The sequence below is a fragment of the Euprymna scolopes genome, chromosome 21 (assembly GCF_053919585.1).
Source record: "Euprymna scolopes isolate OS-2025 chromosome 21, ASM5391958v1, whole genome shotgun sequence".
NCBI classification, from domain to species: domain Eukaryota; kingdom Metazoa; phylum Mollusca; class Cephalopoda; order Sepiida; family Sepiolidae; genus Euprymna; species Euprymna scolopes.
In genome coordinates this window covers 42,335,003-42,407,091 of record NC_136502.1, presented here as the reverse complement: position 1 = coordinate 42,407,091, position 72,089 = coordinate 42,335,003, and the positions used below count along the sequence as shown (strand labels likewise).

Here is a 72,089-nt window from a genome sequence, read left to right as displayed (position 1 = left end):
TTTATACTAGCAGTTCAGACCAGCTTTGCTCGAGCCATATGTACTGTTTATAACTTTATGTACATATGCATGTATCAAAAAATTTGACTCATGTCCAGATAACCTACATCTAAAATGTAAAATGTTTAAACTTAAAATTGGCTTAATAGTTTGCTAGAGATAGCAAAGGTCAAATCTTTTGAACTTTGGCCATCTTGGCAGCCAACTTTTCGGCCAAAAACGATTAAAAAGCTTGCCATATGTCTGAATACACTTTTTGCACAATTCTAAATGTTTAGACCCAAAAACTGGCGGAGTAATTTTATAGAGACCGCAGAGGTCAATTTTTTTAAAACTTTGACCCCAATTTTGACCCCGTAAAATTTATTGTTTTGGGTTCAAATCAAATTATAAAGTTAGATCCATGTCCAAGTAACCTATATCTAAAATTTGAAGTGTTTAGACCAAAAATTAGCGGAGGAGTTTGGAAGAGTTTTCAAAATTCAAATTGTTGCATAACAGCAAAATTTCTGGCTGAAACTCGATTAAAAAGATTTTCTCAAATGTCAAATTTCGAGTTATTTGGTAGGGAAATGTACACAGACAATTTCAAATCTTAGTACCTTGTATATCAAATTTCGAGTCTGTAGACTGAAAATTGACAGAGTTATTGCGTAGGGAAATGTACACAGACAGACACACAGACACAGACAGACAGACCGACTGACACTTTCACTTATATATATATATATATATATATATATATATATATATATATATATATATATATATATAGAGAGAGAGAGAGAGAGAGAGAGAGAGATTGATTGAAAAAGCACAACGTACAATTATCGTGTTGATTTTTTTTAACAAATTATTGTTTTCTATTATTTAGTTATGCCTATAGCAAAGCAAATATTTCTCAGACACTTCATTCATAAATTTATGGGCGACACCTTAGCGTAACATCGACTGTCTTAACAGACTATTTCTAGTCGTCTCTATAAAGTCTTCAAAGAATTTAAAACTTTTTAAACGGTATTTTTTTTTCTAAAAAAACAAACGTTTTCAATACACATTTCTGAAACAACGTTATCTGGTATACTTTTCTAAAACAACGCTTTAATGTCGATCGCTATCGCTTAGTGATTTTAGTGTTTGGAGTGGTAAAACGCTTTGCTAATGCCTTTTTATAGACAGTAAAGTACATCGGTTAAACGTGATCAATACGTATAAATGTTCTCGTTCTAGCGTGTACATGTTGTTCCTCACATCAGACTCTGCAAACCAGGAAAAGTGGTGCTCTTCTATTGCGGCGATAGAGTAAGTCGAAATTATTTTACCGCTGGATCTAGTTTATTTTTTACTAGCGGGTCACCGCTTATCAAGGCCTAAACGCCACTCCAAAATAAGCATTAATAAGCGTGAGTTGGCTGGCGAGAACACCGAGATGACTGGTATTGGTGGAACTCTGGTAAGGATTGGTTATTTTAGAAGACAACCTAACAAGAATTTATTTTCAAAACAAGCATGTTATAGTCAGCTGGAAAGCAACCTTGGGCGAACAGTTTTAGGGAAAAAACTTTGCAAATTGAATTTCCGTTTAGCTTTAGGCACGATTAGAGAGTAAGGGAAATTATTGACAGTTTTTCTAGCTGGACGAGTATGTGTTGCGAATATTTTGCACGGGTGAGGATCATAAATTGAAGCTCAGTCAGGTACTTGCCATGAAAAATAACGATAGAGCGGGGATAGTCTCGCAACGTCTCTTCTGTGAGGACCCTGTCTGGCATCAGTTGAAATGAATGGCTCTCGTCTTGGAGAAGTTCCATGTTTTGGCAAGCGTCTGGGTCTGACTTTTACTCCTGATCTGAAATGGAACACGTACATCAAATCTGTTGCCAAGGCTGCTGGAAAATGGTGGGATCGTTCTACCGCTTCAATAGATATCTCACTGCTGATAGCAATTCTCTACCTGTATAAGAACAAATTATGGAGTCCAAGGATGGAGTACTGTTGCCACATCTGGGCAGGAGCTGCTATGAGCAGCTGATCCTGCCTTGACAGAGTTCAAAATAGACTTCGTAGCATAGTATGGGATGCCCTTTTCTCTTCGCTGCAACCTCTTTTCCACAGAACAGATGTTGCGAGCCTTTCCCTGCTTTATCGCTATTTTCATGGCAAATGCCTGTCTGAGCTTCAATCTATGGTCCTTCCTGGCCTGACTTTCACAAAAAACACTCGACTAACTAAAACCACTGTCATTAATTTCCCCCACTATTTATCTGCGCCTAAACCTAAACATAAATTCCATGAAAAAAGCTTCTTTCTTAGAACTGCACGCCTGTGGAACTCTGTTTAGTTTTTTTGCTTTCCAACTGACTACAATTTGGTCATCTTCAAGTCTTACGTAAACAAGTTCTTGATGAGCCATCCTCTTAAGTAATCTAATTTACCGAATTTCCATTAACGATTACTACGATATTTTCCCATTGACTACTGTACACTCATGAACCCTTATCCTCGAGTGGTCTCGAGGCCTTGATAAGTAGCGACTCCTTTGTAAAAAAAAAGAGACATTAGGGAGGCGAAAATGAACCAATCTATCTTCGAATCGAATCGGCAGTCAGCTGGGTGAACAGCAGTAGATAAAAGCGACCCAAAACTACCAAACATCAGCAGGCCTTCGTATTTTAAGGCGAGAAGAGTATTTATTATTGATTAATATGTTATCTTATTACAGACTCGCTGTTCAATTTTCTATTTAAGGCTGTTACAGACACTTGTATTCTAAGGTATAAATAACTAGTAATACCTGGTGTGGTATTAGCCTTGGGCGGGTTATGCAAACTTCCTCTGAAGGAAGAAGTTTATAGGAAATAGTAAATTAACGTGTTATTTCTAACCGCATGCATATCTCGGTCAGGAAGATGACATATAGTGCATGGCATTCCCAAATGGTCACCCATCTGGTTGTGGCCAGGTTTCACTTCACTTAACTTCGGTGATCTGATGAGAATCGGAATATCAACGCGATTATACCGTATCTCTCAGCGTAACTTTTTTTTGTAGGCACATTGTTTTTTTTTTTTTTTTAAATTAAAAACCATGTTTAATTTCAGAAGGATTTATTGTGGGCAGCTAATCTGTACAAGTCGGGTTAGGGTTAGGGTTAGGGTTAGGAGATGAAAAAAGTTTTCAGTGGGTAATCTTGAACCTTAAAAGTTTGCAGAAAAAATCTTTCTCGCGAGAACACGAAATATTATATACGGGAATTTTAAAAGAACTAATATTTTCGACGAACGATTCCGGTTTCTGATTGGTTGCTAGCAGAACGTGGCTTCATTTGATTGGTCAGTTCCTATCACCAATGCCTATAAGTAGAACCTTCCAATCTTCTTTAATCATAGCTCTTTCATCGTATCAAAAATATTTCAACAGTCGTCCGTGCTGGTTTAGCATTATAAGACTGGGAAAATTTTCAGGAGTAATGGAGAAAAAAAATAGGTTATTAGGGTCATCCGTAACTCTAAAAACGTGGGTTTCATAGGTAAATATTTGAAGGCTGACTCTCGACACCAGCTTAGGTTTTACTGGCAGATATTGTTACAGATTAAACGGTGATTGCCCTCGTTCACATTTCTTTTAATGGCTTATGTCAATACTTAAAGGTCTGACTTATGCAACCTTGTTTTCCTTTTCTTACGATTGTCCATTCATTTCCTAAGAGTGATTATGATCTGGCCTGTTGTCAGGCTAAGTCAGCGTTTACCGCTTTATTTTTGTACAGGACGTCTGCACGATCTTCGTGGGTGGTCGGAGACACCATCACGCATGAGGATAGAAACGCACTGATGATTTTTGTATTCGCGATGAAAAATATTACTTAAGTGTTCGAAGAGAGAAGAAACAAAATCCAGTCATTCTAGATTTGTATGTGGAGTCCAGTCTCGTCCCTGGATATAAGAAGAACAAAAAAACTCTATATTCATAAAATTATGTTACAAATTCAAACTTGTAGGATTTAGATTAAGTGAACTACTCATCTTATCTTAGATGCTATCATCAAAAGTGTTTCGGCCGATGTATGGTTGGGAACTTTTCCAGTCGTGTCTTTTCAGACTCGGGAATCTTTCGTGTCGAACTCTGGCCTCTGTACGGAATTTCGAATTAAACTCTTCATTTAATCAGTGAGAATAGATTGTTCGCGTTTCCTCAGCAATAGCTAGGTATAGGTATTAAGTGATTCTTTTGTGTTCTTAGTATCGCCTTTCCTTCGGATTGAATATTCAACCGCCAGAGGATTAGATGATAGCGCCAGAAAGAGGGTCATTATTTCTCTAGATTCTTAAAGGGATGTTAATAAGTATGAAAAAGTTTTAGAAACAACGTAGAGTGAAAGAGAACGAAATACACACACACACACACACATATATGCACAAAATATATATTTTTTATATATATTATATATTAAAATATATATATATATAAATATATATATATAATATATATAATATATTTATTAATATATATATATATATATATGTATATATATATATATATATATATATATATATATATATAATACAGGGTGACCAAAAAAAACGGGCCCAAATCTAATTAGACCCCGTTTCTTAGTGTTTTGTCCGAACGAAATGAAACTTTGGTTATAACTAGTTTATTATATTCAAAACATCACTTCAAAACACTAGAGTTTTTGGCCTTTTTTCTCCGTTCTACAGCATATGTTCTAGAAGGCCTCGATTTAGCTCCGTGCATTTCTTGAGGCGCAGCACGAAGTTGCCCATGACGTTCTTACAGACCGAACTAGTAATGGCTCTCATCTCCTCCCTGATGGCTTCCTTGAGTTCTGTGATGGTTCTGGGTTTCCCTGCGTAGACTCTGTCCTTAAGATAGCCCCAAAGAAAAAAAAATCTGGGGAGCTTAAGTCCGGGCTATGGGGTGGCCACTCAAAATCAGTCTTGAGACTGATCACCTCCACATACCGCTCCTTGGTGACTGTCACTGCTGCGCCAGATTCTTCGATGAAGATTGGTACGATGATGCCTCTGGCCGAGATTGCAGCCCACACCGTACACTTAGGAGAGTGCAGGAACTTGGTGGCTACTTTATTGGGTCTGGAGGACCCCCAGAAGACATTTGTCCTAGAGTTCGTCTTTCCATCAAGATGGAAGTGGGTTTCATCTGAGGTCCAAAGGAGGTTAAGGAAACTTAGTGTCTCCTCGATCTTCTCGAGCATCTTGACTGTCATAGCCCTCCTCTGCTTCTTGTCTGAGACTGTATGGGTCTGCAGCGTCTGTATTCTATATTGGTAAGCCCTGCTATCGTTCACCAGCATTCTCCTGCAAGTCTCACGGGACATACCGAGAGACTGACTTCGCTTACACACAGAGCGTTTCGGACTCTGCTGGAGAGACTCTCTCACTCTTTCGATAAGCTCGGCTGTTCGCTTCTTGGGACATCCCGAGTGGCTTCGACGGTTCTCTCTGGCATCGTTGAGGTTTTCCACGATCCCATACTTCTCGAAGTGGTCCACCCAGTTCTGAATTTTGCTTTTGGATGGGGCCTTTTCACATTCGAACTGACGCATGAAACTGTCTTGGATTTTCTTAAACGATCCTGTCTTGTAGTAAAATTTAACACAGTGTATTTTTTGTCCCAGCTCCCACTGAGGTCTTGATGTACTCACGGTCGTTGATTCTGTCATGTCCTGTAAAATAAGGGCAATCGGTGAATAAATAATGGAGGTATCACATAAAGTGTACACGGGGCCCCTTTTTTTTGGTCACCCTATATATATAAATATATATATCTATCTAAAATACAGGGTGACCCCCCACAAAAAATGGGCCCAACTCTAATTAGGCCTCGTTTCTTAGTGTTTTGTCCGAATGAAATGAAACTTTGGTCGTAACTAGTTTATTATATTCCAAACATCACATCAAAACACTAAGGTCTTTGGCCTTTTTTTCTCCGTTGACAGTAAAATGCTCAGAAAAACAATTGAATGTCCTCTGTTTTTTTTGGGTCACCCTGTATATATATATATATATATATATATATATATATATATATATATATATATATGTATGTGTGTGTGTGTGTGTGTGTGTGTGTGTGTGTGTGTGTGTGTGCGCAAAAGTGTGAAAATTTATATATATAACACAGGGAGAGAGAGAGAAAGAGAGAGAGAAAGAGAGAGAGACAGAGAGAGATTTGTGATATCTTCAGTTAATTATAAATTATGGCTGATTAGAATAATTAAACCAAAATTCTTTTTAAACATAACTCAATCATGGAACTGAAATGTAATATAGACCACACTATGCGTTATTAATGCACACTGAAAAAGCCTTAAGGAAATAAACATTCATAGGCTCAACTTTAACATAAAAACACTGGGCAACCAATTTTTTACTTTTTGAATGTTGTCTTCATTTCTACAACTGATATAGGGTATTTGGAACTACTGAATCGCATCCGTTTCTCTTCATCAGGTCAGCTGTTTGTGTTAATTGATTTGAAAAATAAAAGATGTTGTGACAAAATCGATTACATTTTCGTAGCATTAATAGCTGATTTTTGTCAACACATATCATCCTAAATATGCTTTAAGAGTAAAACATTTTTTGCTAAAACATATATTGATTACCTGATGAAAACTTCGATAACTGTAAACTGAATTGTAGGTATTGATAAAAGTAAGTACACGTAAATTGCACGTTGCTTCACTATTGAATATATATATATATATATATATATATATATATATATATATATATATATATATATATAATATATATATATATAAAGCTGAGTGCCATCGTGTGTGTGTGTGTGCGTGTGTGTGTGTGTGTCTGGTCACGAATAGGCTCCTATATGGCTGACTATTTTAAAAAACTGATTACATATAATAATCGAAGATGTATCGAGACACAGGAATGGGTATGTTTTATCTGGCAGAACGGTGGTTCATTAAAATTGTGGGGTCTGCGCTCGCGCCTGGTCCACAAAGTATGGTAATAAAAAATTTAAAAATTAAAAAAAAAAAAATGTTTACAAGTGTTTTTGCTATAGATGTACATAATAATACTTTGATAAGTGTGTTTTAACTTAAATAGGGATGGTATAATAAAATTGTGGGGTCTGCGTTCGCGCCTGGCCTCCATGGAATGGAAATAGGCACAAACTATAATAAAGACTTTTCATATCTATCTGCGTAAGTATACTTTGATAATTGTGTTTCAGTTTGAAGAAATATGGTATAATAAAATTATGGGGTGTTCGTTCGCGCCTGACCTCCATACAATGGAAATATGTCACAAAGTTTAACAAGGTTTTTTGATATAGATCCACAGCATATTGTGATAAGTGTTTCAGTGTGAACAGGTATGGTATAATAAATTATGGGGTTTATCTATTTTATTTTTACTTTCATCATATTTTGCTTTGGTTTTGATACCTCCAAATTCGAAGCTATCTCTTTACAACCCTTCCTTTTCATAACCTATCATAAATCAGAGTCCATTTTCTGTAGACTGTTTTTGGACCCAGCCAACGACGGTTACTTTTGCTAGTATATATATATATATATATATATATAATATATATATATATATATATATATATATATATATATATATATATATATATATATATATATATAGTAGCGTCCAATACTAAGGAATTTAAAACCTAATATTTGTTAGAAATAACAACTGTTAAAAGCTGAAATTTTGACAACTGGTAGTCGTTATCATCCATAATAACATACTAAAATTTGAATCATTTGCAAAGGATAGAAAAAGAATTATAACAATTATTTATTTATTTTCAAAATAGGAACATCCAAAAGTAAGGGACAAAGTTGAGACAAGCACTGTAAATAGTATGCTATATTCAAATTTGCTGATTTCCTCTAAAGAATAAGTCTTACTTAGTCATGTGTAAACGTCGCATCAACCCGCATCATGGTGAAACACCAAAAACTTGATTACTCTGTGAGACAAAGCTATTGTGAAGCTACACAAGGAAAACCACACAATTGGAGAGATTTAGGAGAAAGTGAAACGTTTCTTCGAACCCCTGTAATGCTCAGCGACGGGGAAGTTTCTCTTCAGATTCCAACAGTAGTCAGTCATCATAACTGCGTCCCATCGACCCAGATACCTGGTCTCCATCTCTTTCAGATCCTAATGGAATCTCTGCTCGTCGCCTATTGAACTCAGGTTCTCAGGAAACCGGATAGACTCGCAACATCTCTTCTGTGAGGACCCCGTCTGGAATCAATTGAAATGAATGGCTACATGCGAAAATAACGCTCATGTTGCAGGCCAGGTTCCTGAAAGCAGTCTGCGTGTTTTTGTTTTTTTTACATGGAGTTCACCACTTATCAAGGCCCAATGGCCACTCAGGGATAAGGGTTATTGTGTGCACAGTAATCAAAGGGATAGTTTAGTAATAGTATTGGAGAATTGGTATGGTGTCATTACTTAGAAAAGGGGCGGTTCATCAGGAATTTGTTTGTGTTGGACTTGAACACATCAAGGTTGAAGTCGGGAGGGAAACAGGCAACCGGAACAGAGTTCCACAGGCGTGCAGTTCTAAGAAAGAAGCTTTGTTCATGGTATCTAAGTTTTGGTTTAGGCACAGATAGGGAGTGGGAAAAATTATTGACGGTGGTTTCAGCTAGTCGGGTGTTTTCTGAGAAAGATTGGTGAGGGGGGACCAGAGAATGGAGCTCAGACGAGCACCTGCCATGGAAATAACGATAGAATAATGACAGACTCGCTACGTCTCTTCTGTGGGAAAGAGGTTGCAGGGTAGAGAAAAGGGCATCCCCCACCAAGCCACGGAGTCTATTTTGTACTCTGTCAAGGCAGGATAGGCTGTTTTTAGCAGCCCCCGCCCAGATGTGGCAGCATTACTCCATCTTGGCTCTTATATAGATAGAGAATTGCATCAGCAGTGAGATATCTTCTGATCTTATTGTTGCCAAGAAAGTTCTTTACTATCAGAACAAACGCCTTTCACGTTTTATATTTCCACTTCTTTATTGGATTTTCCAACTCTGCATCTCTGATCAGCTGTCGGATCTGAGGACCGTCAAAGGTGCCAGCTTTCACCTTCTCCGTGGCCAATCCTGGCAAAGCCTGGCTCAAGTAAATGAATCAGTCATTATCCTATGTGAAGCGTTTGATCAAGCCAAGCTTAATGTGCAACCGTGGGAACAGTATTCTGTTTCTGTCCACCAAAAGGGTCGTTGATGACGTTCCTTTCTTTGCAAGACACCAATTCCTTCCACGCAAGTCAGTCCTTTTTCCTGTAATGCTGAGCACCGATTTTTGGAAAATTTGGAGGTTTTATAACTTCAAACTGATCCCTCTTCTTCGATATAATCACCCATAACTCTCGGACGACAATACTTCTTGTCATGAAAATAAGCATTTCCAATAAAAACAATTATTCGACATCGCATTTTACCCCCACTCCACCCCACCTACTTCTTCTAAAATGTACTACACATGCTTAGATGTGAACAAAACGTAAAAAAAAAAAACGTGTGGTGATAGCTAAAAACTTGAGCTCATTGAATAACCCAATGCTACTTTTGGATTCAGCGCATCAGATTCGTCCTAAATCAGTTTAAAAAAAAAAACGCATACACCAAATTTGTTGTTAACCAGTGTAATACATAATAATCTCAACCTCAGCATTAAATTGCTTTAGAAACCATTGAGCAAAATCACTCAAAAATTTATCTCTCATTTATCCAACCTTAAAGGATAAATGTACATAGCCAACTACACAATTCAGGTCATTACCTTTTCTACGAGCCTTCTGATTAATTGTCGCTGAGATTTGGAACTTATAAAATTACCCAAAGAGGTCATATATAACCGTGTCAGGCGATACTTATATTTTAAAATCAATATATATGCCGCTTCCCATATGGGGGTACCAAATTGGTTAAAGGGAAAATTATTCCCAACTCGCATTTAGGTAAAAAAAAAATGCACTTTCGTAAATAATTGACTTCATTCAAAAAACATATAACATACCGCGAAACAAAAACAAATAACATACCTCTCTCTCTCTCTCTCTAAATATATATATATATATATATATATATATATATATATATATATATATATATATATATAATTAAAAGGTTATGAGGGGTTTTTTTGAAACATGAAAACGATGTTACTTTTTGTATTTAATATTTAATTTTTTTATGATTTTTTATATTTCAAGCAGATCTCCGCTCTTGATCACAAAAATATCGAAATGAGCATCGCAAGCAACAGGGACCAGACCATTACAGGAATGGTCTGATCTCTGTTGATTTGGGAATAGAGGATAAAAGTACATAGCCACTGCGGAAATAATTATATATCATCTCACATTCTAAAAAATCTTATATATATATATATATATATATATATATATATATATATATATGTGTGTGTGTGTGTGTGTGTGTGTGCGTGTATGCGCGTGTGTGCATGTGTGTGCGCGCACGCGTATGTGCGTGTGCGTGCGTGTATGCATCGAAGTAGACGAAGCGTAATACGTAGAGATGTAAGAAAATATATGCTAACGCAGAGTCACATATATAGACAATCTTTTACACTCGTGGAGCGGGTGGGAGTGCGACGAGTTTACGACCGTCGTCGTCGACGTCCTCCTCCTCCCCTGACCCAAATAAGACAACATTATTAACAGTGTAGACATGTTGGCTAACACCGCCACATAAACACACCTGTATAAACACATGCATATATTCATGAGGGGGATTTGGGTACACCTGCTTCGCCCAGATACCGTCTTCAGCCTTTTTTTTTTCTTTTCTTATTTCTCTTATTAGCACTCACTGAACAAGCCGGTCTATTTCGAGAGAAATTTAAGATGATGGCCTCTTCTTACGAATTCCGAGATGACAGAGGATTTATCTCTCCTACAAGTGGTACACGTCCTAATTACGGGACGATCACGACTCGAATGACCGCAGCCGTGGACGCCAAAAGACCTCACTTGCCACTTTCCCAAAAGGGTTCGCCTTGAATACTATTTGCTCAATAAATATTAACCCATTCGTTAATCGTATCGGAATCAAATAGTTTTGTTGCCATGAGCCCAGTAGCGTGAAGAGGTCTGGTGAACTCCTGTCGATACCCGATGCGAACTTCTTCTTTGGGTGCCACAAATATTCAAGTAGAAGTCCTAGTACTAGGAAATATTAAAAGAGAGAGAGGTGTTTAGTTGGTTGTTTTTTGTTTTACGGCATATCAACCCTTCTTAGGTTATTTAATGCCAAATCCAGTAGTTTTGAAGAAAAATATTTAATAGGATATATTTGATTTTTTCATTTTCGAGTCAGTTTTTATTTAACCCATAGTTTGGACCCTAATAGACACTACCACTTCGAGTCAGAGTGGACCTGGGAGCAATGCCAATTAAGGGGTGGCTCCACACTCCCCAAAGCTCGCAAGCTGGGGCCTCACTATCGGATATAGTTTAAGGTCATATCCAGGACCCAGAGAGTAGTAATATGGGCTATCGTAGGTTGAATGCCCAAGATGGCTGATCGATCCTGACATTACGGAGAAACTTAAAATTGCGAAATGCGAATATAGGAACGAATTGCGTTTTAATAATTACTATTATTTTTCAGACAATTTTTTTACCGAAATCTTTTTGTATTTAACGAGAATTTGAAAAAACAAACAAACAAACTAACAAAACAGAACACGAGAAAAGGAAGTTGTGACTACATGTTTTAATTAAATGAGTTCATCACGTAATTTGTATGAATTAAAATTTTGGAGAAATATTATTTTAATTATTTTTTATTTTTAATTTCCCTAAGATTAACATTTATTTAAAAAAAAAAAGTAGTCGCAACTTTTTTTTCTTTAACTTCAGAAACAAATGAAACATGCACAGTGAACAAGGCATAAAAAAATGACTAAGTTCAGCATTTGCCCCCCCCCCTTCGTTTAGTCCCCAAAGTCTCCATGCGACCTCAAATCCTGGTGAAAATGAACAAATGGTGCAGTTTTAGGCCTTAACATATGTAAATTTGAGTTCTGCACCATGCAAAAAAAGAAATAACAAAGTCCATCATTTGCCCCCCTCTCATTTAGCCCCAAAAGTCCCTAATGCCTTAACATATTTAAATTTGAGTTCAGCACCATGCAAAACTGCTAAATAGACATACACAGAAAATTTTGGACAAATATGGTAAAATAGTCCCAAAAATGAAGTGTTTTTATTAGTCCTAATAGAGCCCCTGGTGCACACCCAAGAGTTATCGAGAAATATAGACAAACAAAATTATATAGAAATCAGTTAGTTACAACTTTTCAGAAACTTTTATAAAAATCTAAGGCATCAATTTTTTTAATCAGTACAAAATTGTTAATTTTAGCCATTTTAACCCGAAAGGCATCCTTAGAGGGGCAACTGGAGTTTTCCCGGAAAATCCGTTCTCTTACTTTTTTACTCATATCATGTTTAATGTTTTTTGCAAAATTTCAAAAAATTCCAAGGCGTAGTTATTGAGAAAGGTGCAGACAGACGAACGGACAAGGGTTAATCCTCCTTTTGTCGGCGGACAAAAAAGACGATATAAAAACGATATAAAATGAAATAACAAATGAAAATTTCAAAATGACTATTTTATTTACAAATTTAGAAGTTTTAAAAAAATGTCTGAAAAAGAAAAGACGTAAAAAAAAGTCGGTTTTCTTTTTTTTCGTCTTTTGTGTCTAAAAATATTAAAATACATTTATATTCGCATTTCGCAATTTTAAGTTTCCACATGACATCAGCATCGGTCGGCCCTCTTGGCTATTCAACCTACAAAAGCCCATATTGCCACAGGGGATTGGTTGAATATGATTAAATATACCTCCCTCTCCCCTATTTGGGTATCCAAGACCACTGTCCCGTCGTCTCTACCTCACTCTCCGCAAAACACTGCTTGAGACACCTTCTAATTGTTAAAGTGACCGAGTGTATTGTACAGATTCTCGATTCTGGACAGATTTTGCAATTTTAAAATTTTAATGGAAAAAAAAATGCTTTGAATGAGATTGTGTAATATTTCTATTTATTGCCCGCTCCACGAGGGCAGAGTTAGACACAACCGAATAACCACTTTTGTGGTATCCGCGCAACGTCGGACATTCCGCTTTTCAGTAGAAGTTTATGGGAATACAAACGCTCATGCGGTCCCCGGTTGGCGTGCATACCACGGTTAGGAAAGATAACATGCAGAGCGCTTCGTATCACTTATCTTGTACTCTCCAGGCGCAACATCGCTTAAACATTAGACACAAAATTCAGCATCCCTCAAGATGGGAACACCAGATTGCGACAAAAAAATAATAACTGCCAAGTCAAGAATGAATTTGACAGTTGAAGCGTAATATGAAAACATATACTACACTGTGATCATTACTCCTAATCACACACATATATGTAGGCAAAAATCATTACGATTAACTAACTGAACCTACCCAGTATTGACCGGATGTAAAAGAAAAATAACTCCCTGCTTTACGAAGAAAAGAGGTTTAATTTTAAGTGACTTTAGTTTCGTAATCAAATTATTTTCTGAAACAGAAAAAAAATCGTATTCTTTATTTACAGTTGAAGAATGTTCTTGTAAACTTTATCTTTGTGATCACTGTGTTGGTCTGTAGAACTTTGGTCAGCAAGTTTTCTGCAATTTAGTCCGGAATGTTTTACAATGGGAACATGACTGAAACGTTAGTCGAAAGAAAAAATAATTGCCAGACGACAACATGAAGTTTAGAATTGTCTTTCTTTTTTATTAATTTGCTATCGTTTACATTTCAACTTTTTCGAAAGAATGAACAAAACGCTAAGCACATTATATCAATCATATTCGAACGAAATATGTTGCCTAATCTCTATCCCCATCTCTACTATTATCTATATATCTATAAAAGTGGAAGTGTCTGCCAGTGTGTGTATGCGCACGCGCGTGTGTGTGTGTGTGTGTCTGTGTGTATACATTTCCCTACCAAGCTACTCTGTCAATTTTAAGTTTACAGACGCGAGATTTGACATAAGGGGTATTGAGATTTGGGAAAATCCTTTTAATCGGTATCCGGCCAGAAATTTGGCCGTCAAGGGGTCAAAGTTCAACGATTTGACCTCGGAAAACTCTGCCAAATCCTCCACCAATTTTGGGTATAAACACTTGAAATTTTACATGTAGGCTACCTGCACATGGATCAAGCTTTTAATTTGATTTGAGCCCAAAACAATGAATATGAAAGGGGTCAAAATTGTAGTCAAAACTTTCAAAAAATTGATCTCTGTGGTCTCTACCAAATTACTCAGCCAATTTTTGGTCTAAACATTTGAAATTTTACATAAAGCGTATGCAGACATAGGGCAAGCTTTTTAACGGGTTTGATAGAAAATTTGGCTGTCAAGGGTTAAAAGTTCAAAAGATTTGACCTTTGCGATCTCTAGCAAACTACTCAGCCAATTTTAGGTCTAAACATTTGAACTTTTACATAAAGTGTATTCACATACAGCAAGCTTTTTACTCAGTTTTATGCGAAAATTTGGCTGCCAAAAGGTCAAAGTTGAAAGAGTTGACCTTTGCAGACTTTATCAAACTTCTCCGCCAACTTTGGGTCTGAACTCTTGAAATTTTAGATGTTTACCTGGAGGCGAGTCAAACGCTTTAATATATATATATATATATATATATATATATATATATATATATATATATATATATATATATATATATTCGTCCTTTCCCGACATGGGTTGGATTTTAAAAAACTGTCTTTTTTCGCACGATCTATGACTTTTTCTTTTATCACATTTTTATTTCAATTATCCTGAAGATGTCCTCTGAAACAGGGACGAAACGTTGATTTTTTAATAATTTCATTCGGTTTTTTCTATTTTTTCTTTAAACATATATATATATATATATATATATATATATATATATATATGCACATAAAGTTATGATCAGTAAATAGGGCCGAGCAAAGCCGGGCTGAACTGCTAGTATATATATATATATATATATATATATATATATATATATATATATATATATATATATATATATATATAACTTTTCGATACTTTTGAAGAAGGTCGGGGGTTATCTCGACTAAAACGTTGTGAAAATAACACCCAAGATGGAAATAGCAGTTCGAAGAATCCAAATAATATGAACACGGTACTTTTTCTATAAATTTGAAACCATAAACATAGACAAATTGGTTAGTATAGTATTCGACGCTTAACTAACTGCTAAAAGATTTTTTTTTTGTTTTTCATTCAAAATTCTTGACTTTTTGGCTAGGAAAAAATTGTAGTATCTGTTCTGATAGTACACTTCATCTTTAATGTTCTCATTCAGATTTGCTTTTATGACTTAAGGGACGGCCAATGGATTCATATGTTTCGACCTACTTTAACGTAGCTGATCCTTAAAGTTACGCGTAATGCAAGCAACATTTCTTAAACCATTTGGCTATCTTATTATTATTAACCCTGCAGATAAAAACAATATCAAAATAAAGAATGAAAAAAATTCCTATTAACTCGCCTCCCCACGAGGGCAGAGTTAGGCACAATGTTGAATTTTAATATAGATTTGTCTTACTATGCTTAAAACTAAATGAAAATCCCATGAGTAAAGTTTCTCTCCAAGGACTGTTCGTTTGTGTAACAAAATACGTGAGACTGTTTTCCAGCTACCTATAACATAGTTGTTACCAAGTCTAATGTAAATAAGTTCTTGTTGAGCCATCCTCTTACATAATTAAACCCTACTCAAGTTACACCTTTACTAATCATCACAGTGTTGTTTCACCAAAACAACGAGAGAAAGAGAGAGAGAGAGAGAGAGAGAGAGCGAGAGAGAGAGAGAGAGACAGACAGACAGACAGACAGACCGATAGAGGGGGGATAAAAACTGTTGTAGGTAGTGTTGACGCCGTGAACTGTTTTTTTTTTCGGCATGAAAAGAAATGTAAAAAGCGAGCGAGCGAAAGAGAGAGAGAGAGAGAGAGAGAGAGAGAGAGAGAGAGAGAGAGAGAGAGAGAGAGAGAGTTGAAATAAAAACTGTTGTAGGTATTGTTAACGCCGTGAAATGTTTTTATTTTAGGAATAAAAAGAAATGTACAAAGCAAACGAGCTATATATATTAGAGTGACCCCAGATCTTGATAACTTGGTGACTTCCAAGTAAGAAAAAAAAAATAAAGAAAGAAATGAGCACTCTGATATGGAACAAAAATGAAAATGACCTTAATCTAGAAAGATATCTCCTTCACTGATCGAGGGAAAAATGGTGAAGTATCGGAACATATATTACACTTTGATCCTAGTCAAAAGGTCAAGAAGATAATATTACATCAAGAATGACCACAATAACTAAAGTCTATAGATCAAACCCCCACAAAGTGTATTTTTTACGTTTGAGAAAACATCTGCACATTTATCATGTTTTTGTATGGTAATCATGAAAAATAAGTTTATAGTTAAATATATAAAGATTTATAAGAACCAGACTCTGAATCGGTAATTTTATCGGAATCGGGGATTGAGTATGGAATCGGTATAGGAACGGGAAACTAATGAAATCGCCGCATTAGTAATATATATATATATATATATATATATATATATATATATATATATATATATATATATATATATATATCGCATGTCTCATTATATATATATATATATATATATAATGAGACATGCGATATATATATATATATATATATATATATAATGAGACATGCGATATATATATATATATATATATATATATATATATATATATATATATATATATATATATATATTACTAATGCGGCGATTTCATTAGTTTCCCGTTCCTATACCGATTCCATACTCAATCCCCGATTCCGATAAAATTACCGATTCAGAGTCTGGTTCTTATAAATCTTTATATATTTAACTATAAACTTATTTTTCATGATTACCATACAAAAACATGATAAATGTGCAGATGTTTTCTCAAACGTAAAAAATACGCTTTGTGGGGGTTTGATCTATAGACTTTATACCTGATATAAAAGGGAAACTAGGAAATTGAGAAAGCAAGTTTGTGCTTGGGTCTGTTATAGTATGCGTTAGAATTCAAAATAAATATGTGTGCTTCTCTGGTTCACTTAAAGAAAATGCTGGTTGAAGACCTTTTTTCTAATCGAAAGTCGGTACGTATAAACAACATTCACTGTTGCTATCTAATAATTGTATTTTTTACCTTTTATGAGACATGCGATGTTTGCTTGCTTTGAACAACGCTATAGCTACATACAAAACCATAAAACCCAATTAGAATGCGTTGCACGTTCGTCCCTGCAATGTCTAGCTTTACACAGAGTAAAGCAAATAATAATTTCTCAGCGCCTCGACTACTAGGACACTGACAACCACAACGGACACGTTCTTCTTGCGGATTGCACTGATCTTGTCACGTGATATACGTATTGCAAACGAGAACATATTCGAACACTGTCGCTTTCTCAAGTACATAACACTTTTCGGTTATAGTCAGATAACGTACTTCCTGACTTCCGGCGTAGCACTAACGGAAGCGGTGACAAGGCAAATTACTTCCTTCGCTTTAATTGTTCTTCAATATTTCTATTGTAAAGCTATTTATTGAAATAAAATATAAGAAAGAGGACGTTATTGAAAAATATGCATTAATAATTAACAAAATTATGCAGATACAAATAACAAAATTAGTTTTTATAAAGTAGGTTATTACTTAAAAAGATTTTTTAAATTGTTTTCTATAAGTCTTAAAAGAGTGCGAAAAATGTTTCAATAATTCCTACGGAAAAAAATAATAAATAAAAATGAGTTCAATAATTCTTAATTAAAATATGACCGAAAAAAATTTCCAGTGATTATCAAGTAAAACAAAAAGATCGGAAAAACGTAATAAAAAGAAAGAGCACATGCACAGAAGATATGTAGGCGTGAATAAAAACAAAAAGCGAAGGAACTTATTTGCCTTGTCACCGCTTCCGGTAGCGTCACGCCGGAAGTTAGAAAGTACGTTAGCTTACTATAACCGATTTTCAAAGGAAGCTTCAGCATGCAATCAGAATAAGAAACAATTGATATGCCTGTAAAATACTTCTTATTTCGACATTCACCTTAGACCAGCTCCAGCCACGTCCCGAACGAATGCTAACCAGGCGCGACAATCCATCGCAGTAACATATATACAAATGTAAGCTAATCACAGTTCCAGCTGAATTAAAGGAATAAATTGTAAGGTGGTCAACATCATGAACTTTGGAATATAGTCTTTTGTCATTCATTCATTATATTTCTCTATAATTACATTGAGCTTATTAAATAAGAATTGGTATATATTATAAGGAAATAAAGTATATTTCCACAGAAATATATATATATTTTTTAATTTTATATATATATATATATATATATATATATATATATATAATTAAAAAAATATATATATACATATAACCAAAAAATTTTAGTCATTCAATAAATTTTTAAAATTATAACGTGAAATGTTTAAATTTCAAATCAAAAGATTGTTTTTATTCTATGTAAGACAATGAATATATTTGAAATATTAGAACTCCTTATCCTATAGGATTTCGATGTCTACCATCTCTTCAGAGGAGAAAATATTAGCAAATAATTATAATGGTTTACACGTTATTTGCTAAAGTCAGTGATGGAAAATTACAATTAAAAGATTTTTAAGTATTTAAATATCATAGAGTAAGGGAAGTTAATGAAAAGGATTTAAAATTCACATCCAAATAGCATGGTAAAATCCGAAGTGAATTTCTTTGATAGCAATGTGGTAAAGTGATCCAAACTATATTTTGAGTAATTCACATCACAAGGTAATAGTCCGAAGTAGGCATTTTCCTGGAGCAATTTTCTTTGTTTATATAATGAGTCCGGTAATTTTTTTTTATATAGGTCCGGTGGATCTGTTTATAAATAAACATATAAATTAATATACTTAATATTTTTATAATTATAGAACATGAGCTTCAAATCCCACTCCAAAATAACTTCAAATTGTGATAAAATAAAATAAAACCATTTTCAGTAGACAGGCTACACAAATTAAGAGAAACTGAACTGATATGAAAAATAAAAAATGAAAAAAAAAAATTATTTTTATTTAAAAATTTAAAAATTAAAAATTAAAAATAAAAATAAAAATAAAATGAAAAATGCAAAGGATAAATAAATAAATAAATAAAACAAATAAAATAAAAATAAAATGAAAAGAAAGAAAAGAAAAGAAAATGCTTACGCGTAATAAATTAGCGAATATAAGAGAAGATAAAATAAAATAAAGGGGAAGGGAAGGAAATAGATTAAGGAATAGGGAGAGATAGAAATTAGAGAATAATAATGATAAAAGAAATAGAGGGGAGGGAGAGAAAAAGAGGAACTAAGAAACCGAAGTCAATAAACCTTTATAAGATAAAATGACAGGCTGTAAAAATAGATTGGATCGCGAAAGTAGGTCTAGACATATGTAGGAAAGAAAAAAGAAAGCAAAATAAAAAATCATGCCATATCAAGCATACAGTACAATTCTATTTGAATTGATAATTTCCTTTATATGACAATATAAAACTGAAATTTTGGAGCTATAATAATCTGTGGAAGTAATTTGCAAAACTAGGCGTATTAATAAAACGTGTTATAAATATTATTATTAATATTTTACTGAAAAAAAATCATAAATTAAATAATAATACTTAACTGAAAAAACACGCTTTATATATATAAAAATTAAGGGATAATAATAATAATGGTCATAATAATAATTATAATAACAAACATACTACTACTAATAATAATCAAAGTAACTAGTATAATTGTTAAGTAAAACTAAGAGGATGGGCTAACGGAATCCTATAAAAGCAGGGTTTGTATAGTACCACAAAGATGGCGCATTTTTAGTGTTATGCGTTCATATTCATATATGTCAATTGGGAAAATACCTTTCAATGGGGAATGCTTACTCTACTTGTGTATAATAATAAGAGAGAAGATTTATAAACTCCTTAATCAAGAGATGCTAAAAACAAATTAGAAATAGTATTCGAACATAATCCTTAAAGTGTAAATTATATCCTGGGATTTATAGTATGTAAATGCTGTATGGTGGGTTTCTATATAATATGAAAATAATATTGTATATCGAACAATTTTTATTTAGATGGGATAGTACTTATAGAATATTACTGTCAATAATATTTTGTAAGACTTATAATCACAAGTTTCTATACCAGTTGATTGTTAGATAATTTTATTCTGAAGTATATATATATATATACATATATATATAACTACTTCATTTACTCACATAAATAAATATACGCCAGTAAACATTTACGCAGAAACTTTAAGTATTTACTTCAACAGTGCTCAATACGTAAATAGAGCTAGTTAGTAAATTATAAAATATATATGGCGATTATGCTACACTGAATATTCCACTCTAGGATTCTTCAGGCTTATGCGAGAATTTTGTGGTTGTCTCGCTTTTTTATATACGCACTTTCTAGTGAGTTTTTAGTTAGCCAATCAGCTTTCTTTTTTTTCTATTCACCGCACCTTCCTAATTAGCCAATGAGCAGGCACTTATAGGACAAAGGCCCAGTTGACCTCCGATTGACCCGTTTCTTTGGGTGTGCTATTAAGCGTAAATATCTAATGTCTTGACCTGTTTTAAATATAGGTTAATTTTTTTATGTTAGTTTATATATATATATATATATATATATATATATATATATATATATATAGTCCTGGTCAAAATTATAAAACCACTTACGAAAGTAAGCGTTTACGCATATTATCGAATTTTTAATCAAACAAATGGTTGAAACCATTGCCAAAAGGGAAAATATAATGGAAAAAAATGAAATCTGCTTCATTCGAAACCTTAACCCTGATCTAATAATAATTAAAAAAAAAAAAAAACATTTTCACCTCGTAAAATGAAAAGACCACTAATAATTTAAAAAGGCAATTATAAATTACTAAAAAGGGTCTCAGTATGTAGTATAGCCTCCATTATTACGAATTACTTCAAAAATTCTCTTCGGCATGTTTTTTATCAGTTGCGAAGGAATTTTATCCCATGTACTAAAAACTGAATCAGAAAGTTCCTTCATCGAATCATACTGGATTCCATCCTTGAACACTTCTTTTTCCATCCATCCCCAAAGATTTTCAATGGGATTGAGGTCCGGAGAACATGCTCTAAATTCTATATTATTTGAAGTAAACTATTCTCGTGCTTGTCGAGAAGTGTGTATCGCAGCGTTGTGTTACTACAAAATCCAATTTCTTCCGCACAGACGTGGACCTTCAGTCCTGATAGACGCATTTTCAAGCATTGAAATGTACTTCAATGATGTTTGCCGGCCTTTCTCTACTTGCAACTTTAGGGTCCCAGCTGACGAGGAAGCACTCCAGATCATTAAAACCCTCCTCCACTACGCCGAGTTGAAAATCATGCCAATAGTGTTGAAATCCATCTGGACCATCTAGATTAAACTTTTTCTCATCGGAGAAAATTACATTTTCCCACTTCTCTTCATCCCAAGTCTGGTATTTGGCGGCATATTTAAGTCGGTTAGTTTTGTGCTGTTCAAGAAGACGTGGTTTCTGCAGTCGCTTTAAATGATTGAAACCCTTCATTTTCAGATGCCTTCTGATGGTTTTAGGACTACATTCTGCTGCTGTTTGGCTTTTCAATCGACTTGAGCTCATACTGGAGTATTTTTAAACTTCTTCTGATACGGCGATCCATTGATGGGGTTATTTTTTTGGTCGACCTGGACTCTTTTTGTGCCCATATTGATCTGGATTTCTTAAAAATTTGTGATGACCGTTTTGCTACGATTCACTTCGTTTGCTATGGATGTATGGTAGAGTCCACCCCTATTAAGCTCAAAGATCCTACCTCTCTCAAACTCTGATAATGGTTTCCCTTTTGCCATTTATAATTTAGTAATATGTTGTTTATCCACTAACAAGTTGCTTTTAGTAACATAGAAAGCTTTTCGTATTCATTTTTTCAAAACTAGCCGATTTTATTAAAGTGGTCTTATCATTTTGACCAGTTGAAAATGTTTGTTTTTTAAAAAATAATTATTAGATCAGGGTTAAGGTTTCGAGTGAAGCAGATTTCATTTTTTCCATCATATGTTCCCTTTTGGCAATGGTTTCAACCATTTGTTTGATTAAAAATTCGATATTATGCGTAAACACTTACTTTCTTAAGTGGTCTTATGATTTTGACCAGGACTGTATATATATATATATATATATATATATATATATATATATATATATATATATATATATATATGTGGGGGGGGTGATAGTTTATGTATATGTATATTTATTTATTTATTTATTTATTTTTGTTTATTTTCTATTGTTATTGTTATATTCTATTGTTATAGTAATATTACGTAGGTATAACTTCCTTAGATTTCAAAACTCGATAATATGACCACAAAAGTACATTCAATAATAAAAAACACCGTATGAAAACATCTCTAGCAAACAAAGAAAGTGGACGTTCGCCGGTAGCCGAATGGAAAATAGTAAGACAAGCAAACACATGTAGAGACCTACACGATCCATGTAGATTATGCCTTCATGAAAAATTTGCTATCCTATACTTTAAAGAACCCCAACATCTATTAAACTGTAGGAGAGAAATAGCGAACAACTGTGTTCACAGGATAAAATTTACTCTAGGATAGATATACAAAAACATTTTAAAACTAACAATAACAATAGAAAATAAACAAATAAAAATAAATAAATAAATAATCATGCATACACACACACATACGTATATATATATATATATATATATATATATATATATATATAAACTAACATATAAAAAAAATTAACCTAGATTTAAAACAGGTTAAGACACTAGATATCTACGTTAAATAGCACACACAAAGGGACGGGTCAACCAGAGGTCAACTGGGCATTTGTCCTGAAAGTGCCTGCTCATTGGCTGATTAGGAAGGGTGCGATGGATACTAGAAAGCTGATTGGCTAACTAAAAACTCAAAAGAAGGTGCCTCTTTAAAAATGCGAGTCAACCACAAAATTCTCGCTTAAGCCTGAAGAATCCGAGAGTGGATGAAACGCGGAATATTCAGTGTAGCTTAATCGCCATATATATTTTTTAGCTTACTCTCTCTCTCTCTCTCTCTCTCTCTATATATATATATATATATATATATATATATATATATATATATATAGTAAGTTATAAAATATATATGGCGATATATATGTATATATATATATATATATATATATATATATATATATATATATATATATATATATATATATAAGTATTAATATTTATGTCTGGCAAATGAAGAATATATGTCACGCATTTGGTCCATTCACTATCCTGGTAGGGGTGCTCTTCAATCATCGGGGTGACAAGAAGAGAACCACACCTGCTGATGCGCAACAGGCTCCTCACCAGACCATGCACCTTACTAATAATGCAACAGTGAATATAAAATTCAAATAAGTTGAAAGCTACACCTTTTTTGAAAGCATTAGTGATCGAGTATGTTTTCAAAGGAGCTTTTAACCATTTATAAGCGAAAAGAAACAAACGAATAATTAATAGTAGTTTTAATCCATGAGATACTAAGTACATCATTAAATATAATCTATAATATAAATCTCACCTGTCTGTTTAAATGTATGTATGTATGTTTTTATCTCTACCTAAAACTTTCGACAAAGGCGACGGATTTTCACGATATCGGTATCGTTTTGAAGCGCGACCCTTCTGATGACAAATATCGAAAAATTGGCTAAAAACATTAATTCCTTCACCCTCAACGGGCACTTTTATATAGGGAGATTTCGTTTTTTTTCGCCGATATTTTCGAAAGTCATCCACACTTATCGATTGTCTAGCCATAATTTTAACCTACGCCACTTTCGGTTAGACGATGGCCGCAACAGCAAAGACGTCACGTTCTTTTGACGTTCTTTTCCTCTTTCGCGGTACGGGTTCCAACCTGCATATTTCCCCTTTGTTTTCTCAACACACATCTCCAAACACCCGAGCCATGCCGGGCGCCCATGTTAGTATATTATGTATATATACTAGCGGGCGTACCCAGCGTTGCCCTGGTGTTTTTAGGTGTGTGTGGTGTTAAATAGAAAAGAAACCGGGGTAGGGGTAGGATCGAACCAGAAGCCCTGAGGCGGAGTTTGAAAATAAAATCGGCCAGCCAGAATGAGTTTGTGAAAGATGTTTGAATTTATTTAAGTAAGAACCAAATTGACAGGTGCGCGCCCGGAAGTCGTCGAGCGTCATCTTCTGTACGTAATCAGTCATAAAAGGCCGGAGCGAAGATGAAGACGTGTCCCTTAATCATCCGGGATAGTAGGGACGCTGCATTATTTCATGTAGTGTGTATTGGGCACGAATAGCCAGGTTACGACCACATACAGCACTTGGCATTATCAATTGGTCACCTATTTTAGTACTGGCCAGATTCAATATCGCTTAACTTTGGTGATCTAACGGGGACCGATGTGTTAATGTGATTATGCCGTATATAGCGTGAAGATTGCTAGACGATTTATTCAAAGCGCGGCGTTCCATGCTTTCTCCATCTTAAGAATTTTTTTTTTAATTAGCAGGCCATTCTTGACATGGGCAAATGTGTATTTCACATTGATTTAACGCGTTGAAAGTCGTTTTCGATTTAAGACATTTTTCTTTTGATTTGATGAATTTCGCGTTTTCATTTAAACTTGTCGGGCAGAACAATGTAACGGTGTACGCACGCATAAACACGCAGGGGCCCGACTTGCTGTAGACTCTGTCGCAATACTGACAAAGACAAGGAATTAGAAAGAAATTCAACTCGCTGTTTCAGCTTTGAAACAAATAACCTTCATTTCTTCTTCTCCCGCCACGCGTGACTTCTCCTTAAGGCAGTGACGTCACTCACGTGTCTCTAACGAAATCGTGATACTCTCGAACGTATTCCTCGGTCTGCGCACACGTTCTTCTTTTTATAACCCTTTTTCTTTCTTTCCTGCCATGATGTCATCTCGCACACAGCTCGGTCATTTGCATACAGCTACCATACGCGCGTCCACGCCCTGTTACAGTAGTTATTAAATGTATGACTATTACGTTGCAAGCCTGTCTTAGTGTTATCGCTATTTCCATGGCAGCTCCACGTCTGAGCTCCAATCCCTCGCCTCCCCTCGCCAATCATTCATGAGAAACACCCGTCTGGCTGAAACAACTGTCAATAATTTTTCCCACTCTTTATATGTGCCTAAATCCAAACGTAGATTCCATGAGCAAAGCTTCTTTCTTAGAACTGCACGCCAGTGGAACTCTCTGCCGTTTGCCTGTTTCCCACCTGACTACAACTTGAACGTCTTCAAATCCAACATAAAGAAATTCCTGACAAACCGTCCCCTTAAGTAAGACACTCTATCAAATCTCCAATACTAATGATTACTACAATACTATCTCATTGATTACTGTACACGCAATAACCCTTATCCCTGGTGGCCTTCGGGCCTTGATAAATGGTGACCCCCATGTAAAAAAAAAAAAAAAAATACCGGTACGACTTGGCGTAATGTAACGTTAAACGTTACGTGTCCACACTCGAGATCCACACGTTGTATGCAAGGGTCGCAAGGAAACAAAGACAAAGAAAAGGATAAGGAGTTATAATATTTCAAATATATTCTTTGTCTTACATAGAATAATAAAAATCTTTTGATTTGAAATTTAACCATTTCACATCATTTTTTTTCAATAAAACAATAGATGTCTATTTACAAGTACTTTCCAGACTAACGCCTTGTCTCTTATTCAAAAGTCTTCACGTATTCCGATATGATAAACAAGACTGCCTTGTCGAACACGTGGTACTCTGTCTTTGTCCGGCCATGTTTAAGAGGCGTCTTTTCCTATCGCTCTCAACCCACGCGTGTAACAAGTCTATCTCTGTCCTTCTCTAACATCAAGGATTCACGTTTTTCTTCTTTTTAAAAATAATTTATATTTTCCTTTTTCTTCGCTGTGACGTCAACTCGCACACGGCTCGATCATTTGCATACGTTGGCTGTTGCTGCTGCTGTGGCCATACGCGCGTCCGCGCTCTGTTCCAGTAAATCGTTGCTCTTTTTACAAGAAAGAGTTCAGTTTTCTAGGAAGTCAGTACAGAAACGAAAACATCATAATTTACTGAATTCGTGATAGCGTAAGGTAAACATCTTGGCCGGGTTTTTCATCTTAGCTTGAAATAATGGTTATGTCTAGCCACCGTGAGGGGCTGTGATACGGCGAATCAACTGTCTATGAATGACTAGATATATGTTGACATAACCACGAAATAAATGAAAAAAAAAACTAACAAATAGGAATGAGACATGAGTGAGATCCTACAAGAAACGCCTAAATATAAAAAGAAAAACGAACAAAAAAAGGGATGCGTAAATTAACATAGCCAACGAACTATAACTGATGCTTTCAAACAGGGAAAACATTAAAAAACATACAACGCACAAATTCAAGGGAACTTAAAACTACCAGAAAGCCAATAAACTGACCTTTCTCTTCGCATACACGCATACAAATTCAGAGTCATACATGCATGCCTATGATGACACGGCTAGCAATACATAAAAAAATAATCGTGAATGGTTGAGGAGGATGGAAAAACGTAGGTAAAAAAAATATCCAGATTTCAATTAGGAGCTTGAAGAGGCTTATTACCAGAAAAGACCAATAAATGGTAAGCGGTAGTTCCTATAAAGCCAAATCATGTGTATTGATCATCGTCAGAGGTGGAGAGTAATGGAAATCTGAAGAGACTTGTTGTCACTCAGCCTTCTGAGAAGAGGACCACGTTTTTTATACGTGAATTATGACTGATGATGAGCTGGGTGAGAACACCCGGTTGATAAAAATAAATAAATAAATAAATAAATAAATAATAATAATAATAATAATAATAATAATAATAATAATAATAATAATAATCAGGATAATACCTATAATAGTAGGAGCACTAGGAGCAATTCCGAAAAAACTTTGAAAAAAGAATGGGAGAAATTGGAATCAGAAGAATGACTTGAAAGATTCAATTAATAACAATAATGAAAACGGCTGAAATATTAAGGAAAACCGCTTAAATGCGGAGACTAATACACATGAGCCACATGCGCGGACCAGATAAACTGCTGCAGAGACAAAAGATGAAGAAGCGTTACATGGAACCAAGAATGTTGGAGCTGCATATCAATAAGTTTTCTATTCCCTTCCCCCATCTCCTCCCATTACCCCGTCACTGTCTCCGAAAAGAGTGGTGCAAAATAACCGAGTAGAGTCAAGGAGGAAGGAAAGACCGAGGTTAGAACACTGACCAGACCTCTGCTGGACAAGTGCGAAGAGAACTGGGACCTTGGGGAGGCTTATTATCACTCAAATTCCAGTGGAGACCAATGGCCGCTGCTAGCGGGGAAAAATGGTAAGCGGCTGTTACGATAACGCAAATTCACTTGCAAATGTTACCGAAAGGTGGAGAGTACTGGAAATCTGGGTAGACTTGGTGTCACTCAACTTCCGGGGAACACCACAGTTTGTTTTGAAGGAGAGATCTTTTTTGACTTTTGTGAAAGCTCCTTGTTAGCCCATAACAATAACAGAAACGCCAAATGGCTGAAGGACATAAAGAATGAACTTCAGGAAATTTGAGAAGGAAGAGACACGGAAATTAATGAAGAAACACTCAGGGCGACCCCAATGAAAATTGCAAATTGGAAAACATCAGGCCATGATGGTATGCATACATATTGGTTCCAAAAATTCACGACACTACATGATAGATGCAAACTTTGAGAAGATGTATCCGCAAAACAGAAGCATCAGAATGGATGATCAAAGGAAGAACTACGTTGATACAAACAGACGCTGTAAAGGGGACGACACCAAGCAATTACAGGCCAATAACCTGCTTACCGACCATGTGGGAAAATTTTAACTGCATGGCTGAGTGAACAGGTCTACTCCTTCCTTAACACTCGTGGAGTACTGCCGGAGAAACAAAAAGGATGCCGGAAAGGACTCAGAGGGACATACAGCTTGTTATACATAGACCAAAATATCTTGAAATATGCTAAAAGCAGGAAAAAGACACAGCCTTGGCATAGATCGATTACAAGAAAGCCTATGCCAAAATCCCACAAGCATAATTAAATGCCTTAAAATGTACAAAATATCCGACAAAATTATTAATATTGTAAAGAAAGAAATGGAAACAGAGATACTGGAATTGACAGCTGGAGGACAACACCTGACTGAAATAAGAATACAGAGAGTCATCTTCCTAAGAGACTCGCTATCACCATTACTGTTTGTCATAGCTATGATGCCACTCAACTACGTATTTAGAAAATATTATGTCGGATACAACTTTACAGGCAGAGAACAAAGAATAAACCACCTCATGTATATGGATGACTTCAAACTGTTTGCCAAAAAACAAAAAGGGTCTAGAAAAGCTGATAAACACAACCAAAATATTCAACCAAAAGAGTGGAATGGAATGGAATGGGATTGAAAGGTGTGCACTATTGGAGATAAAAAATGGAAAACTATAGACATCAGAGAGTATTGAACTGCACAACTAAGAGGAGATGAGGGCGCTTGGAGAAGACGACACTTACAAATATTTGGGTGTCCTGGAGACAGACACTATCAAATCTACAGAAATTTCGTCCTGTGACTGGTATGTACATAATACAAACATCCCTGTAATTTCTTTAATTTTAAATGCCGCCATAAATGTCAATTTGAATAAAGCATGGGAATCTTTGATGATGGAGTGTGAAAACTCCTAGTGAGTAAATAATAATAATAATGTACACAAGAAAGCGGAGTTCCCGCGGAGGGAGGGAGAGATAGGCAGAGAGAGAGAGAGAGAGAGAGAGAGAGATAGAGAGAGAGAGATAGAGAGAGAGAGAGGTGTAGGGGGTTGAAGAGGAGGGTGAAGTGAAGAGAGCGGTATGTTTACATGTTCGAGCGTAAGATATTCTAATTTTTTTTCTCATTGAGATAAACACAAAGAAGTGAACGTTTATCCGAAAGTTATTTATCAAATTAGTTAATCCATCTATAGATCTTTTAAAAATTTCTTCAATTGAATTTTTTTTTTTATTATCGTGTCTTCCATACCCGCCCCCTAAAAACTAGGCCAAGGACAAGAAAAATATCACAAAGAAAATAAAATTCGTTATTTTTTTTTCTTATAAGAAAAGAAATCGATACCTTCTCTCCCCACCCAACTCAAAAAAATACCTGACCGAAAAATAAAATAAATAAATAAATAAATAAAAATACAGTCTTAGAAAATCAATAAAACCACAAACGAAAAAAAAATTGTAAAAAAAAAGGGAAGAATGCATTGATACAATAAAATATAGCAAAAATTGCTTGAATCGAAAAATACGCACACGAAGAAGCGCACGACATATGATGAACATACAAGAAGAAAAAAAATCGCTCGATCAACACTCTGCTGTTTGTTGAGTCAGCGATTTTCTGCCTGGTTGCAAAATCCTAGTCTCCCCTACCCGCCCCTCACCACTTCCGCCTTCGCCATTCTCGATCTCAGCCACGCCCACGCGCACGATTGCATGTTCTATCTTCTTTCGCGATCCCGTCCCTACTCTCTACCAACCCCGACGGCAGAGTTCGTCATGAGATTCTTTTTTCTTTTTTTGAATCTCGCAAGAAAGGCAATGGAAGGAGAGAACAATATTTTGATAGGTTAATAAAGAAAACCGAAGGGATTGATGGCGGATTTTGGAGACTAAAACGGAGAGAGAGAGAGAGAGACAGAGAGAGAGAGAGAGAGAGAGAAAGGGAGAGGGGAAGGGAGAGGGAAGAGAGAGGTGGTGACAGAAATGGAGTGAGGGAGCAGATGAATATAGAAAAGGAAAATGGGAGAGTAAATAGAATTGGAGAGCGCGAGGGAAAAGCAGTTCAAAGGAATATAAAAATGGAGAGAGAGAGAGAGAGAGAGAGGGGGGGAGAAGTGGGGACATAGATGGAGGGAGGGGGCAGGTGAATATAGAAAAGGAAAATGGTAGAATTGGAGAGCGTGAAGGAAAAGGAATTGAAAGGAATAAAAAAAAAGGAGTGAAAAACAAAGAGAGAGAGAGAGAGAGAGAGGGAGAGAGAAGGGGGAGAGAAAAGAGGAAGACAGGGAGAGAGGGAAATAAAAAGATAGTTAAAAAAGGAGACAAACAAATCAAATAACGTAAAGGAAGAAAAGAAATAGGAAGAACGAGAAATAAGAATCAGTGAATGACTAGAACGAGAGAGAGAGAGAGAGAGAGAAAGAGAGAGAGGGAGAGGGAGAGAGGGAGTGAGGCCGAGATAATGGGGGTAAAGGGCCAGGTTAAAATACGAAACAGAAAAGAAATATTGAAAAGTTGAAAGATAGGGAAAACAATTAAAAGAAATATCAGAAAGAGAGGAAGATAGAAAGAAAGAGAGGAAGATAGAAAGAAAGAGAGGAAGGTAAAAAGAAAGAGAGGAAGGTAAAAAGAAAGAGAGGAAGGTAAAAAGAAAGAGAAGGGATCAGAAGAGAGAATAAAAATAAAAATAAAAAATAAAAAAGAAAGGAATAAGAAAGAAAGGCAAGAAATAAAAAAAGGAAGAAAACTGAGATTAAAGATAGGGAGAAGGCTATGGGGCAGATGAAAACGGAATGAAAATAAATATAGAAAACTATAAGAAATCGGAGCATGAGAGAGAATAAGCTATTCATAGAAAGATGAGAAAATAGAGAAAAAAGATAGAAAGAAAAGAAAGATAGAAAGAAAAGAAAGATAGAAAGAAAAGATAAATCAAAATGAAGGAAAGAAAGAAAAAAGAGAGAAACAAATATAAAAGGGAGAAGGGAAGACGATATGAAAGCCGCATGAAGGAAAGAAATAGAGAAATAGAAACAGCGAGAAACAAATAAACAAAGGGAGAAGGAAGAGGAAGATAATAAAGTAGAATGGTGGGAGGAAAAAAGAGATAGATAGATACAAGTATATACAGAGCGAATGAAAATGAATTTAAGAGAGGAAGAATTAAACCGAGAGAAAGAGTATATAGTAAGGACGGAAAGACTGGAAAATAACGGTGAATATAAAAACAGAAATTGACTTAAGAAAACTTGGAAACGAAATAAAGAATTAAAAATCTAAAAAGGAATCGGACGAAAAGGAAATATAAAAACGGAATTAAAAAGAAAAAGAAAGAAAGAAAACTGCGGTGAATGAAAGAAAAATAAATAATAAACGAGATGTGTATTTATTAAGAAACTGGAAATAAATTAAAAAAAAAACAGAAAAAATAAATTATTTTTAAGTTGAAAAAAAATGTAGTTAAGGAAGTCGACGAGGAGAAAAAAAAGGAAAGAACGAACGAGAAATCAAAAGGAAGAAGACAATATAGGCGAAAAGATTGAATCAGTTCAAAAGTTGATTAAAAGAAGGTGAAGTAAAAGAAAAAAGAATAAGGTAAATGGATAAAAAAGAATAAGGTAAATGGATAAAAAAATAAGGTAAATGGATAAAAAAGAATAAGGTAAATGGATAAAAAAAATAAGGTAAATGGATAAAAAAGAATAAGGTAAATGGATAAAAAAAGAATAAGGTAAATAAATAAAAAAAATAAGGTAAATAAATAAAAAAGAATAAGGTAAATGGATAAAAAAATAAGGTAATGGATAAAAAAGAATAAGGTAAATGGATAAAAAAGAATAAGGTAAATGGATATAAAAGAATAAGGTAAATGGATAAAAAAGAATAAGGTAAATGGATAAAAAAAGAATAAGGTAAATGGATAAAAAAATAAGGTAAATGGATAAAAAAGAATAAGGTAAATGGATAAAAAAGAATAAGGTAAATGGATAAAAAAATAAGGTAATGGATAAAAAAGAATAAGGTAAATGGATAAAAAAGAATAAGGTAAATGGATATAAAAGAATAAGGTAAATGGATAAAAAAGAATAAGGTAAATGGATAAAAAAGAATAAGGTAAATGGATAAAAAAATAAGGTAAATGGATAAAAAAGAATAAGGTAAATGGATAAAAAAGAATAAGGTAAATGGATAAAAAAGAATAAGGTAAATGGATAAAAAAGAATAAGGTAAATGGATAAAAAAGAATAAGGTAAATGGATAAAAAAGAATAAGGTAAATGGATAAAAAAAATAAGGTAAATGGATAAAAAAAGAATAAGGTAAATGGATAAAAAAGAATAAGGTAAATGGATAAAAAAGAATAAGGTAAATGGATAAAAAAAGAATAAGGTAAATGGATAAAAAAATAAGGTAAATGGATAAAAAAGAATAAGGTAAATGGATAAAAAAGAATAAGGTAAATGGATATAAAAGAATAAGGTAAATGGATAAAAAAGAATAAGGTAAATGGATAAAAAAGAATAAGGTAAATGGATAAAAAAATAAGGTAAATGGATAAAAAAGAATAAGGTAAATGGATAAAAAAGAATAAGGTAAATGGATAAAAAAGAATAAGGTAAATGGATAAAAAAGAATAAGGTAAATGGATAAAAAAGAATAAGGTAAATGGATAAAAAAGAATAAGGTAAATGGATAAAAAAGAATAAGGTAAATGGATAAAAAAAAATAAGGTAAATGGATAAAAAAGAATAAGGTAAATGGATAAAAAAAATAAGGTAAATGGATAAAAAAAGAATAAGGTAAATGGATAAAAAAGAATAAGGTAAATGGATAAAAAAGAATAAGGCCAATAGATAAAAAAAAGAATAAGTTCAATAGATAAAAAAAGGAAAAGAAAGGAGAAATAAAATTCAGGAAGACGAATGAATGAAAAAAGACAGAGGAAAAGATAAATGAAAGAAAATTCGAAAGTCGAGTGAAAAAAAGAAAAAATACAGTAGAACCCCGGGATAAGGCATTAAAAATTAGTAACAAAATACAGTACAGTATACATTGCCAGCAAAAAGGAAGTCCGCGCTTGTAATTTTTTCAAAAACTGCAAATTTAAGCTAAATTTAATGTAACTGTTTAAACAATCTATACCTAATTTGATTCGCCTTTTATTCCTTTATAATTTTACCTGTTCTTATTTTACTTTAAATTAAAATATTCTAGTGTTATAACTTCAAATTGAGGAGGCAAAAAGAAAGTCCGCAGCAACAAATTCGCTTAAAACCAGCTTAAATTATCGCCCCTAAATTAGTTTAAAATATTCACCAACAGGCAACAAATCATCTCTAATCGTAATTGTTGTTGTTCCAGGTTATACAACGTAACATTTAGTCCATATGCCACGATTTTCTCTTATTAATCGTCAGGAGCTCATTAATCTCCACCTTTCTGGTTTATCCAATCGAGAAATCGACCGTAGATTGAAACGTGATAAGAAAACGGTACGAAAGATTATGCAAGACACCGGCAGTGTTCGTGATGCCCCTAAATTTGGTCGTACTAACAGGGAAGACAATGCTATCAAGATCCGCAACCTGAGAAACAGATTTGAAACGGCTCTTCAAATCCAACAATAGTGCAATCTTGTTAAAAAGTGCTCTCTTTCTACTGTCAAGAACAGATTAAAGGAATTTAATTCGCGAGGATATGTTGCAAGACGCAAGCCAATGATTTCTGTAAAGAACAGAAAGCGCCTTCTGGACTTCGTCAGATGCAATGAAGATCATGACTCTTCATATTGGTCAAAAGTGCTTTTTAGCGACGAAAACAAGTTCAATAGGCTATGCAGTGATAGTAGGCTGTACGTTCGACGAAGAATTTAATCCTAGGTGCTCAGTTTCAACGCTGCAAGGTGGTGGATGTTCAGTTTTTGTGTGGGGTATTATTAGTACCAATGGTCCAGGGCCTATAGTTCGCTTGCAAGGTCGAATTAATTCGACCAAGTACATTAATATGTTGAATGAGCATTTTCCACCCAACTTTGGTCGGAATTTGGATGATAATCCCATCTCCATGCCGAATAATGCTCCCATTCACACAGCTGGCAATGTCAAGCGGTTCCTGGAAGAGCATGATATTCCGTGTTTGGATTGGTCTGCACAATCTCCAGACCGCAATCCTATCGAAAATCTATGGCATTACATCAAGCAACAGCTACGCAATGATAAAATATCAAATTTGGAAGAACTTTGGACAAAAATTAAAGAAAAGTGGGATGCCCTTTCCTCGGAGTATTGCTGCAGTCTAATTCAAGGAATTCCCAAAAGATTGCAGGCTGTCAAATTGCAGAAGGGCAATGCTACTAAATATTTACTAGTTCATTGTGTTCCTGTTGTATTTGTGTTGCATTAATGTCCTAAAATTACATTTAAATAACAATTTTCCATTGTGCGGACTTTCTTTTTGCCTCCTCAATTTGAAGTTATTTTTTAAATTGACGTTATCACTAGAATACTTCAATTAAAAGTCAAATATGAACAGGTAAAATTATAGAAGAATAAAAGGCGAATCAACTGAGGTAGATTTTGTTTAAACAGTTACATTAAATTTAGCTTAAATCTGCAGCTTTTGAAAAAATTAAAAGTGCGGACTTTCTTTTTGCCGCTTGTGCATAATACACATGTATATAATAAAATAAGATCCTAAATAACACCGTAAGGCGGGGCAAATATTGTAACCAGGTACCAGAAAAAAAAACATCGTATTCCACATCATAATCTGAAAAAAAAAACGTATTCTAAGGCCAGCGTATCCCAGGGTTCTACTGTGAAAATAAGATAATTAAATGAAAATGAGTATGAGAAATGGATTCATTGAATAAAAAAAAGGGGAAAAATGGGGTTGAAAGAAACGGGAAAGATGGAGGAAGAACATAGAAAACAGTGAAAAAAACATGAAGTAGAAAAACGGAATAGACGAAAAGGGGAAATTAAGGTGGGGGAGATGAAACAATTATAAAGAAACAGGATCGAAATTAATATTTGAAAGCCAAAGACGTTAAAAAATAGGAGTAATAAGATGGTTGGAAAAGAAGTGGAGATGGTTGGAAAAAGAAGGAGTGGAGATAGATAGATAGATAGATAGATAGATAGATAGATAGATTGGTGGAAACATAAAACGCATTTATTTTCGTTTATGAAAATTTAAAAGCAAATAACATTCCAACTTTGAAAGTGAAGTAACTCCCGCAGCTATAATAAATGGATTAATGATTGTTTAAAGGCAAGCATGCTCGTCTAATGATAATGTAAAATAAATTAAAGAAAATATTAATTAAATTAAAAGTAAGATAAATAAATCCACTACTAAAAAATATTTGAAATAGAAAGACTAAAATTCTTCTATTACAAGATAGATAGATAGATAGATAGATAGATAGATAGATAGATAGATAGATAAAGCAGGGAAAGAAAGAGAAAATAGAGGTGAACGAAAATGAAAAACGAAAGATGAAGAAAAGGAAAAAGTGAAAGAGGGAGAAAAGAGAGAGGGACGAAAGGGAAATAAAGAAAGAAGTAGAGATGAGGTGAAAGAAATTGCGAAGAATGAGGAGGATGAAGGAATGGTAAAGAAACGAGGGTTGAAGAAACGAACGAAAAAACATATTTCAATGAAAGAAAACGACGAACTTAAAGCACTAATACTCCCTCTACGTAAAAAAACCCCGACAAACCAGATAAGCAGCAAAATCCCACCCCACACTGTAGAGATCCTTAGATGCCGTAAAGCCTTTTCCCTCGAACTGCTGGACTTTGGAATTCCCTCCCAGGCCCCTGCTTTCCTGACTGTACTGACGTTCAAGTGACGCCACGTTTACTAACTTTCTACGTAGTGTCCTGGCAAATCTGGCATATAAGTGGCTCCTTGCGACATAGTGGCACCGTGCCTTGTTTGGGGGTAAAGAAAAAAAAGAAGAAAAAAAAAGAAGGCGATGTTGGAGAAAAAAAGAAGTTAAGGACGAATGACGAAGAATGCATAAAAAGAAAAAAAAAAGGAAAAAGAAGAAAATGAAAAAAGAGAGGATGATGAAATAGGGAAGGGAATGGGGCGTAAAAGAGAGAACAAAGAAATAGAAAGTGTGTCGGAACAAAAGGAGGAGGACATGCATGGGATGGAGATGAAGAAATGACATGGCAGCGAGAGGTGAAAATCGACGGAGAAATAATACTTGAATGAGAGTCACTGGCATGCTTTCCAGCTGACTACAACATGGCCATCTTCAAGTCCAATGTAAACAATTTCTGATGTCTCACCCCATTAAATATTCAAATTCTACCCACTTTCCGCCACCCACGATCACTAAGCATTGAGAATTATGCAAACAACTGCATCTTAAATACCCAGACATATAGTACAAGCACAAACCGGCAGCAGTAGTTGAAAACAGAAAGTTACAAAAGTCTATGGGATATGGACGTACAGACAGATAAACCCATCCAAGCAAGAAGACCGGATGTCATAATAGGTAACAAGAAGGAAAAATAACTTTTTATAAGAAAAAAATGAAACCGGTCTTGCACTCAGTAACCCTTATCCTCGAGTGGCCCCAGGCCTTGCTAAGCGGTGACCCACCCCTCCCCTTTAAAAAACGTGAAAAAGGACGTAACAATGAGAAAAGAGATGAAGAAAAGAAAAAAGGTGAAAGAAAAAAAAAAAGGAGTGAGAAGTGGTTTGGGAAGAAGTAGAGGTGAAAGAACAAAAACAGAGAAAGAGAGGGAGTGAGGAAAGAGCAGGGAAAGAAAAAGAAAGAAATGAGACAGTGTGAATGAGAAATTAAAGATGAAGGAAAAAAGGAAGAAAGAGTTTAGTGAAAAAGAAAGAAACGTGAGTTGAAGAAAATAGAAAGAAATTAAATAGATAACTAGAAAGAACGCATGAAAAAAGATAAGGAAACAAGTGATAAATACTATTTTTCTTTTATATAGGAGGCACCACTTATCAAGGCCCGGAGAACACTCGAGGATAAGGGTTAATGGGTGTACAGTAGCATTGTGATTATTGCGTAGTTATAGTAAGTAGTGGACATTTTGTACATTGTACATAGACGGTTCATCAACAATTTGTTTACGTTGGACTTGAAGACAATCAAATTATAGTTAGCTGAAAAACAGGCAAACGGAATAGAGTTCCACAGGCGAGCAGTTCTAAGAAAGAAACTTTGTTCATGGAATTTATGTTTAGGTTAAGGCACAGATAAAGAGTGAGGGAAATTATTGATAGTCGTTTTGACTAGACGAGTGTTTTTCGTGACAGTTTGGCGAGCAAAGACCACAGATTGGAGCTCAAACGAGAACTTACCATGAAAATAACGATAATGCAGAGACAGGCTCGCAACGTCTCTTCTGTGGGAAAGAGGTTGCAGGGAAGAGAAAAGGGCACCCCCCAATAACATATGAACTCTGTTTTTGAACTCTGTCAAAGCAGGATAAGCTATTTTGAACTCTGTCACGGCAGGATAAGCTATTTTGAACTCTGTCACGGCAGGATAAGCTATTTTGAACTCTGTCAAGGCAGGATAAGCTATTTTGAACTCTGTCAAGGCAGGATAAGCTATTTTGAACTCTGTCAAGGCAGGATAAGCTATTTTGAACTCTGTCACGGCAGGATAAGCTATTTTGAACTCTGTCAAGGCAGGATAAGCTATTTTAGCAGCTCCTGCACAGATGTGACAACAGTACTCCATCATTGGCCGTACCGGGCTTTTATATAGGTAGAGAATTGCATCAGGAGTGACATATCTACTTGAGCGGTAGAAGGATTCCACCATTTTTCCAGCGACCTTGGAAACGGATTTGAATGAGCAAATGTTAAGAAGAATGAAAAATAATGAAAAATGAGACAGGCCGAGAGTATGAGCAAAATGGAGATTATTTTTTTTACATTATAATCACTACTTATGAAGGCCCGAAATCCACTCGAGAATAAGGGTGAACAGTTTACTTTAGTAACTGAGGCAAGAGCTTATTAATAGTTAGTGATGGAAGTAGGTTAGAAATTGATTATTTAGCGGAGTGACTCAACAAGAAATTGTTTGCTTTGGACTTGACGATCATATTGTAATCAGCTGGAAAGCAGGCCAGCGGAACAGAGTTCCATAGGTGAACAGTTCTAGATGAATGAAAGAACAGAAATTTGAAAGAAAGAAATCTATCTTAACGCAGATTCCATGAACAAAGCTTCTTTCTTAGAACTGCTCGCCTGTGGAACATTGTTCCATTAGTCTGCTTCCCGGTCGACTGCAATATAATAGTTTTCAAGTCTAATGTAAACAAGTTCTTGTTGAGCAATCCCCTTAAATAATCCACATTTTAAAAAAATTATACGACTAACGATTACTACACTACCACCTTAAATTCATTAACTCTTACCGTCGGGTGACCTTCGGGCCTTGTATAAGCGGTGACTCCCTTAAAAAAAAAAAAAACTAACCCAAACTCTAACCCTAAGCCTGTTGATCAGTTCCCGAAAAAAGACATGCATAGACGCGTTGAAAAGAAAAGGATGACAAAATGAAAAATACATAGACTAACAAAAAATTTACAAAGAAATACATAATACGTAAACAAAAAATAAATTATTTAAAAACCTGAACAAATATATATATTACAATAGAAAAATGCGAGCATGAAAAGTAATATTAAGCTTAAACATGGGAAAGTAAAGGACTAGTTGTTAAAACTGGAAAAGAAAAGGAAAATATATTCTAGTAAAAAATATAAATTTATAACTTAAAATATTGCAGCATTAAGAAGTTTTTAATTGAAGTTATAACATTATATAATCAATTCTTAATGTTGCAATTTTTTAAGTTATAAATTTATATTTTTTGCTAGAATATCTTGCCCTTTTCTTTTCCAGTTTTAACAACTAGTCCTTTATTTTTCCATGTTTCAGCTTGACCTTATTACTTTTCATGCTAGCATTTTTCTATTGTAATCCATGATTTTTCCAGGCTTTCAATAAATTCGCTTGTTCTTTGTTTACTTTCAGTCTTATTTTATTGCCCCCATAAACATAACAAACACATATGTAATAACAATGTACGGCACTCGTCTGCTTTCAATAAAATCCCCTCAATTATCTCCCTTTCATTCTTTCATTCTTTCTGTTTCACTTGTTACTTCTCTTTTCGCGAGAGCGGCGAATTGGTAGCTGAAGCGACGTGGTTGCTATGGAAAACAGTCATAAAAAACGTCGCAGACCTCTTTACGTTTTTTTTTTTACGATTTTGCACACCAATAAATTCATCATAACTTTTGTTTTATTGAACGAAGATCGAAAAAAAAAATTACTGAGAAGGTTATCTATAAACTGTAATAATTGTTTGAAATTCGTCGGAAAAGCAGTTCTAAATGACTAAAACTGTAACTTAACCATATATTCAAATATATGATAAATTTCGATAAAATAAAAATGTAGATAGTGATATAAAAAGAAAGGCGAAAAGAACTAAAGAAAAAATAGAAATAGAAAAAAACAACAAATAGAAAAAAGGAATGAAAATAAAAAGTACGAAAATAAAAAAAAGAATCATTTTAAAACTTCATGCAATAAAACGAATAAAAAAAAGAAATGAAAATAAAAAAAGCAAAACATGAATGAAAGAAAAAAAAAAAGGAAAGCAGGAACGAAATAGAAATGACAAAATTTAAGAGAGAACTTCTGATCATAAATAGAAATAGACAGAACTAACTCAGCAGCGCGAGGCCCTGCCGGTGTGGCATTAGAATACGCCGACTGTCCCCCTGCAGAGGGTAAAAGTCCCTCAATGGGGGTCTTGGATATGATCTTAAACTATATCCAGTGGTGAGGCCCCAGCTTGTGGGCTTTGGGGAGTGTGGAGCCACCCTTTAATTACCATTGCTCCCAGGTCCACTCTGACCCGGAGTGGTAGTACCTGTTAGGGTCCCAACTATGGGTTAAATAGAAACCGACGTGAAAACAACAAATATACTCTATTAAAAAAAATTTTCTTCAAAATCTTTGGATTCGGCATTAAATAACCCGAAAAGGGTTGATATGCCGTAAAACAAAAACAACCAACCAACCAATCAGCAGCGCAACCCGATGGTTTTGATGTGCAACTTCTGAAAAACTGCAAACACCAGCTATCTCTCCCACTACAACTACTCTGGAATAAATCTCTACAAGAACGATACGTACCTCAAGCTCTGAAGTATGGTATAATTACGCCAATACACAAAGGAGGTGGTAGAGGAATAGCAAAAAATTATAAGCCAGTAGTGTTGACATCACATCTAATAAAGATTGTCGAATGAACACTGCGCCATAAGATGGTAGACTTTCTTGAAAACAAAGGAGCCTTTGACAAAGGACAACATATATTTCGACAAGGCCGCTCTTGCTTTTCACAGCTACTATCTCATTATGAGAACATTCTACAAAATATTCAAGATGGAGATAACGTAAATGTAATCTGTATAGATTTCGCAACAGTTTTCGACAAAGTAGACATCGGTATACTTCTGCATTTAATTCGCTCGGAATTTGTGGAAAACATGGAACATGGATACGTAGCTTTCTCTCGGACATGACACAAAAAGGTAACCATTCGAGGGAGCTTATCAAAGTCAAGTTAGGTCATCTTTTGCTAACGACACACAAATCATAAAAAAGATCTCCACGCCACATGACTGAAGACTTTTACAAAAAGAGCACAACAAAATTATAAAATGGGCTAATGACAACAATATGGCTCTAAACGGAGACAAATTTGAACTACTCCAATAGAATAATGAAGGCCATCTCAAGGAAAATCTGGATACTGAAAGAACAGAAATTTGAAAAAATCTGGATACTGAAAGAACATAAATTTGAAAGAAAGAAATCTATCTAAACGCATCTACGAAGGAAGTAATGAAAGATCTAGGGTTTATATGAGCAAAGATGCCACCTTCACACAACATATTGAACACCCCACAGCGGTCGCAAGACAACTAACACAATAAATAGTGAGAACCTTCAGGAGTATGAACGGGAAGTTCATGCTCGCACTATGGAAATCCCCTCTCCTTCCAAAGCTGGACTACTGCTATCAGCTGTGGTCTCCACAAAAAAGTAACAGAAATCTGCAAAATAGAAGCACCCCAGAGAACATTCACTAACAAAATATGCGGAGTAAACCAGATGAATTAATGGGGGAGGCTGAAGGAGCTACAACTGTATTCACTACAACGCCGAAGAGAATGATATATTATCATCTACATATGAAAAATCTTGGAAGAAAGGGTCCCAAACACAACAATAGTAGAAATAACCCACCTCTCTGCTATATAAAAATCACACCTGGGACTAAACAGAGGATCAAGTCCCTCATCCACCACAGCTTCATCTACAGCAGCAAAAGACCATTCAACTGTATTCCAGCCGCAATAAGAAGCATAAGGAGAGTGTCCAGGACACTTTAAAAAAACAACTGTACATCTGGCTGGAAAAGATACCTGACCAGCTACCAACACCAGGCTACATTAGTCCCAACTTCAATCGTCTAATGGACCTCTGTATGAAGTGGGCAGCCTGGGTGCAGTGGAGCTCCAGGTCAGCTGTGTCAATAAGCAACGGAGAAACACAAACTACGAACTACTACTAGAAAGAAAAGAAAGGAAAAAGATAAAAAAAGCAAGTACAAAAAGAAAAGGAAGGAAAAAATGAAAGAAAAACGAAGAAAGAAAATGAAATAAGAAAGGAAAAGAGAATATGACAAAAACAAAAACAAAAAAAACTTGAGGTTATAAAACCAAATAGAACTGAAAACAAATCCAACCAAAACAAAGGAATAAACAACGGCGATGAAGAGGAAAGAAAACGAAAAGGTTGCAAACAAAACAAATGGAAATATTCGAATATAAGTAATTAATCTGACAGATAAAAAAACAAAAAAAACAACAAGAAATCGTTGTATAAAAACAAAACGATTTTGCGCTAGAAATATATATACATGATAAACAATCTCCGAAGAAACTTAATTCGGTCAACTTAATACACACACACACACACACACACACACACACACACACACACACACACACATATATATATATATATATATATATATATAAAGTTGACCGAATTAAGTATATATATATATATATATATATGTATGTATATGTATATATATATGTATATATATATGTATAACTACTCCATTTAATCACATAAATTAATATACAAAAATATAATTTTATGCGTAAATTATCAGCATTTACTTCAACAGTGCTTAATACATAGTAGTAGTAAGTTATAAAAAGTATATATGGCAATTAAGCTACACAGAATATTCCGCGTTTCATTCTCGTGAGAATTCGTCAGGCATAAATCTGACAAGCCTGACGAATTCTCACGAGAATGAAACGCGGTATATTCAGTATAACTAGATTGCATATATATTTTTATAACTTACTATATATATATATATATATATATATATATATATATATATATATATATATATATATATATATATATACATACATTGCAAATTAAGCGTAAAACGATCTTTAAAATGGTATCAAAAGCAAAGGTATAACAAAACTTATTTGAAAATACATGATTTGAGATCCAAATTAACAATTCCGCAAGAAATTTCTTGTCAAACTAATAAATAAAAAAAAAACATATCTATCTTACTTTTAACTAGAATCACAGCTGTCACCACAATACCACATTTACACTTTTTGGGGGTTGATCAACTCCTCTAATTGATTGAAAGTTTTATTGTTGACAAATATATTTCCTCCTAACCAAAAGGCCAGATCCACAAATACTTGCCATAAACCGTTCTTATAAGTAATCTTCGACCTTTTTCACGTGTATTTTGTTGAACTCGGTAGAAGTCTCCATCAATTTGCCGTTTTAATACCGCATTGTAATACAGCTTCTTATTCCAGTGATCTTTTTTCTAAGATCTGCAAAGTTTTGGAACTCTCTTCCTGCTCACAGATTTCTTCGTAACTATAGTCTTGCAATTTTTAAGACAAAGCTCAATAGGAATCTCCTGTCTTATAATAATCGTCGTTCGTTTTTGCTCGAGCGATTTCCATAAAAAAAGCTCTAATCCATTCATTCCATTAACCATTTTACATCCTCCCATAATACTATTCATCATCTCAGCTGACAATCTATCCATCTCGTTAGCCCTTATCATCGAGACGCTTTTGGTCTTGATGAGCGGTAACTCATTTGAAACAATAAAACGTCCGATGAAAAAGTCGAAAAACATTGAACCCATTCATACGCAAGGCAAACGGGTCGTGCCATAACGGTTAAGTGGATCGCCAATAACGTGTCAATCGCTGTGAGACATTGCTTACACGACAGCTTTAGGGCCATTTTCGAACAGTATCATTACAAGTGATGAGGATGGATTTTTTCTTTCTTTATAATTTAACGTTAAGTATTATCGGCAGTTGATTAGCCGCTATGAGAGATCTGCCTTGCCCCCAAGAGGAGGTTTTCATCCCCAAACGACCATGATGAGTACTTGCTATGAAAACTCCATTACAAAACGTCGAACGATAATTAAAATATACCAGCTGTGCTCTATTACCAGTGACGTCGATGTTTGAAGGTAAATTTTTGCAAGAAACATTTATCCGTCGTGAACAAAAGGAGATAGTTATTTTGATGCATAAGTAACCAATGATCGACTTTAAATTAATTTTGTTGCACTTTTAATATGACTGGTTTACGTTTGTAGCTCATATAACTTAGTTTCCGAGTTCGAGTATTTTCCTTAGGATTTCAGCTATTTTCAGCATCATCGTCTGTTGTATATTATTACATAATAATAATAATAATAATTATTATTATTATTATTATTATTATTATTATTATTATTATTATTATTATTGTATATTATTATAGAGTTAATGTTCTATCGATTTTTATATATTATTAAGTTGAAATTTAAAAAATAAAGAAATATATATCCATATGAGTTAGGCGCATAATCGAAACCGGAACCAAAACTTATGAAAAATTCTTGGCATAATTACTTATGACAGGAAATAGAAGTATATAACAATCAAACGACTCGGATGTAAGCGTGACACAGAAAATAAGGCACACGCTATCGTATTAATATATAGACCATCATCATCATCATCATCATCATCATCATCATCATCATCATCAGAAGAAGAAGAAGAAGAAGAAGAAGAAGAAGAAGAAGAAGAAGAAGAAGAAGAAGAAGAAGAACTTTTTGCTCTTAATCGATATAAATTAAAAACGGTTTATTCCTCCAAACTAAAAAAACAAAATCAAACTTTTTGTTTTTCAATCTGACGTCCAATAGTTATAATTCATTTTGTTTTTTACGGAATCATTTTCGACGGACAAAAGAAGAAGTTGATAATGAATTGGTATTTTATTGCGGGTCAAAACTAACGATGAATTTTACAAATGCGCCATCTTTCTGGCAGATGTGACTCGATTTTAGACGACAAGGAATTGAATTGATGCCCCCCCCCCGTAAAAAAAATCAATTTTTAAGCATTTAAATATTCCTATTGCGTATTTGTTCACAGTGAAATGCCTTTGAAGTCAAATGTACAAATAGATCCAGGTGCTGAATGATGAGGGTCAGCTGGAGCACAGTAAGCGTGATAGTTGATTGGTTGGTTTTAAACACAAAATGTGATTTGGAATTAGAAACGAGTTTCAGCGAGAATATTAGACACGTTAGAATGTCATATAACGTTTGAACAGACGTTTATGTGTCGTCTAACCAAGTGCAACAAATAGCGAAAGACATGTTTTAAGTGAATCATATATTTTCGTTTCTGATTTTTTAGACGAATATTAATTACTCGTCTTATTTGGACCTTTTAGATTACTGTTCTTATATTGAGTGTTATTTTCACAACGTTTCAGCCGATGTAACCTTCTTCTTCAGGTGTATTTTGCTTTTGAATGAATCAAATATATGTTCGTATTATTTGGATTATTCGAACTACTGTTCTAATTTTGAGTATTATTTTCACACCAAGTCGGTGAATTTAATCTCCGACCTGTGGCATATTGGATAAGGTACTTGGTAAAATTCAGTTGCAAGTCGCGCTCTTTTGGAGTTTGAAGGTTCAATCCTTAATATGGGCGACATTTAAAATACAATTAGGAAATACTTTGTAATTATACTAAGCCATATCTGACGGAACGAGAATATGCTGTTAAGTAAAGGGGTTCAGATCAAAACTCCTACAGATTCCTGAGTTCGTCAGAAAAAAAAAAAATTATCGAGTCCGACATGATACATCCAAAGAAGATCGCAGGTTACATCGACTGAAACGTTGTGGAAATGACACTTATGATGAGAACAATAGTTCGAAGGATCCAACTAATATGAATATATACACTCCTCGTCAAAAATTTAAGACCACTTGAAAATCTTTAAAATGAAACCTTTTCTTTAAAGAATACATTTTAAACTCCTCCCACTTAAGGTTAACAATACTACAACCTAAAAGGTTGTGGAAAAAAGCTACATTCCAAACATTTAACTCAGAAATTTAGATTTTTTATAAAATGAAGCATTTTACATTTGATCAAAATTATAAATTGTGTTTTTAGTTCAGGTACTGATTTGCAATCACTGCGTAAAGGTGTCACAATGCCTAACGCAAACAAACTTACCGAAGTTGAGCGCGCTCGAAGTCTAGATTTCCATAAGCACGGCCACTGCGAGGAGGGTAGGCTGTGTTTATTTGCTTCCCGACGAGATCAAATTAGGAATGAAGCCGTTTTTTAATGTGGAGAGAGGGGAGGGAGAAGGGGAATGAGGACCAGCCCCCGAGAGGTGGGAAATGGGGCCGTATAGTGAAGTCTCTTGGTATATAGGGTTGTCCCTACATGGACCAGAAACTCATTGCCACAAGGGCAATAGTCTTAGCTCTCAGCATCTGCCGGAACAGATACTGCACCTTGATATTGGCCCGAAGGCCAAACCCCGGCGAGGGGGGGGGAGCTCTCTCTACTGTGCTAGAAAGTTACTTACGCCGGAAAGTATCTTGTAACTCTACAAGGTCACTATTCGCCCATGTATGGAGTATTGTTGTCAAATTTGAGTGGTGCATCTGCTACTAGTTTATCGCTCCTGGACAGGGTTCAAAAGAGAGTCGCCAACTTGATAGGTCCTGAACTGTCATCCAAGCTTCGACCACTGTCCCATCGACGAAATGTTGCACCTCCTGCCTGTTCTACAAGTATGTTAATAATGGATGCTCTGACAAACTACAAGCCCTTGCATCCCCTCGACGTAAATACCCCGAAAAACTCGACAAGCAGCCAAGTCCCACCCCTACATAGTAGAGATCCCTAGATGTAAGGTCTTCTACTCTAATAGGGTTTTCCCAAGAACAGCTAGACTCTGTAATTCCCTTCTGGTTTCCTGCTTGCCCAATTGTACTGACATGAAGAAGTTCAAATGTAATGTGAACAAACATCTTGCTGCTCCTCTCCCTACAAGTATCCCTGCAACTACTGCCCCTGATAGTAGCTCCTACATTAAAGTGGCACTGTGCCTTGTTTGTGGTGAAAATGAAATAATAATAATAAAAAAAGGTTTATCACAGCGAGTTATCGCAGCTAAGGTAAATCGCAATAAAACTGTGATTTGCAACTTTTTAAAGAAAAGTGAGAATTTTGGAAAAGCAAAATCCACTGCATTGAGTAGGAGAATAAGACGGATTGTTGTAAAAAAATGAGGGGCTTTCTTCTTGTCAAATTAAGGCAGCCACAGAAGCTGATTGCAGTCCAGTAACCATCAGACGACACTTACGACAAAAATAGGCATCGTAAATAAAAAGCTTAAACAAATTCCTCGCCTGAGGTGAGAACAGTAGTTCGAACAATGTAAATAATACGAATATATATTTGATTAGTTCAAAACCATCTTTATCTCATTCTTCATTAATAGAACAGCTTCCTCCCCTCGTTCACAAGAAAAAAAAATCAACCGGACATATTTAAGTCTGTACAACGGATAATAGACATCTTCTAATATATGAAGTTATTTTCGCTTTCCGGAACCTCACTTTAAAGTTTTTGCTTGAACGTGTATATTTATTTATTTATTTATTTATTTTTTATCTATTTTGGAACACGTCTAAGTTTTTAGCTTTTCTTTTTTTTTTAATCCGGATGTCAAAAAAGAATTGGATCCTATTTTCTTTAAGTTAGATGCTAATCTGACAAACTCTCTTCATTTGAAAAGGCCCGTAAAAGGGCTGAAATCAATTTATAATGAAATTAGGTTAAGTTTGTGTTATGTTTTTCTTTTATCTTTTACATATGCTCTGCGACTAAACCGGCTTCCCCGACCAGGGTAACCTGGGTGAGGAGGGTGTGGGGACACCCAGCAGGACCCAAAACAAGACCTATAAAAGGTCGGATGAGCTTCTTATGAGCCAACGGCCATCTCCTGCAGCCAGAGTCGGTACCAACATATCGACCTTGTCTTTCCTTGGGTTCTACCGGCTCTGGTCAAGTTTCACTCGTGCCGCTTGTGCAACGCACGAGTTTCTTCGCCCAGGCTCTCGCAACGGTGGAAAATAGTTACGAGTTAAAAGTCTGGTCAAATTGACGTCGCGACCAGGCACTTCGGGTCCTCCGCAACGGTGAGAGCGGCTATTTAGCCCTAGTGGGTGGCTACCGTCCGCCTCAAACCAGGCAGCCCCTGGTCAGTAAGGTGCGTCCGCCGCTTCGATGGGGTGGTCACGCAATCACGGACGTAAATCATTCACCTGTTACAAATCACAATTCAAAGACTACTCTCTAACTCGGAAGTTGAAACATTCGTACACTGTGCCCAGGTTTCACGCTCTGCTTCACATTGACCTCTCACGCTTTTCAAACTGATACTCTCTGTCTTTTCTCTCTTTCTTACTCACTCTCCCCTTCTCTTTTTCTCTCTCCCTCACTCTCTCTCTCTCTCTCTCTCTCTCTCTCTCTCTCTCTATATATATATATATATATATATATATATATATATATATATATATAGAGAGAGAGAGAGAGATAGATATAGATATGTATATATATATATATACACACACACATAATAAAAAAGCTATATATCTGTCTGTCTGTCTATCTGTCCGTCCGTCCGTCCGTCTGTTTGTCTTTATGCATTTTACAAAGTCTATATCTTCTGAAACTAAAAGTCGTAGAGCGGCGCTAGGGGCCTAAAGTGATTGGATTTTTTATGGACCGTTCATCTATGGGTCTTAAGCCAGTTAAAGATATTTTTAATGGGTTAAAAATGGATAAAAATTGAAAAAAATCGTTATACATTTTGTACATTCATCTTAGCTTATTTTTAATTTTTAATCAGTTCATATGCATGTCACGTTGATACAGTGGTAACGCCACCAGCTCTGAATCGTACGGTTTTGCCCCCGGTTTCGATTCTAGCTGATGCCACCCAAATATTGTTATTTTTGAAATCACCACTCTATAATAATATATACGAAATCTGGACAAATTAAAATATCATATTTAAGCGTATTTTATGACCGGTCAAAGCCCCCCCCCACCTCGCTAATATATATATATATATATGTTTTAAAATATAATTATCCACTGACACGTGTTTCGTCGTTTACAATTCATCAGAGTGGCTGAATCTAGCGAAATTCGAAATCGAACCCCACGGTAATGAGCTATATTATATTAGTAAATAAAACAACAATAACGCCCCTAAAAGTTTCCTCAAGGTTGTAAGTTCAATCCTCAGTAGGCGCGATATTAAGAATTAAATTAAGAATTATTTAAGACTTCTGCCATCACCACCGAGAGACAATGCCGGCTAACTGATCTATGATGTCACGTTTACGCAGCAATTAGTAGACAATAGTTGGGACAACTAAACGTCTCGCAGTAGGTCATGTTATTGTCGGTTAAACTTCCTAACTCGACACCAGATTCTTTTTTTCGAACATAATAAAAGCATTAAAATATGTTAAAACATACAAAACTTATCCTAGTAGGTAGAAGAGTAAGTTACCTTGCTTTTGGTAGCATTTATTTGTTATGTATTCGAATTTTTAAAATCTTTTTTTATTTGTTGACTTCTCTTATTTTCACTTATGTCGATCCGAGAAAGTTTAAAATTTAATTATTTTATTATTGGAATGCTTTGAGATGAGTAATTTATTTATTTATTTGCGGACTGTTATCCTCATCTTTATAGTTGTTTCACGACGCTTTGGCCAACTATTTCTCTGGCTTTCGTCAGGTGGTTAACCGCTACGGGATAGAAAGGCTGAATCTCTTAACCGTATTCTCAGTAGTTACTGTCTTGTAATTTTCTGGATGGCTTTTGGGTAGGATTGAAACCGCTATCATCAACCAATGCTTACCTGGAACCGTAGAGATGCAACGCTTCTATTCAGTTTATAAGACCAAACAATCCAGCGTTGATTTCGCGAAGGTTATTTTGATCATAGAAATCCAAGTTTTTCATTCTTATCTGGTCTTCCATCGTCGAATGGTATATTATTTTATTATTGGTATCCTTTAATTAATTAATTAATTAATTAATTAATTTGCGAATTATTATCAACAACAACAACTATGAAGATGAGGATAACAATAATTTTGAAAATATCATGTTATTTTTTTTTAAGTGTAAAAACAAAAAATTTATACATAATAATATTTTTAATCTTCATTTTTTGATTATATGCATAACATTTCATTGAGTAATTTCAAATAATACAAAGTTATGTGTATTTTTTCAGAAAACAAAACAAAAGCAAAACCAAAAAAACGTCATGTCTTGCGAACGAAAACATAACTGTGTGTAAAAACAATACCTTATCATCGAACGTAATAGTTTAACTTCGTTTGTTTCGTGAGAAATATATTTAAATCCATTAATTTTTTTGTATGTTTTTACACATTTTAGATCTAACATATTTACGTGACTAAAATAGGAATTAAATGTAGAAGAAATTTTCTATTCCATCGAGAAAGTTGAAACTATCATGTTATTTATTTTATTTCTTTTAGATTTTCGAATTTAAAAAAAAATAATACTTTTACATGAGAATTTCCGTTGTTATTTTTTCTTTAATAATATTAGACGGAAATTTTCATTGTATATTTCTTAATTTGTTAATCTTACCGTATGTATATATATATATATATATATATATATATATATATATATAATGATAAAACTCAAATGATCATGTAACGAGTGATGTAACCAACTTTCCGGTTTACAACATCCGGTTGCGCATGCTCGCATAAACATTAACCCATAACAACGTAAACAAATAAACACAAATCGCTTCTTTTGCAGATTTTGACCTGCGCACTGAAATATTAACGTTATTATTTCGAAATTATTATTTAACATGCGAAGAGTGGGGGTGTTTTGCAACTATTCTTTATTACAATTATACTGTCGTTATTTTTTTTATTACTAAACAACTTTAACCCGTTGATAAACATAAGAACAATTGTAGTAAAACCAAGACCACTACTACTACTACTACTACTACTACTACTACTACTACTACTACTACTACTACTACTCTCTCTACCCGTCCCTTTTCCTTCCTTCCTTCCTTCTTTTTTTATTTTTTTTGTTTACATTTCTAGATACAAAATAGTTGTGTGGGAACGATGAATTTGTTGACACATTTACTAATCTGTTTCCATATTAGTTTTATTTTATTTTATTTAATTAGGTTTAATTTTTTGCTTCAGGTTTTATTAATTATTTGTTTTTTAGATTTTAAGTTTCTCTAACTTGGTTGAAGGATTCCAATATGGGTTTTTCATTGTTATATTTCTCATCGGTAGGTTCATGTGCGTTTTTGCTGCTAAATGACTTTCGGCGGCGTTTGATTCGTAGGAAAATCATGTTCAGTTTTCGATTTTTGAGCGATTATTCGGAAAAATAGGTAACTTTACACGAATAGGGAGGATTTTTTATTCATGTTTGAGTAATCCGTCCGTGATTTTTCATTTTAATATACTTTCATAGAAATGGTTCTGTTATGTAAAAGAAAACAACTATTTTCATGCTCATACATGAATTTCATAGCTAATATAACATACTGACCCAACGGGTCACGGGTAGTCTAGTATATATATATATATATATATATATATATATATATATATATATATATATATATATTAAATTAGGAAGAAAGTTCTTGCTTGGTTTTATGTCGCGTGCAAGTGACTCTATAAGTCCCTCCATCGGTCGGTCGGTCAGTAACACTTTTGTGCTTGGCCTTTTTGGTTAAGATCAAAGATCTGTTGTTAATATATGCTGTTCTTAGCTTTTTAAGATTTTCTTGGCTTTCGCGCGCCAAGATTAAAGTGTAGTATCTGTTCTGGCAGATACTGCAAGCAAAGATCATATGTGGGGGCAACCCCACATATAAGACCTTGGTCAATGTAGGGCCAACCCTTCATACCAATTGTCACTATCCAGCTCCCCTACTCCCTGGGGAGTTGGTCCCCATTTCCCTTTCACTCCTCACATTAAAAATCGGCCCTGTGCCTAATTTGCTCGGTGGGGGAGCAAATAAATACCCTTTCCTTAGCCTTTTGGCCAAGATCAAAGTGTAGTATCTGTTCTTACTACATGCTGCACTTATGTTTGTAACTTTTCCTTACCCACATAGCAAAGATCAAAGTGTAGTATCTGTTCTTAACAGATGCTGCACTTATATTTGTAACTTTTCCTTGGCAATTGGAGAGAAAACCCTTCCATGCTAAGGCATTTTTAGTCACATGCAAGTCACTCCATCGGTTGGTCTGTAACATATTTACATTTTTTTTTTTTAAGCAAGGGGTATGAAGTTACATTTTTGTCCCCCGATTTATCAGAGAGGGACCTATGTTTTCAATGGGTCCGTCTGTCTGTTAGTCCAGATGATTGACGGATAACCGTCCATTAGTTTTTCCTGAAATTTTGTCACAAATTATATTTTAATATATAAATGTGCATAATAAACAAATTTTTTGTGCGGAAATTCCCATTTTGCCTACAGAGGGCTCAAAAGAGGTAAAAAAAAAGCCTCAAAATGGCCAAAAATGACACTTTTTGTCCCGTAACATTTGATCCATCCATTAGATTTTTCTGAAACTTGCCCACAATGTGGAGGGCATTATTTTTAATATAAATTTAGTATGGGTGACCTTGGCAAAAGTCTGGTTTGCATCCCCCGGGGACTTTTAGTGCTGTAAACGCCCTTTCTTCTGGCGCGTTTTTCATATTTCTGAACAAAAACTTGATATGTATGTCTATATAGTGGTTTCCCATGTTGCTGAATGTAAATATACATGTGTTAAGGTGTGAAACTGCATTGTTTGTCCATTGTCACTGTTATTCGGCATTTCAAGTGGCTCATAAGGGGTAAAAAATGTACCAAAATTGAAAAAATTGACACTTTTGGCCCCATAAATTTTGACCTATCCATTACATTTTTCTGAAACTTGTCCAAAATGCACAGGGCATTGTTCTTAATATAAATTCAGTATGGGTGACCCTAGCAAAATTCTGCTTTGCGTCCCCCGGGGACTTTTAGTGCTAAAAATGCCATTTTTTTCATATTTCTCAATAAAAAACTTGATATGTATATCTATATAGTTCTCTTCCATGGTGCTGAATTCAAATATACATGTGTTACGGTGTAAAACTGCATAGTTTGTCCATTGTCACTGGTATTCAGCATTCCAAGGGGCTCATAAGGGGTCAAAAATGTACTAAAATTGCAAATAATGACACTTTTTGCCCCATAAATTTTTACCTATCCATTAGACTTTTCTGAAATTTGTCCAAAATGTAACTTTTCCTTGGCCACATGGCTAAGATTAAAGTGTAGTATCTGTTCTTAACCGATGCTGCACTTGTTTGTAACTAATAAGTAAATGTGGTACGGACGGGCCGACCTATGGAGAATAGTATTTTTTTAAATGCATACCACAGAATAGTTTTTTTAGTCATGTGCAAGCAACTCTATAAGTTACTCAGTCGGTCCATAATACATGTACTTTTTATTTCTTTTTATGTTTATTATACCACTATTTATTGGTTTTCGGGGTTGCTGAATATGAAAATAACGTTTCAAATTCCCTAAATCAAATAATTTTTGTGATATAAAGTGGGGGATCATTTTCTGTATTAATTTAATGTAAAATGATCACCCACTTTACAACCAGTCAGTCTCAAAGCCATTCAAGTCATTCTCCAGATCATTCAAGCTGTTTTTGAAGGATTCCAGTTATTTTTTAAGCATTCAAGTCATTCTTAAGGTCATTCAATTCATCCTTAAGTTCATTAAAGTCATTCTAAGTCATTTACTTTTTATTTATTTAAGTCATTTCAGCCCATTTTTCGGTTATTTTAGTTTATCTTTAAGAATTTCATGTCAATCCTACATTCACGCATTCATTCATTACACGAGAGCACGTGACTAATGGCTATCGACCTTGTTTATATTGATTTCAAATAACTTATTTTCAAATAAGTTTGACTTATAATATCTTTACTTTATATATCATTTGAAAGAGTGTTTTTCGCTCTATCAAATGAATGGAAAAAGCAAATTCGCACAATTTTCTTATTTCAAACCAAGCTAGAACGAAAATTTCTGCCATGAATGCCCAACTCCTCCTCACAGTCGTATGGTAGTATAAACGAGTAGTATCAAGGTTATGCCGTCGGAAACTTTGGTTCTTGGTAGGGTCTCCCAAGGCGAATTGGCTTGACACCCAGCGGTATCTGGACCGCATATTCAGCAAATGGGGCTCTCGTGAAAATCCGGTTTGGTGTCTGCTCCAGCAACTGGCGATCTACCAGTCATTATGTCTTTGCGTCTGTGGAGAATCTGCAACAAACATAATGCAAACCCAACGTTCTTCAACATGCGGGTTTGGGTAACGCTTGTGAATTTCATATTCCCTTGAATCTCCACCTATGAATTTGCCAATTGCTCGAAATACGATCAATACTACAGCGTCCGCGGGAACCGATGCACCCGTGGTCCCAGTGCCATGAGTGAACAATCAACAAGCTGGAATGTTCCATTGAAACGTTACCCATCGCCTTGCTTGCTGGAATGATCGAATTCTTAAATCTGAAGAAACCCAAATTCTCACTGCTTATACACTCCACAAGTACAAAGTCGACATAGCATGTCTGTCTGAAGTGAGACTTGCAGAGTCTGGCAGAAAGTGCATCAAAATATCTCAAGTAGACGCGTCATATCATCTTTTCTACAGTGGTCCTACAGACAACTTTGGACAGCATGGTGTTGTGCTTGCACTAAGCGATCAAGCAAATGCTGCGTTTTTAGCCTGGAACCCAATCTCCCCACGTCTGGCTCAAATTTGTCTAAGAGGCGCACTATTCAACATATCTGTCATCGCTGTGCTCCCACTCTCAGAGCTGATGATGCCGTTAAGGATCGCTTTTACTACAGCCTCCAAGCTGTTATGAATGATGTGCCTGCAAGAAACCTTGTGGTGGTTGCCGGCGACTTCAACACCCGTGCTGGTTCTGGAGATGTTAATATGAGACATGTTGTCAGCCCTTCACAGTTGGTAACCACTGTGCAAACGGAGAACATCTTATCCACTTTGCTACAGCAAACTATCTAACAGTTTTGTGCACCAATTTCCAGCATCCTCCGCACCACCTTGTCACTTGATACTCCAATGATGCCGTTACTCGCAACCAAATAGACTACATTATCATCACATCCCGATAGGCCTCTAGTGTGATAGACTGCTGTTCCTTCCGCAGTGCAGAAACCGGCCACGTGATGGTACGAGCTAAGATGCGTATAGACTTAAAGGCCAACAATTCCATCAAATGCTTTATCAAGTACGACATCGCCAAACTCAAATGTCCAGCCATTAAGGCGGAATTCCAACTTCAACTATCAAATCACTTTGCTGGTATTGAAGTTTTCCATTCTCCTGATTCTTCATCAGAAGAAATCTGGCATTGTCTCAAAAGCATTGCAAATGCATAGCAATTCAAACCCTAGGTAAACAAACGGCGAACGAAGACTGGATACCTGACCGCACTATTGAGCTTGCTGAAAGAACCAAACAAGCTCGCTGCACTGAAAATGCTGACTTCCGTCATCTACGCCGAGAGACTGCCCACTCAGCAAGAGCCAATCGCAATGCCTATTGGCATGGTATTGAAGATGGCATGGAACAAGCTGCATCTGTTGGCGATTCAAGAAATCTCTATAGCATTCTTCAGTCCAACACCAGACCCTTTCAGGACTACCAGCGAAACTATCCTCAACCAACAGAGACAGCCTATTACTATCAACCTTGATGATCGCCTCCAGCGCTGGAGTGAACATTTTGCTACCTTGCTCAACCACATATCACAGCCGCCTCATTCAGCTCAAATCCAATGTAACCCCCATGATGTCTATGACAGTGACACAGCTGCTCCCACTTTGGCAGAAGTTCTGGATGTAGTTAAAAAGCTGAAAAACAACAAAGCGGCTGGTGAGGACTGTCTCCCTGTTGAAATCTACAAAGCTGGCTCTGACTCACTCGCGCCTGTCCTGTACCGAATCATCATGCGGGCGTGGGAGTCTGAAATCCTTCCTCAGGACTGGAGCGATGCCGTCCTGCTTCTCATTTTTAAGAAAGACGATAAACCATGCTACAGCAATTACATAGGTATAAGCCTTATCGACATTGTCTCAAAAGTCTTCACTACTACCCTGCTGAAGTGGTTTCAATGCCAAAGAGATATGCACAAAAGACTAAATCATTGTGGCTTCCTACCTGGTCGTGGGTGCACTGACCAAATCTTCACCCTCCATCGGGTACTTGAGAACCATTGATGCTACTAGCAAAAGACCATTGTCTGCTTCATTGACTTTGCAGCGGTTTTCGATTCCATTGATCGCGGAGCACTTTGGCAGATTATGCATACAGGGGGCATCCCACAAAAGCTGCCGAATCTGATTAAAACCTACTATCTCTCCACCTGCACTAAGGTTAGTGCCTATGGTCAGGAATCCCAGCTCTTCAAAATCCGTTCTGGAATCCGTCAAGGCTGTGTTCTATCACCGATGCTGTTCAATTATGCCATTGACTGGATAACCTCCACTGCACTAGAAAATTTTCCTGGTGTCACAGCGGGTACCAATTTTCAACTAACAGACCTCGACTATGCAGACATCATCGCCATTCTTGGTGATGACTTTGTCCACATCCAAGAAGCAATAAACATGATGCAGTCCACTGCTGCAAAAACTGGTATGAAAGTCAATGCCCAGAAAACGGAGCTACTAATTACGGGATTGCTTTCAGCCAAAGAACAACCCATTACTCTCAATGGGGACATCATCAAAGAGGTTGACTGGTTCAAATACCTTGGCTCCATAATCACTGAAACAGGCCAAGGTGAGGAAGATATCCTTAACCGCATCAACCACGCTCTTGTCTTCAACCGCCTTTATACCCGTTTGTGGTCCGACACAAAATCACTTTAGAACGAAGATCAGGATCTACCATGCATTGTTCGCACCATTCCCCTGTATAGTTGTGAAATGTGGCTTATGCAGGTCTTTGATCAGCGCAAACTTGAGGTGTTTGATCATCAGTGTCTACGCCGCATTCTCCGGGTTCATCGGCAGGCTGAAAGCTGTCTTCTCTCACAAAAACCATCCTCATGATGCCTTTGTGCCTTTGTGCCTTTGTGCCTTTGTGCTGGTTTAACCATGCCCTTCATTGTCGACCGGGCAATGTCATCTGCAAGGCTATCGACCCGGCCCCACTGCAAAGAAACATCATGGTGGACAGATGAAGCTTGAATCAATATGGTTTAATGAGACTCCAAGTTTATTCTAGGTCTTCACCTCTACGGTCTACATCGCTGGAATCCCTCATGGCTGCCATCGAACATGATTGGCTTCAATTCGAGATGTGACTAACTCAATGGGTGGAGCCGGCTCATCCAATCAATGGTGATAGCCAAAACAAGTACAAGTAAGTAGACCAAAAAGTTGATGAAATAGCTCGCGATATCAACAAAGTGTTTGGCTCAGGAACAACTACTGAACACACTGGACAATGGTAGTTTTAAGAAATTTCGTGGCGGTGACGAGAGCCTTGAAGATGATGAGCATATTCATCGGTCATCGGATGCTGACAACAATCAATTAAGAGTCTTAGTCGAAACCAATCCACACACAAATGTTCAAGAACTTGCTTATAAATTAGACGTAATGTATACAATGATTTCAAACGACTTTAGAGAGATTGGAAAGACAAAAAACTTGATAAATGGCTGCTTCAAGAATTCATTGACAAAAAAAAATGCCGTTATGAAGCGTCATCTTCCCTTCTTTTACACAACAAGAATGACTAATTGTTCCACTAGGTTGTGACTTGCGATGAAAAGTTGGTTCTTTATGACAACCGGTGATGCTCAGGTCATTGGTTAGAAACTGTCGCAGTTCCACGACACTTTACAAAGGTAATGCTGATTGTTTTGTGGTCTGTAACCAATCTCATCCATTACAATTACGGCAAAGAAGTACTGTCAACAAATAAATGAAATGCATCAGAAACAACACTCATAATTAATCAACAAAAAAAGGCCCAATTCTCCTCTGCAACAATGCCCGACCGCACGTTACTAAACCGACCATGCAGAAATTAAACAAATTGGACCACGAAACTCTGCCTCATCCACCATACTCTCCAGACTCCTCACCTACCGACTATTACTTTTCCAAGCATCTCAACAACTCTGCACAAGAAATGCATCAAAAACCTAAACGATATCAAAAACATTTTCACCGACTTCATCGCCACCAGAACACAAGATTTTGACGTTACTGACACCAATACACTTGTTTTGCATTGGCAAAAGTCTGTTGATTCTGAGCATGCTTATTTCGATCAATAGATTTTTGTTTGAGTCGAGATATGTTCATCTGAATTTTATTTCGATCAATAAATTTTTGTTTGAGTCGAGATATGTTCATCTGAATTTTATTTCGATCAATAAATTTTTGTTTGAGTCGAGATATGTTCATCTGAATCTAAAAGTTAAAAACCACAAGAATTTTCTTGTCGACCTAATAGCAACACTATCGTGTTTGAATGATATGGTCGTGTTAGTTTTACTCATTAACAGGGTTTAAAAGAGTGTCGCCAACCTGATAGGTCTTGAACTGTTATCTAAGCTTCGACCTCTGCCCTATCGACGAAATGTTGCCTCCCTCTGCCTGTTTTACAAGTATTTTAATGATGGGTGCTCCAATGAACTACAAGCTCTTGTATATCCTCTCAACGTAAATGCCCACGACAAACCCGACAAGCAGCAAAGTCTCACCCTTACAGAATAGAGATCCCTAGATGTAAGACAGTCTTCTCTTCCCCAGAACTGCTAGACCCTGTAATTCCCTTCCGGTTTCCTGCTTCCTTAACTATACTGATATGCAGAAGTTCAAGTGTAATGTGAACAGACATCTTGCTGCTCAAGTCCCTACATAGTATCCCTGCAACTACTGTCCCTGATAGAAGCCACTTACATCAAAATGGCACTGTGCTTTGTTTGGGGTGAAAATGTAATAAAAAAATTCGAACAGTTTTAAATCTTCACCGCTAATTCATTTTGCGACCAAATTTCAAACAATTTTTACAGTTCATAGATCACTTTCTCAGCTGTATTTCGAAATAATTTTTTTTTTTAATTTTCGTTAATTAAAACAAAAGTTATAACAAAATTACTAGTGTTTAAAAGTCCTCAGAATTAGTAAAGAACATAAGAGACGTTTTCTTCTGATTGGCTCTTGATTACCATAGCAACTTTTTCATCGTGAACAGCTCAATAAATTATACCGGGAATTCGCTCGCATGCTATCTAATTTGGGTTAAGGTGAGAGTTAACAAACGTGATACTCTTTGCCGATAGGTGTGATAATATTAACTTACACCGTCGCCCGTTAATTCTGTTTCTTTCTTTTTTTGTCTCTTCTTTCTGTTTATTTACTTAATTATATTTTTTATTTGATTTTTTTTATTTAGTAAATTTAAGAAGTTGGTAATAATTTGTTTATGGATTGTTGACAATGCGTATGATATTGAACACAAAAAAGAAAACATTATTTCAAAGCAAAGCCTGGAAAATCATGGATTACATAGAAAATGCGAGCATGAAAAGTAATATGGTTAAGGTTAAACTTAGAAAAGTAAAAGGACTAGTTGTTAAAACTGAAAAAGAAAAAGACAAGATATTCTAGTTAAAATATATTACGTTTATAGCTTAAAATATAGCAGCATTAAGAATTTATATATTGCATAGAAAAATTCGGGCATGAAAAGAAATATGGTTAAGCTTTAACATAGAAAACAAGAAATTTTAGTAAAAAATATAATAAATTTATAACTTAAAATATTGCAGCATTAAGAATTGATTATATAGTGTTATAAATTGCACTTAAAAGAATTGTTAATACTGCAATATTTTAAGTTATAAATTTATTATATTTTTTACTTGAGTAGCTTGTTCTTTTTTCCAGTTTTAACAATTATTCCTTTACTTTTCTATGTTTAAGCTTAACCATATTGCTTTTCATGCTCACATTTTTCTATTGTAATCCATGATTTTTCTAGGTTTCCAATAAATTCACTTGTACTTGTACACATATATAGTATATAATATATATATATATATATATATATATATATATAGAGAGAGAGAGAGAGAGAGAGAATATACATATTGTATATATAGTATACGTATACAATATGTATATAAAATATATAATATATACTATATATATATAGTAAAGATTTAGAAGGCTGTCATAATGCGAGGAATAAAATATAGTCGTTGTTGGTAAAAGTAGACGAGAACAAGTGGCGATTTACAAATCAATAAGTATACATATATTTATTCGGTTGTATTAGGTAAAATGTCTTACTTGTTATGTCTGCGACAAATTCCATTATTAATTTCCGAAAATTCCCTTTTCAAATGGTAAGCGTAACAGATCGATTCAAAGCATGCTAGCATGCTTTGAAATGCTTGGTAAGCGTAACAGATCGATTTACAAATCAATAAGTACATACACATATTTTTTATATATACATATATTTATTCAGTTGTATTAGGTAAAATATCTTACTTGTTTGCGACAATATCCATTATTAATTTCGGAAAAAATTCCCTTTTCAAATGGTGGACGTAACAGATCGATTCAAAGCATGCTAGATGATGGAGCGGAAGTTGTATGGCTGTGTGGGGCCTCGGAGCAAATGTGAGGAGGGGGTTTATGTATGGTCTGATTAGGTAATTAACATGTTTATATTTTTATTTATTTTATTTATTTATTTGTTTTATTTAGTTTATAACTTGCTGCTTTAGCGTGAGCTTTTTTAAAAAATTTTGTATGTTCTTCTATTTTGTTGTCTTTATTATTATTATTATTATTATTATTATTATTATTATTATTATTATTATTTATATTTATTTATTTTTTCTGCTGATGTATGGGATGCCTTAGTTTATCTAGGTCACGTAAGTCGCTAGCAGGCTGTGTCCGGTTAGCTATTGAAGAATAAAAGTGGGATGTGAGAGAGGAGGGGAGGTGGGGCGCGGGGTGATGCGCTCCCAATCGGCAGCTGGGTGTTTAGGTTAGTGTTGCCAGGAGTAGGAAGATAGGTGGGAAGGGGGCATTGGGATGACATTCCTTGGGAGTTGTTAATTTATTTCCATAAAATTATAAGTGGTAATAGATGGGACATTTTTTTTTATTTAATTGGTTTATGTACTTCAGTTAGCTTTTGTTTTTATTGTTTTTAATATACACTGCTGTTTTTTATTTATTAAATTTCTTTTATTTTTATTTTTTAATTTATTTTTATATATATAATTTATATGGGAGGAGGCTTGTAGTTAGGTCCTATCTGGAGTGTAAATTGGGCTGTGAACGGTGTGCAGTGGTGTATCTGTTCTAATAGGTTAGGTTGTAATGGTAAGTCTTTGGTGGGAGCCGTATGTAAAGTTATATAATGAATGAAGATCCGAGCTCCAGTCTGTTGTTGAGTTCTGGCCGTAATTTTGATATTAGTAATGATTATTTTATGCGAAGATTCCCAATATTGCGTTCTGTGGTTAAAATATCGACTTTAATAGATGTATTAGTGTTTTTGCAGATGTTGAGGTGTTTGTGGAATGATGATGCTTGTGTTTGTGTGTGTTCCTTAATTCTTATGTGTAGGGGTCTCGTGGTGCTGCCCACGTAGAATTTTCTGCAGGCGGAGCATTATAGTCTGTAATCTGTATGCTACATGTGTGCGGTGACAGATGGTTGCGGGGTATACTGGGCAATTTGCCAATGTGCATGGTGGTGGGCCCTCGTTGTGCCTGCGTTTAGAGAGCTTTTGTCTAAGGGATGGCACAGAGTGGGCTAGTTGCATATTGAGACCCTCTCTTCTGATAGCCTTTGGATAGCCGTTGTGATCTTGTCGCTGAGATGGGGCATTATATATATATATATATATATATATATATATATATATATATATATATATATATATATATATATATATATGTATACATAGTACATATACATATATAGAATATATACATATATAGTATACTAGCAATTCAACCCGGCTTTGCTCGTGCCCTCTGTACGGTTCATAACTTTATGTGCATACACTTTTATAGATATATCTATTTATATCTATAAAAGTGAAAGTGCCTGTCTGTGTGCGTGTGTCTGTGAACATTTCCCCACGCAATAACTCTGTCAATTTTTAGTCTAAAGACTCGAAATTTGATAGACACGGTACTGAGATTCGGAAAAATCTATGTGATGGATTTTTGGCCAGAAATTTGGCGATTAAGTGGTCAAAGTTCAACAATTTGACCTTTGAGAAATCTACTAAACTCCTCCGACAATTTTGGGTCGAAACACTTGAAATTTTAGATATAGGTTCCTTGGACATCGATCTAACTTAATAACTTGATTTGATTCCAAAACATTTAATCTTAAGGGGTCATAATAGGGGTCAAAGTTTTAAAAAATTGACCGCTTTTTATTTTGCTCAACATACACCTCCAAATAACCGGGCAACGCCGGGCACCCATGCTAGTAGATATACATATATAGTTCATATATACATATCTTATATATGCATATATATAGTGTGTTTGTGCAGATAATATATATATATATATATATATACATATATAGTACGTATATACATATTTCGAGTATGTATCTATCTATGTATCTCTCTCTATATATTTATGTGTGCGTGTGTTTGTGCGTGTGTCATTGCTTGACTTTTGTTTGCTTTTATTTGAATAAATATGTGGAAATTGTTTTCAAATTATTCACAAGAAAAATAAAAAAAGAATGCTTGTCTTTGGAATCCATGATGAACCGCGATGTTTATCTTTTAAAGCAACGACAAGATATAACTGTTCTTTTTGTATTAATATTGTTGTTGTTTTTAATTAATACTGAATAAAGTTAAATTTAAGTATAAGTCGTGTTCGTTATTCATCTCTTTTTAATAGATTAAAAAAGAAAAGTATTTTCATCATTTGTTTTTTTTTTAATCTGTCATTTATTATTGATTTTCCTACTATGCGTGAGGTCATTTTTCAGTTAGCAGGCCTTGCCTTTCGGTGGTGACGCTTTTACCCAGCCATGGTTTATAGAAGCTACCTCAGCGGATTACATAAAAGTGTACCGTTCCAAAATTTTAAACAGGAAATCTGATTGTCGAGCGATCAACAGAGAATAAGTCGCTGAAACCCGAATTGAAAATTACTTAGGCTGTAGACATTTATTACAAACGGATATGATGTCACATTGATGAAAGAGAGGTGATAGCAGGCAGCAGTCCGTTTGGAACTTCAGATGTATAATAATGTGGGCTGATAAGATATAACTAATTAATCATTTCTCTCCCCCTCTCTCTCTCTTCCCGATCTTTAGTTTGATCTGTTATTTGAAAAGAATATTATGTCGAATAAAACATTCGTTTTCTTCCAGTAGATTTGTGTCGAGTCTTTTTAAAGGTATGAATAAGAAACTTTAATTAAATGACAGGCATTGCATCAGGGTTGCTGAATCATGGCGGAGTGAAAAAAGACCAACAACCAATAAGCAACGTATGCATAACCATTGTGAATGTTAATGCTTCTGTAATGCTTACTGCAACTTGGTTGCAACGTGTATGGGACAAGGTTGTGTATGTACTAGTTATGGGACGATTCCAATATTTTTCCAGATTCCGATACAATTACCGATTCTGTTTTAAATTCCCGATTCCGATAGAATTACGGATTTCGATTCTTTCAAAATCTCGAAATATTTAGCTATAGAATTGTTTTCGTTTTCACTTTATCGATTAACGTAAAACCCATGTAAAACCCATGTAAAAACCATGTAAAACCCATGTAAAATATGTATTTTCGCAGATGAAAAAATACGCTTGGATGATCTATAGATGTTAGTTTTATTGGCAGTTTGAAATCAATAAATATTTTTTCGTGAAATCATTGGAACCAGCAATATAAAAAACAAAAAACAAAAACAAAATAGGGTCCATTAAAGGAATCGTTTTTGGCATCGGAAAATAAACACCATTTTTCCAGTTCCGATACCGATTCTGATATCCCAAAGGTTTTTTTTTTTTTTCGCTTCCTGATTCCGATTAATCGTCCGAACGCTAGTAAGCACCATTATTGATTCTACGCAACGTTGCAATATCTGACGCATGGTTTGATTATCGATTAAGATTAACCCAAACAGATCGATGCACAAGCAGAATAACAAATTGCCCGTTCGATAACAACAACAACAACAACAACAACAACAACAACAACAGCAAAATTCTTGTGTTAGATGAATATTCTTGTTGGATCAACGGCCCTTCTAAACATGTCCGGCGATCATTTTAGCATTGTTCGCGTGCCGCTCTGTAAAACCTGTCGAGACAATAGAAGTTTGATTAAAGAAATGCCGTAATTGCTTAAGCGCACCTGTCCCGATTGACGACCTACTTACGATCGTAATACAAATTAGCGCACTTATGTGCAGACAATCATGCAGCGGCATTCTTTGAGTGTCTACCAATTGATTTACATATGGTGTAGCTTGAAATGAAGTGAAACGGAAAATCTTTTAGCAAAACAGCTGAAATGATATAATTCATCGGAGAACACGAACACGAACACACGCACACACACATACACACACACACGCACATATTTTTTGAAGATGGGTACATAATTTTATAACACTTTTGAAGAACACCGAACGTAGTGTCATAATTAATTGCTGAGGGTTTAGTTTTTTTTTTTTTTTGTTTAAACATAAACCGTTAAAAAGAAACTTTCGGAAAGAAACTCTAGAACCTCCCCCCCCCCCCAAAAAAAACTAAACTCTCAGCAATTAATTATGACACTATGTTCGGTGTTCTTCAAAAGTGTTATAAAATTATGTACCCATAAAAATCTTTATATATATATATATATATATATATATATATATATATATATATATATATATATATATATATATATATATACATAAGAGCAAACAGTCAATAAAACATGTTAAGTGGGTAGTCCTTAATCCACGGAGTTTCGAAGAAATACTTTCCTTCTCGTCAGAGGGTAGGACTTAGCAGAGGGAATATAGTGAAGAAAAAGTTAATCACCCTTTTCTTCACCATATTCCCTTGGCTTAACTTTTTTTTATCAAGTAAGATCTTTGACTTCTTGTAGTTTTATCAAATACTTTTGTATGCAAAATCCGATCCCGCATTTTGCTAATTTCAATCTTCTGATGAGAAGAAAAGTATTTCTTCGAAACTCCGCGGATTAAGGACTATCCACTTATTAAGTGTTTCCTTTTCAGATTAAATATGTTTTTAACTCTTTTTAAAAGTGTTTTTAACATGTTTTATTAACGGTTTGCTTTTATTATAAGCTCTATCTCCTATTTGGTTTTATCGAGCTTTTACATCTGGTTGAGATTACTTTATAAATATTAATTCTTTAATATTTATAATATACTTTAGTTTTACCATCTTGGATCATTTTGGTAAATTGAATTGTAATTTTTATCTTATATATATATATATATATATATATATATATATATATATATATATATATAAGGAGACGAATATATATATATATATAAGGAGACGAATATATATATATATATATATATATAAGGAGACGAATATATATATATATATATATATATATATATATATATATATATATATATATATAAGGAGACGAATATTGGCTGAAGAGAGCTTGATGAGGATACCTTAAACGGGCCTTATTATCGGGCTTGAAACCGACGGTACCAATGACCTGTCTCAACTAACAACTTTCTGTACACAAAATATAAGTACGCTCTTAAAATTTGGATTTTCCTTTTAATTGAGCACTCTGCTGGAATTCTTTTTCCCCAAAAAAAAACTAATCATATTCGCCCCCACCAGGAATTTACGGTAAATACCAATAGCCTAGTGGTTGAGCACTATCGGGAAAGAATACCACAAAACAGGAAGTAAAGACCACCTTCTTTAAAAACAACCGGAGATGGAACAATATACCTTAAATTACTCCACTAAAAATATACCAACACCAAGTAACCAGCTGTATACAAGAATCCTACTAACGAAAATTGAAGATGTAATTCAGAGGATGAGATGGAAGGTTATAAAAAGAGACGAATATTGGCTGAAGAGAGCTTGATGAGGATACCTTAAACGGGCCTTATTATCGGGCTTGAAACCGACGGTACCAATGACCTGTCTCAACTAACAACTTTCTGTACACAAAATATATATATACATATATATATATATATATATATATATATATATATACATATGTGTGTATATATGTGTGTGTGTGTATGTATACACACACACACACACACACACATATATATATATATATATATATATATATATATATATATATATATATACAAATAATGAGATAAATTAAATCACAAATTAATAAATCTTGTGGTTCCAAGTCTTACCAAATACTTTTGACAATCCCAGCTAAATAAAATACTCAGTATACAAGATAGAGCAAATTATAACTTACAGTTTTTGTATTTAAATTTCATTCAGAAAAAATATAATTTTCAAAAGAAAAATTTATTGCTACAGCAAATATACGAACATTTAACGTAATTTTCCTTAATTCATGGATTTTCGTGTAGGCTTATCTCCTCAGACGAAACTCTTAAGCAAAATATGAATTCCGGTTTGAAATAATTTTGCTAAAGGAGTTAAACAGTTTTTTTGTTTTTTTTACAAATTATGATTTATAACAGATATTATACGCACAAGGAATACAAGACAAAAATAATTGTTTCTATATTCCATGGAGTATAAAAAGTTGTCTTTTTTCTTCAGAATATAACAGTTAAGAAAACCAATTTTATATAGACTAACTATAATTTTGTTGATTAGCACAAATTTGAAAGCTTCAAAGTTTGACAAAAGTAATATTCTAAAGATGATATAAACACACACACATATATTATGGCACACGCAAAAATACATAATACACACACACACACACACACACACACACACACATATATATATATATTTATATACATATATATATTGTCAGCCCTTTTATGAAATTCGTTTCTTATCGTTGAGCACGTTCAGTTGAAATAAAAATATCGGCCAATTTAGCTGTTATGCGCAGATCATCATATGATGATTAGATCACTGACAGACGTTGAAACGCATTTAACAATAAATATTAAAAATATTCAACGATATTTCTTGCAGTTAACGATAGCCGAATTGATTGGATCCTTGCTAGTGAAGCCAGAGATGGATTCTGCTGCCGGGTTCGAATCCATCGACTGGCACTGTACTGAAGATTCCCGAAATGATGAAACCCTAGTCTCTGTAGGCATTTAATAAGTAGTATATATATATATATATATATATATATATATATATATATATATATATATATATATATATATATATATATATACTAGCTGTACCCTGCCACGCGTTGCTGTGGCTCAATTTGATGTAATGGAAAATTCTAATAAAAAGAGAAAATGCATGTTTCTTATATTCTTAGTACAGCAATCCATTCCAAAAAGTAAAATAAAAAAGGCGAAAATGAAAAAAAAATGGTACTCTTGGAGAATTGGATCCTGATCCTCGGGATTACCGTCAATCATGGCTTGGGCTCGACCAACAATCAGTGGATAAAGCTGAACGTAGCAAAAATGTTGAAACGCTAAAAAAAATTTTTTCTGTATACAAAAATGTGAGTTAGTAATTGATATTTGAGTGATTGGGGGTACTATACACAGATTCGAAAAAGTCCAAAAACAAATAAATGAAAGCAAAGGTAAGGTAAGTTATGTTTCTACCTAACTGGATAATTGTTTAGTGTTTTTATGTAATGTAAAATGTTTAATCGGCTCGAAAAACAGAAATGGTTGCAGACTCTGTTGAATACGTTAAGTTTGGGAAAGTAAGTTGAAAACTAAAAACTATAACATACAGTGTCAAAACCCCACCGAATATATGTTACCATGACATAGGCTGACATAATCGGTGGGTTTGTGACAGTATTTTGTATAGTTTTTTAGTTTTAACTCACTTTCTCAAACTTAACGTAATCAACAGTATCCGCCACCATTTGTATCTTTCAAATACACCGATAAACACTGTTTTTCGAGCCGACCAAACGTTACATTAAATGAAAAGGGTTTGTATTACTAAACACAGATACAAAGAAGTTGTCAAAAAATAAATATATAACAAACAAATTTTTATCAAAGGCAAGAAAAGTAAATGTTCTACCTAATAGGATAACATTGTAGTGTTTTTATGTAATGTATAATGTTTAATCGGTTCAAAAACATGCAGTGTTTATCGGTATATTTGAACAATACAAATGGCGGCAGACTGTATCGAACACGTTAAGTTTGGGGAAATTTTGGGAAAATGAGTTTAAACTAAAAAACCATACAAAATAATGTTAGGAACTCACTTAATATACGTTACTGTGACGTAGGCTGACATATAATCAGTGGTTTTAAACTTTTGCTCGATACAGATGACGACTTTGAAGAGTCCCTTTTAGTGATTATCTGGTTTGAGGATATTTTTACAACTAAACGGCAAATCTGCCCCCCAAATCCGGTATTATTTTACTTTAAGGCCCATCTCATGTTCGTATATAACGAAATATTTTATTGTACATTTCAGTGTACTAAAAACGAATCTGCAAACCGTTTCCGTCGCAAAAAGAAAGTTTTCATGATATGAACAAATTACTTTTTCGAAAAGTGGGTGATCACTTTTCAATGTAAATTTAACTTAGAATGAGCACCCACTTTCTGACCACATGAGAGAGGGGCATTTTTCTGTGTGTTTCTTGGCTAAAAAGGTTTTTGTTTGATTTCTTTTGCATGATAATAACCCCTGGATTCTGGGACTATTTCCCATTTCACAGCCGTAGCCTTCGTTTATGCTACGCAAGAGCATAAACGAAAGCTGTTTAGCCAATAAACATAGGAAAAAATCCCCCCTCTATAAGGTGGCTAGAAAGTGGGTGCTTATTTTAAGTTAAATTTACATGGAAAAGTGATCGCCTACTTTTCGAAAAAGTAATTTCTTCATATCATAAAAACTATTTTTTTGCGACGGAAACGGTTTGCAGATTCGTTTTTAGCACACCGAAATTTAAAAATTTTTTTTTTTGTTATATACGAACGTGAGATCCACGCCCCTTTACGGAAAATTTTATCAAAAATCCGTGAGAAAATAGTTTTCAATAAAAACAGCAAATGAATTCGATAGAAAAAAATGGATGCTATTTAAAAAAATTTTCTGTGTGTTTCTTGGCTAAAAAGTTTTTTGTTTGATTTCTTTTGCATTTTGCAATTTAAACAGGTAATTTTAAAGGATTTTCCAAGGGTAGAAAGAACTCCCCCCCAAAAAAAAGTGAGTGATCATTTTACGTTAAATTATTATGGAAAAGTGATCCACCATTTTTTAAACTAACATTTCTTCATATCTTGGAAACTACTCGTTTGCCTTAATTATAAACGTTATTTTCGTTTTCAGCGGCCCCGAAAACCTTTAAAATTATTACTTTTCGAGGGTGGAGTAATTCTTCATATTTACCTTCTTTTTTTTCCAATAACATAAGAAATTAAGAATTAGACAAATTTAGATTAGGTAGGCTTTTAAAAATAAGATAAACAAATGGTGCTAGTGCACTTACCGATCCGCGCTATTTTTTTAAATCGTATTTCCAAGTTTAATTAAAGTTTTATATGTTTTTTTATTCAATTGTAAGGTTAAAGTACAAATATAATATATATATATATATATATATATATATATATATATATATATATATATATATATATATATAATTTAAAAAATAGGGTTTTTTTTACCCATCTATTAATTAGATAGTTAACTGTTGTAATTCGAAAGTCGTCAACCTGTGGTGCACGTGAAAGGCTCATTTCTACCGGAAATGAAATATGGCGGACAGTCTCGCAGTTGCGAAAAATATTTTTATTTTATTTAATATATTTTTATAATTTGCGATCTTAACGATCTTAATTTATTTTAATAACATGCAAATATTCCTTGACTTTACACATACAATTTCTGAATATTTCAATTAAATTGGTAATGTAGAAATATGGTTTTATGGACTTTGAACGAACCAAGAATTACATTTTTATATGTATAGATATATAAAAAAAATTAGTTAATAAAACATGTTAAAAGACATCTTGAAAAAGAGTTAAAAATATATTTAATTTAAAAAAAAAAGAAGCACAAAATAAGTGGATAGTCCTTAATCCGCGGAGTTTCGAAGAAATACTTTCCTTCTCATCAGAGAGTAGGATTTAGCAAAATGCGGAGTCGGATTTTGTTTGCAAAAGTATTTAATGAAATACAAGTAAGTCATAGATCTTACTTAATAACAAATAGTGAAGCAGAGGGAATAGGATGAAGAAAAAAGTGATTTCACGTGAATGGATTGTCTGGTGAAGGGTAAAATATCCAATAACGGTAAAATCCAAAAAAGTTGATTAAATTTCAATTTCCACAAGTAAAAAAGTTAAAAACATATTTAATTTTTATAAAGGGAGCACAAAAAAGTGGATAGTCCTTAATCCACGGAGTTTCGAAGAAATACTTTCCTTCTTATCAGAGATTAGGATTTGGCAAAATGCAGGATCGGATTTTGCTTGCAAAAGTATTTAATGAAACTACAAGTAAGTCATAGATCTTACTTGGTAACAAATAGTGAAGGAGATGGAATATGGTGAAGAAAAATAGTGATTTCACGTGATGGATTAGTCTGGTGAAGAGTAAAATATCACAATAACGGTAAAATCCAAAAAGGTTGATTAAATTAAATTTTCATTTTCCACAAGTAAAATTCAAGGGAATCGCGTAATTGGAAGATGGCCCAAAGTAATTCAAAAGGCAGGAATAATTCACAAATGAATACAAGGAAAAAGGGAATGAGTTCAAATAATATTATTAAAAGAAAGATAAGATGTGCGTAGAAAAAAGAAATGGAAGAATTTAAAACGCGACTGTCAAGGCTGGGTTGATTTAAGAAAAATGTGTGAAGAAGAAAGAGAAAAAATGAATGGTGATTGAGTTAATTTTAGAATAGAAAAGGCAATGTCAAAATGACCCAGACAGGATGTCGTTGAAATGGCACCAAATTTAAAGCAAAAAAAGGGGTCAACTGAAATATACAAGTAATTACTTAAGAATTAAATTATCAGCAGGAGCCATTAAAGGAAGCAAATGAATCGAGAAGAATGATCAGTTTAATATATACATATGTATATGCATACATACATATATATGAATGCATACAATTACACACACACACGTATATATATATATATATATATATATATATATATATATATATATATATATATACAGCAAACACACCCACATATACACACACATATATATATATACATACACAGTAAATAAATGAGTAAATAAATAAAGAGTGTTAAAAAATTAAGGGGAGATGATGGCCGGTATCTGAAATTCCGGAATAATGTAAGTAAGTATGTAAGTAAATGCACATAGCAAAATATAAGTAAACATACATACAGAATATAAATGTGTAGGTAGATGGATATATTTGATTGATAGGAATATTTAAACACTAAAACGATTATATATATATATATATATATATATATATATATATATATATATATATATATATATATATATGCACATTTAAAAAAATAGTATTCACATTGATATCCATATGAATATGTAACAAGATCCAATCAGTTACTTAGGTTGAAATTTAGTAAAATAAGTAAATCCATTTGTGATATGCACATCGCTTGGCTTGGAATATATACACCATATAAATCTATTGTTGTTTCAGTGGAAATAGTAAAATTGCTGTTGCATGTTACAGACTAGAAATTATCGTTTGTAGAGGATTTAACGAATTAAATTAAAATTTAAATCGTAAAAAGCTAAAAACTGACCTTAATGGCAGGAAGTAAGAAGTATCCAGCAACTTCCCTTCCATGCCACCAATTAAAATGTGATTAAAATTAGGATCTTTAATTAAATATGGCTTTCCGTGTGGTAGAGATATCTCCAGAGAAGACCCTAATTTACCTTATATGTGCTTCCGGATTGTACTTGCTTACACCACTGCATTTATATTTGCCCTCTATCGCCCCTACAAAAGCGGGGTTACTGTCTTTAAGAGTATGTTTGAGAAAATTGACCTCATCATGCTCATACTTCGGTTAAGATTCACATTTGCGGTGATTTCAATGTCGATAATGTGGAATGACTGACCCACTCAAATAAG

General features: G+C 34.6%; 1 pseudogene; it reads left to right on the top strand.

The window, feature by feature from the left end:
- Positions 1-51,728: 51,728 nt before the first annotated feature.
- Positions 51,729-51,881, top strand: LOC145243272 (U2 spliceosomal RNA; annotated as a pseudogene).
- The last annotated feature ends 20,208 nt before the right edge of the window (positions 51,882-72,089 follow it).